Below are 72,089 nucleotides of genomic sequence, written 5' to 3' on the forward strand. Positions count from 1 at the left end.
GAGAGGACTGAAATCTACAACACAAAGTACTAGAAAAAGTCTAAAAATACTATATAAGAGTACTTTTGAGTCTAGCTGGATACCAAGCAGCACAGATGAAAACCAAAACTGCATAAGTACTGACAAAGGATTCCTGCCAGGGATGTGGGTTAATTTACAGAGCTCATACCACGTTCAGGTACGTTTAAGTTCTTATTATCCAAAGCAGAAAAACCTTATTGAACACCCTGGGAATGCATTAGAGATTTAATAATCATTATGCCTTAGTAATTAAATCTACAGTAGATCCAGTATAACAAATTTAAACACAGGTCTTTAAGACAGAGGTGATACACAAATGATTGTTGGCCAAGACCAACTTCATCATCATTAAATGGAGAATAAAAGAATCCTGAATATTTAACATCATAAAATTCAAAATGCCCAGCATCCAATAAAAAGTTATGAGAGATCTGAAGAAGCAGGAAAATACGCCATCATTAGCAGAAAAATCAGTCAATAATAGCAGATCCAGAATTACAGAGATACATTTTTGGAACAGGCTTCAAAACAGCTATTATAAATATTTTTAAGTATTTGAATATAAAATTAACAATAGTATAATAAGGAAGGAAATGCAAATTATAAAAATGGAACTTATGTAGCTGAAATGAATATTTTACTGCACAAGTTTAACAGGAGACTAGCTATTGGAGAAGAAAAGATTAATGAACTTGAAGACATAGTAATTGAAGCTGTCTAACCTGAGAAAGAGACAGAAAAGAGGCTGAAAAAATGGTCCTTAGTGACCAGTGGAACAGTGTTAAGGAGCCAAACATACTGTAACTGGAATATCTGAAGACAGGAGAAAGAGAAACAAAAAAAGAGACAACTAGTGCCTAAAAGTTTTCAACTTCTGTAAAAACTAAAGCCCACAAGACCAGGAAGCTCAACAAATTTCAAGTAGAAAAAACACCATTTCTATCTTAACCAAAGTTTTAAAAATAGTTATAAAAGCATTTGAAAAGTGGTCACAGGAGAAGAAAGACATATTAGAACATAGAAAACTAGCACTGATTTCTCAACAGAAATAATGGAGTTCAGAAGACAAAAGTGTAACATCCTTTAAAGTCCTAAAGAAAAGAAAAATCATCCTAGAATTCTTTCTGGTGAAAATATCCTCCACCTGAAAGATGGGGAAAAAGACACTTTTTTCACGCTATATATTTGAAAATTGTTCACAAAATATTTTGTGTTCTCACCGTTAAACAAAAAGTATGTGAGATAATACACATGTTAAATTGCTTGATTTAGCCATTTCATAATACAAACAAAATTTTTTTTTCAGAAAATCAAAACTTGAATATATTTGTTGTTAGCAGACCTGCACTAGAGAAAATGTTGAAGACAGGTCTTTATGCTAATGGAAAAGGATTCCAGACCTGCACAAAGGAGTGAAGAGAGCTAGAAAAGGGAAACACATGGGTAGATACACACACACACACACACACACACATATAAAACTTTAACATTAAACGCATACATGTTTAAATAATAACTGACCATGCCCAAAAGAATGATGTTTACTCACATACTTATTTTTTTATGATGAGAATACAAAATATATTATTTTATAAGCAATTTTCAAATATATAACATAATATATATATATATATATATATAATTTTTTTTTTTTTTTTTTTTTTTTTTTTTTTTGAGGCAGAGTCTTACTCTGTCGCCCAGGCTGGAGTGTAGTGGCATGATTTAGGCTCACTGCAAACTCCAACTCCCAAATTCAAGTAATTCTCTGCCTCAGCCACCCAAGTAGCTGGGGTTACAGGTGCCTGCCACCATACCTAGACAATTTTTGTATTTTTAGTAGAAATGGGGTTTCACCATCTTGGCCAGGCTGTTCTTGAACTTCTGATCTCGTGATCCACACGCCTCAGCCTCCCAAAGTGCTGGGGTTACAGGCATGCGCCACTGCGCCTGGCAACTTGTGCTCGTATTTTCACAATTTCTTTCTCCACAGTTCTATCAGCATTGTGTATAGCACATTTCACTCACAAATTTAACTTTTTTTTTTTTTTTTTTTTTTTGAGGTGGAGTCTCACTTCGTCACCCAGACTGGAGTGCAGGGGCATGATCTCGGCTCACTGCAAGCTCTGCCTCCTGGGTTCACGCCATTCTCCTGCCTATTCTCCTGCCTATTCTCCTGCCTCAGCCTCCCTAGTAGCTGGGACTACAGGCGTCCGCCACCACTCCCGGCTAATTTATTTGTGTTTTTTTTTTTTTTTTTACTAGGGACGGGGTTTCACCGTATTAGCCAGGATGGTCTCAATCTCCTGACCTCGTGATCCACCCGCCTCAGCCTCTCACAGTGCTGGGATTACAGGCGTGAGTCACTGTGCCTGGCCAAATTTAGTATATCTTATGAAAAATAAATATATGAATTTTACATCTTTAACTTCTCTGAGTTAACAGTTAAGTTATAGTCCTAGTGACCGGCTGATGTCCATGCTCCTATGATTTTCTGTTGGTCTCATTCACCTTCACAGGATTAAACTGATACAAACATTGTGGATACTAACCATTACTAGGGCACAGCAGGGTGGAAGCATAATCTGCATTATCAGCATCCAGTTCCAGCATAAGCTCAATGCAAAATGCCATCATACATAATATTTTTCAATTATCAGCCAAGTTGAGAGATTTAAAATATGCTCGAAGTACAAGTCATGGAATCAGGGGGTATACGTATAAATACATACTAGATATTCTTTAAATTCATATAAATAAATGTTTTGAGCTTTTAGCAGGTATCCCTGATAAATTGTCTTGGTAAAGCAATACTTCAAAAAGACTGAAAATAAAATTTTCTTTTAGGTTTGTATAACTTAGCTTTCAATATATACCATTTTAGATGAAAGCATTCACTACTGGAGATTAAAGGTTCTTGGAAGGACTAAAGAACATAGTAGGTGATCAAAGGCTCTGATAACTCCAGATTTTCCACTGCACTGTCTGTGAAACTTTGTAAGATTAAATTACCTAATACCTGTGAACTTTGGTTTATTTTTCAATAAAATTTGAATTATGGACTAGAACTGCATTTGTAAGACTTTTGGATTCCATTAAACAGTGAAAGAAGTGGAGGCTAAACCAATTTGAAGTTGTCGACTTTTTTTAAATAAAGACATTAGAAAACATAAAAACTACCATGTCTACTTAATCCATGTCATTATAAAGAACATTTTTACATTATAAGGAACATTTTAACAACAAAAGAGTCAGGAGAGCAAATTTAAAATAGCAAAGTCCTTTATATCAAAGGAATTAAAATAAAGCTTTAAGAAAAAAAACTTTTCATATTATTTTTCTCCATTTCATCACAGACTGATAAAAATTTCAAAAATGTCTAAAATCATTCTATAGATCTGTGCTTAAAACTTTATTTATTTGAGATAGAGTCTTGCTCTGTTGCCCAGGCTGGAGTGAAGTAGCCGGCATGATCTCAGCTCACTGCAACCTCTGCCTCCCAGGTTCAAGGGATTCTCGTGGTTCTGCCTCCTGAGTAGCTGGAACTGTAGTTGCGCACCACCATGCCTGGGTAATTTTTTGTATTTTTTAGTAGAGACGGGGGGTCTCACCATGTTGCCCAGGCTGGTCTTGAACTCCTGAGCTCAGGCAGTCTGCTCACCTTTGCCTCCTAAAGTGCTAGGATTACAGGCATGAGTTACTGTGCCTGGCCCAACACTATTAAATTAAATGCTTTCTACAATCTTTTTTAACCATAAAATTCTGATCTATTGTCTTATTTTGTTACAATATTTTAAGCCAATGTGATTAACATTACATAATCTTATGTCAGTTAAATGTGATTTACTTAACTCATGTAACAACAGTAAGAAAAATACTTTTTTAAGAACTGGGGAAAATATCTCCTAGTGTTTGATATAATACTTTGTCATAACACATTTTAACACACAGTCCACACACTTAAAAACTTTTTGAAAAGTTCCTGTAGGAAATGACAGTGTTTTTGAGTCTATTAAAGAACCATTCTAGTTGTGCAAACTTGAACGAGAAGTTGCACTGTGGTAATACTAGTCTTTATCTTGGAGACCAAGAGTCATTTTGCAAATTTGTGGTATCATTTCCCTAAACAACTTAGGACCAAACTGTACTTCATTTCCTCAGTTCTGCATTTCTGCAGAGGCAGAAAGAAACACAGCTCTTGTAAGAGTTGTGATAACTTTTTATTATACTATGTATATGTATGGAATAGCATTAACAAATGAACTAGAGAAGGATGTAATAAATTAGACATCTCTTCATTTTAGAGGGAAGATGGAAACAACATTGTTTTTCTTTTCTCAAATAAATATGTGTGAATCGAAAGAAAAAACTTTTTTCAAGTTAATACATGGTTCAGGAAAAGAAGAAACAAGCAAAGAAGCCAAAATCAGGTAAAATTATACAATTTTAAGTCAGCCTTATACTTTTAAAAGTATAATTGAGGTTGAAGATTCATTACCACTTGTTTTTGAACTATTGGGTGGAAAATATATTGATTGCATTGTTATAATTCGGGAAAAAACACCTTTTTATTTCTTAAGTGTAAACAACTAACTGTGAAATCTAGTGTTCTCATTAAAAAAAAAAAAAAAAAAAAAAAAAAAAGTGTAACAATTTTAGCCACACAGAGGAACTAGTACAATCTTTATTGAAATATAATCTCAAATACTTGATTGTCGGTGAACAAAAGGAGAAACATTTCCATATGTTAGCCTAATTCCTACACAAATACAATATTTAAGTGTGTAGGAGTGGGTTTGGGTAGGCGTGGGTATTTACCAATTACAAAATTTTCTGGTAGTCAGCAGGAGAGATTTTAACTGTCATCTACATTGTCCTGACACGAAGGCCTTTTTATTACAGAGCTAAGGAAAAAAGAAATAGACTAAGTCTTCTTGTGCAGAAACCTGAGTTTCATGAAGACACCTGCTCCAGTAGATCTGGGCACTTGGCCAAAGAAACAAGGTGAATAAATTTTCAGTATTTTGAGGAAGATTTTGCTGATTCTATCATTAAAGATTTAAGAAAAATGCAGTTAGGGATTTCTGTTTTATTCAAAATTACACAGTAGTTTAAGGAAAGTTAGAAATTTCATTTGAAGAGACTAGAAATATGTCATAAAATTAAACCACTTGAATTAAATCGCTTGCATTGAATAATCACATGAACACTTAAAGCTGCTCTTTTAAAATTATATACCTGTCAGTTTTAAATGATATATTTTACTCCTTATAACCTGATAAAATGCTCGTTAATTTAAGAGTTTTCACAATGCAATATTGTCATAGTAGGGAGCTATTCATTCCTTTTTCAGTAGTTTGAAAAAACTCTCATTATAGCAAGTAAAGCACAAATAATGTCTTTTAATACTTAACATTTATTTAATTCAAAAGGAAAATGCAAAAAATGTATAAACTAGTTTCATACAAATTCTTCCAAATTTGAGTATAATAAAAAAATCCAAGAAAATATATTCAATTTTCCACATTATCAGCATCTCTAGAATATTTCTTGTAGTAAAATATCTTATATTTCTTATCCCGTTGAAACTTTATTAGTCAAACTTCCTGTATCCGTTTAAAAAAAAAATTGCAGCCTAATGTGGTTACAACTTCAAGGAAATTGCAGTATAATCTTTTTTTTAACTGAAAGATACTGTCACTTTAGTTTTTTCTACTTGCTGAATTTAAACAGATAGTTGACCTGATTTCTTTATATTTGTTCTCTGTGCCTTTTAACCTAACAAAGGATTAATTTTTAATTAAAAAATAAAACAACCCACATATCCATGAGAAAAAAATTAATGTTATTTTAACACATTATTCAACAGACAAATTCTAAAACAAAATTGAACAATGTTTTAAAAGTTTCTAATGTAAATACAATTTTCATTATATTATCATAAGAGGAGAAACTGTGAAATAAAATTGAAAAGAGCAGTACAATAGCATATGTTAGAACAGATTCATAAACAGACTTTCTGCACACTCCATTATAAAACATTTTGTTTCTTGTACAGAGTCTCCCCTGAAGAGGCAGTGAAATGGGGTGAATCATTTGACAAACTGCTTTCCCATAGAGGTTAGTGGTACTTTCACCAAATGCTTTATTGCTTAATGGAAAATGACACAAACTGTGCATGTAATTATATGAAACAATAAGTCACAAAATTTTTGTCTGATTGTTAATTTTCAGTAATTCAATTTTCTGATCAACAGAAGTAACTAAATAACAGAAAATTCAAATGATGAAAAATTTTAAGGTTCTCTTTTTGTTTAGAATTATCTACTGTGGATGAAATATTAGTTATTTATACTGTAGCTAGTTTCAATTTTTAAATGTTTCTGATTTTTGAATGAAACCCTCGGTTTCATTAAATTCATGATTAACAAACTATTCATGTTAGTTTCATTGTTCAGGGATTAAAAATATAAAGTAATTCTTTGATGCACATTCAGGAAACCCACAAAAACATAGTTTTAAAAAATTTTATAAATTCTTCATTCTGTACTTCACATCAATTGTCTACTTTTAAAGCAAAATTTTGTAGAAATGTTGAGAATCGAGTGTGTATTTAAGGTGGAGCTTTGTCTATGAGATGGAGGGTGAGGACAAGCATCAAGTCCTCATTTGACTCTGGAACACTATGATAATATAGCCTGGCTTAGGAGGCAGGCCCCCTGGACTGTCACTCTTTAGGATCAATTTACATAAGGTAGCAAGTGAGTGAACTTTGTTATCTTTGTTCATTCTATGCTTTCTTTCAGATAAAAAGACTGAACTGAGCAGGTGATGTGGCTAGGCAATCACAGATTTATTATTCTCCACCCTGAACTTGTCAGAGTCTGCTAAAAAAAAAAGCAATGTTTTATCATTAACAAACATCCACCTCAAGCCCACAGCTTTTTTTTTTTTTTTTGCACCTTCAATTTGTCCAGTTTCTTACCTTAGTCTTTGTCTAAAATACAATCATTTCCCAGCTCTTCCAAGACCCTTCCAAGATGAGGTTAGCCAGACTACTTTAACTACTCCTTGTAGCATTGCCCGTGCATTTCACAATTTTAAGGGGTCTGCTGAAAAAAAGGATTCCTGTTGCCAGATCAGTTGGGAGTGGAATATTTGTAATTCAGCCTCAAATACTGTGCTCCATTTAATGTAACAACAACTTTTCTTTTCTGACATACTTTTTTTTGTTTTGTTTTGTTCGCTTCCTTAATTGTTCAACTCTTTATAAGGTCTTGGTGACCTTTTCATGTTCTCCTGAATTTAGTGATATAAAAATTCTTTATCAGTAGATGATACCCGAAAACTTTCCCTCTGCCAGTGAAAGCAGATATCTGCCTCTAACTTGTAATATTTATAAGTAGAGAAATCAAGGCTTAAACTTAGGTAAGGATGTAATCAATGAGAATGGAGAGTAGTGATAAGAAATTTTGAGCTGACAAAGTTTAACATTTATTCCTTGTATTTCACTCTAATGCTAGCTACTATCACTTCCTATTTTTGGGAAAAGTAACTTAAACAGCCTTCCTCAACTTCTGTATTCACTTGTCTTCATTTCCAGTATACAATTCCTTTGTTGGTGTTTTTTGTTTGTTTTGTTTTCTTTTTTGTTTTGTTGGTGTTTGTTTTGTTCTGTTTTTGTTTTTTGAGACAAGCGTCTTGCTCTGTAGCCTAGGCTGGAGTGCACTGGCATGATCTCGGCTCATTGCAACCTCCACCTCTTGGGTTCAAGGGATTCTCGTGCCTCAGCCTCTGCAGTACCTGGGATTACAGGCATGCGCCACCACACCTGGCTAACTTTTGTATTTTTAGCATGCTGGTCTCGAATACCTGACCTCAAGTGATCCACCCATCTAGGCCTCCTAAAGTGCTGGGATTATAGGTGTGAGCCATTGTGCCCAGCCCCCGTATACAATAATTTCTAAACTGTTGTTAAAATTCTTGCCAAATCCGTGTCAAACTTCCCCCGTACTCACTTTCTTGCTCCCACTGTCTTGGTTCAGTTTCAGATATGTTCTTTATAGATTAATTACAATAACTGGTGTAAAACTTGCTTCCATAATTCATGTTCCCAAAATGTGTTTATTTTAAAATCTCTTATATTCAACATTTTGGTACCACACTGCCCTTTAGACTCTTCATCAGTCAGAGATGGAGAAAACAAAACAAAACAACAAAAACAAATAGGACTGGGATTAATTCCTTTATAATGTAAGTATTTATTAGAAGGAAACATACGTCTTTTCATCTGTGGATACCTAAACTTAGCACATCCCCTGAAAAATAATATAACTGAATTTGTTTCTAGAAGTTAGTCCAGAATTCCAGTGAAATTTAAGTTTTAGGTTTCTCCTAAAACATAAATGGTTGTATAATCTTAGTTAAGCTTCTTAATCACTCTGACTTTTAGCTTCCTCGACTGCAAATGAAGATAACGTTTTTAGCTCCAACAGAAATAGATTCCTGTCAGGATTAAATGAGATGATGAATAAGAAGCCAATAAATTTTGGACACTACACAAATGCCAATGATAACTGCTATTATAAAAAATAATAATTACTAACCAGCTTAATAATCTTTTTTTCTGTTTCCAGTCTACTTACAATTGGATGACGATCAATTAGAGGGTTAAAATTTCAATTGACAATAACATATAGACAGGATTGTTTTCACTTAATAAATTGGTATATAATAATTTCATCATAGTTTCATTACTCATTCAAAGCATAGAAAGATTTAGCAGGGTAATTAGTCCTACAGAAAATCCTCATCTAGCATTCTGTAATCTTTCTTCTTTAAAAGTGGTAAAAAGCAAAAGGACAAAATCGAATCTGCTACTCTCTCTTTTCTCTACTGGTAATATTAAAGAGTGGCAAACTATCTGTAATTTAAATCAAGAAGAGATACATTTAAAGAAATCAACACTAACCCACTGGATATCACCACCTGTCATGATTACAACGCTAAATATAATCTATTGAATTCACAAAATTTATACTACTAGTATTATTTTACTCAATCTTTCCTAATCCAATTATTTTTTATTACAATGCTTATAATAATATTAAATTATAAAGCTTAAAATAATCACCTAAAACAAGTCTTTTGTTTGCAATTGTTAAATTCAGTTTTTTTCTATTTACTTGAGTCTAGGAGTGTGTGTGTGTGTGGTGTGTGTGTGTGTGTGTGTATTTAAAGAGAAAGATCCTATACACACAGACACTTCAAGAAAGACCTTGCTCTATCAAATTTTACAAAATTTCCTTTTATAAAATTTTATTTTATAAAATGCATACTTTTCTCAAATTCTGTATATCTATTAAAAGGAAACAAAATTTATTCAGTTTAGTCAAATGGGAAATGAAGTGATAAATCAAACCAAATACAATGGAAATTTGGGTGTTCAATTTGACAAAAACAGTTAATACTAGAACCATCATAAACTGATTATTAGCAGTTTTAGGAATGAAACCACAGGATAGATGATTTTTACATTAGATTTTAGAGGATTAATCAAAATTCACTAGCTGAACAAGGAGAGAAGGAGACCATCCACGCAGAGAATCAGTATAGAAATGGGGCGTAAAACAATGTAATTTAGTTAGGGAATTAAAACCAAAATAACTCTCTACTGAAAAATACAATTTGAAAAGGGATGGTGGCTTAGGGAGACAGACAGTATATCCATGAGACCAAAACAGAAAGGTCACTGATTTTTGCTCTATTCCACAAAAATCAAATGATTCAGGGAGGTGTTCTGATAATTCTATTTTATTCAAATTTTAGTCACATAGTTTAACTCTTTTAAAATTAAAAAAAAATGAATAAAGTAAAAACTTCAGTTAAAAAATATGCATCAGTGTTGGTTCATTGATTGCAACAAATGTCCCATACCAGTGTAAGATGTTAATAACAGGGGGAAATCGAATGGGGGGCGTATTACCTTCTTCTAAATCTGTACTACGTTCTGTACTACCTTCTGCAAAATATGTCTGTAAATCCAAATCTATTGTAGAATAAAATACTTTAGAAAATGATCTCAAGAATGTTATTTAGTAAATTTTAACACAATGAAGTCCATCAATAATTTAAATTCTGTTTCTTATTTGGTTTGATGGAGCTGTAAGTCTATATATATATATTTTTTTTGCTATTTATATTTATTGTCAAATTTGTCTGAAGTTTCAAAATGAATAATAAAAATTTGTAGTTTAATACTATATATATATATAAACCAGTAATTTCTAAGGGCTATTTAAATGTAAAAAGTAGTAATAAATCAAAAATGAAATATCAAACTGTATCTGTCATTCATAATCATAAATTTTTAATTTAGTTTTATCAGTCTTCTCACTGATTGGCTTTATAAAAGTTAATTTTATCAATTTGAACTTATGAAATCAATTGATGCCAGTAAAATATAGAGGTATACGATACACACATATGTGTTTTTATTTGTTTACATATATGTATATGGCTCTGTGTAAGGCACCCTTGAAAGTAAAATGACACTGCTGTATAATATATAACTTCTAAAATAACTCGCTAAATAGTTTTTAAAATATTATATAGAACTTGCAGTATATCATGTAGGCTTTAGAAGATCACTAAAAGTGATCAAATAGATGTATGCAATAATTCAGTTGTCAAAAGAAAAGGTAATTCCTGAGATAAAGGCAAGGAAACGCTTAGAGTACTAAGAGATTTTGACATGATCTGGAAAAGCAGTAAGTTTACTTTGAGGCAAAGAGTAATAAACACATTATATAATTAAGTTGGGAACAAACTTTGGAAGCCTTTGTTTGTTAAAAAGATAACTCTGATGGTTAGAAAGGTAAAATTCCATGCATGTAATATGGACTATCTACAAAGTTGTTATATAAAAGCTAAACTCAAAGTAAGGACCCTCTTAGGAAAAAAAAAACAAAATGAATAAACTTATTGACTTAATCAATGTGTATGTATGTTATAGAGTGACAAGATGAAGGAATAGGAAACAAAAAAGGATGAGCCAAAGATTTCTAGATTTCATTTTTATTGTAATAGGAAGATAATGATGCCTGTAATACATGCAAAACAGAGCAAAACAGAGGAGGATGAACGAGACTTGTAAAGAGAATAGAGTAGAGTTTGAACTTTTTTTTTTTTTTGAGAGAGAGTCTTGCTCTGTCGCCTAGGCTGGAGGGCGGTGGCACGATCTCGGCTCACTGCAAGCTCTGCCTCCCGAGTTCAGGCCATTCTCCTGCCTCAGCCTCCCGAGTAGCTGGGACTACAGGTGCCCACCACCACGCCACGCTAATTTTTTGTATTTTTATTAGAGATGGGGTTTCACCATGTTAGCCAGGATGGTCTCGATCTCCTGACCTCATGATCCGCCTGCCTCGGCCTCCCAAAGTGCTGGGATTACAGGCATGAGCCACCGCGCCTAGCCATTTTTTGTCAGCCATAAACCTTATCAAAAGTTTCGCAGGCTTTTGTAAGTGCACACCTAGAATATAGAAGGCTAACTTATGGAAAGATGTTCTAACCAGCTCACATTGTTGATAAGTGCTTATCTGAATGAAAATGTTATATCTCATGAGGGGAATTTCTATCAATTAGAAAATCTTTCCACTACCACATAACTGTTCCTCTTCCATGTGTACCCTTTAATCCAGTCATTGCTAAAAACTACAATAGTTTTAACCTTTTTTTTTTTTTTTTTGAGACAGAGTCTCGCTCTGTCGCCCAGGCTGGAGTGCGGTGGCGGTGGCGCGATCTCCACTCACTGCAAGCTCCGCCTCCCGGGTTCACGCCATTCTCCTGTCTCAGCCTCCCGTGTAGCTGGGACTACAGGCACCCGCCACCGCGCCCAGCTAATTTTTGTATTTTTAGTAGAGACAGGGTTTCACCGTGTTAGTCGGGATGGTCTCGATCTCCTGACCTCATGATCCGCCCGTCTCGGCCTCCCAAAGTGCTGGGATTACAGGCGTGAGCCACCCCGCCCGGCCAACCTTTTTATTAATAACTATTTATTTGAAATTTTTACACTCTGAATTGTGGTTCTAAGTAATTTCTGAAAATAATTTGTAACATGTAGGATGGAAGTAGAATATGTAAGTCATTGCACATCCTGGATTTAAAAATACAAACTGACTATACTTTGGAAAATACTTATTGCTAAGTTTGAGTAAAGACTGCAAGGAAATGTGTACTTCACTTTTGGAAAAGGAAATGAGTACTTTTTCTTATACTTTTTACCTTGTGGCTTTTCAAGTTACAGTTCCTAATTTTTGGTTACCAATTTTCTGCAAGATAAAGAATTCCACTGCTCTAAAAATTTAAATTTCTGACTCAAGCTAAACCATAACCAGCACTCAATTTTTTTTTTTTTTCCTTTGAGATTGAATCTCACCCTGTCACCCCAGGCTGAAGCACAATGATGCAATCTCAGGTTACGGCAACCTCTGCCTCCCGGGTTCAAGCTATTCTCCTGCCTCAACCTCCCGAATAGCTGGAATTACAGGCGCCCACCACCACACCCGGCTAATTTTTTGTATCTTTAGTAGAGTCGGAGTTTCACCATGTTGTCCAGGCTGGTCTCGAACTCCTGACCTCATGATCCGCCTGCCTTGACCTCCCAAAGTGCTGCAATTACAGGCGTGAGCCACCATGCCTGGCCAACAAGCACTCAACTTCTTATCTAAAGATTAAAAATAAATAAAATCCAGTCCAAATTATAACGGATCACATAAACCATTCATTATGGCAAAAGAAACCACATTCTATGGCAAATCAGACCTACAAAGCCTAATGTTACAGAAGAAACAATGCAACTTAGTACTTCGGATATTATACGGTACTTGGGTTTCCAACTTCAGATTTTCTTGACTTTTTGTTTCATTTGGTTTCTTGGCATCAGAAAAATACTCCAACAGATGCCAGAGTTTCAATTTAGAAACATGCAATTACAAGCATTTCATATTTGTATGACACATTGAGCCAGCTTCTTCCAGTGTGAATTCTAATCCCAGGTTCTATCAAGCACTTTTGGCAGCTGCATTCACCACTGCCGCCTTCTAAAGGACTGTTTAGTAAGTTACTGCCTCTGTATGAGAAATGGTTCCATTGTGAACTGACTTAATGCAGCTGCCCAAAGTAAGAGAAACAGGAAGTAACTAATGTGCTGGGATAATCTTGCACAGCATTGCACATTACTTTTTAAAATGTTATTTACCTAAAATGTTAATTAATAAACTTCTTTCTCATCCATCCTTTATTCATTTCTTGAATTCGTATTTTTCCTTTACTATTATATTCATATTATGCCAACAAAATCCATTTACTTTAGTTAATGCATCGTGAGCACTCAGAACATACATAGCGCTTTTCTTGGTACTAGTACGCTGACTTCACTTTGAATATCTGTATCAAGCACAAGACTAACCATGGTAACAAAGGGCTTTTGCATAATATCTCAGAGCACAGCAGATGGCACAGAGTCGACACTCATGCTTGTGAATTAGTGAAGGACCCTATTTGAAATAATGTTTATGTTATTTTCTGGAAGACTTCTATTTGAATTTTATGCAAGCTGATTTTCCTCTGCTACTTTGGACAGAATAAGTCACTCTTTTAATTGTCCTTCCTCAGTCCTTGGTTCATACATGCCTGTCTTGACCATTATCTCCATGTTCCTCAACAGTAGGGACTTTTTCTTAATGGCAGTTTACTTGTAAAGGTCCTGTAATTTTAAATAAGATGAACCTGGGTTCAAGAACTTGCACTATCTTTTACCATCTGTAAGATTTAATGCAAGTTAACTCTCTGAACGTCAACTTCTTCATCTATAAACATGAGTACAAGACTTACTCCATAGGGCTGATGTGAAAATTAAATGGAATTGTGCCAATAAAAAGCCTATAGCATGTGCTAAGACCTTAACGGACACTCAAAACTCCTAGCTTGTGTAAATACTGTTTAAATATATAACACAGTTCTCAGGTTCAGACTAAGTTTTTTTGTTTTGTTTTGTTTTGTTTTGTTTTGTTTTTAAATCAGTAATTAAAGGGTACGTTAAAAAGTTATTTTAATAAATAACAATTTCAGCTATCTGGCTTCTTGGCATTTTCTTTTAGCTGACAGTACAAAAAATTTATTATAATTCTGATTTGTTAATTATAGAAGTAATGTTCATATTCTTCTGAAATCATGAAGATTATTTAATAACTCACCTTAGGAATAATTTGATATTTAAAAACTGATCAATCCATATTTATGCTTAACATATGGCTAGAGTGCGATAGATTAAAATTGAAAACGTTTATGCCTTCACTGGGTCAGTGCAACTTTATAAGCCAAATAAAACATACTTTCTTTCCTCTTTGGAAATATGGCCTTGAAACAGGTTGTTCTTTCCTTGTAATGTAACTGGCATTTTATTGTGCAAACTTTGCTTTAATTTCCATTTGAATAGTGACTGAGGAACAAGGAAGGACAAGATAAAATGCCTCTTATTGTGAAATGGGGAAAGGCAGGACTCTATCATAAACAAACAGATCAATAACACCCAATGGTATGCTTTTTTAATATCAGCAGAGGGCACATTTCCATATGACTACTTTTTACTTTCTTTTTAATTAGGATTACCTGAAAATCTTCTTACAATTATTTTGCTATCCTGCTTCCAGTTATTTCTTAATATCCAGTCAAGAAATTCTCTTCAGAAATCTACTTTATAGCAACCCTCAAGCAAAGCATACTAAGATACTGACCCTGCAATAAGAAATAAGACATTTTAGAATTATATTTAGAAACTTAGAAAGAATCTGTTGGCTCTGAAGATAGTTATCAGATAAATTAAGAGAATGTTGTTTAGAATTAAGTCTAGTAAAAAATGGGTATTAACTTAGAAAAAGGACAAATACTTTAGCAACTTGAAAGATTAAGTAAGTATAGGTGGTAAATAGTTGGTTCCATTATCTTAAATATTTTTCAAGGGGAAAGTTCTCAAGAAGAATTTAAGTAGTTCTGGGAAGAGGCTAAGGCTAACTGCCTAAAGTTTAGTTCAGGCCAGTTAGTGCATAGATTATTGTTTTTTGTTGTGGCTTTCTTTTACATACTTAAACATTGCCCCATGTTTCAAATTATACTTCAATTACAATTTAGGGTTTGAAAGGCATGTGATATGGTTTGGTTGTGTGTCCTATCCAGATGTCATGCTGAAATGTGACCTCTGAAGCTGAAGGTGAGCCCAGTGGGAGGCATTTGGGTCACAGAGCAAATCCCTCATGAATGGCTTGTACTGTCTTTGCAGTAATAAGCAAGTTCTCATTCTTTCAATTAACATGTGAGCTGGTTGTTTACAAAAGCCTGCGACCTGCCTTTTTTCTCACTGCCTCATATATTGTGATACACTGGCTTCCCCTTTGCCTTCCTCCATGAGTAAAAGCTTCCTGAGGCCTCATCAGAAGCTGAGCTGATGCTGGTGCCATGTGTGTACAGCCTGCAGAACTATGAGCTAAATAAATCTATGTTCTTTATAAATTACTCAGCCGCAGGTATTCCTTTATAGCAATGCAAAATGAACTAACACAGCATGTCCGCATGTTTTGTCTTTGTCTCCTTATTTTATGCCAAGATCATTATAGAAGATGGGGGGGGGGGTGCGGAAATTAGGAAAAAAAAAAAAAAAGACAAGTAAAACCATAGACTAAGTAGTAAAACCATCCCTCCAGTTACATAATGGAAAAGAAATAAATTCTCAAGCTGCTGTCAATCAGCAGCCAAACAATACTTATTCAGCTTATTTCCTAAAGTCATCAGTCTAAGGCTCCAGGTTTACTTGAAGTCTTGAGAAGATATTGCAATTTCGTTTTCAAAAATTAAGGGAATATAGTCTTGGACAATTCATGGCACAAACTGTTTTTATACAAGTCCAAGTTCTCAAATGCAGATGGTGAAAGGAATTATGGGAAGGAAAATCAAATAGGAACGTTCTAAGGAACAATAATCCCTATGGGTGCTTATGTGCTTATTAATAAGCCACAGTACAACCAGCAAATCTGACATCCTGTTGTTCACTTTGGCAATTATTTTGTAGCTAGACCATTAACTTTACTCTGAAAACCTATATATTTCTAGGTATTCAAAGGAAATGTACAATGTATCAGAATGCCTCAAAAAACCATTGTTCCTTTATATTTCCCTTTTACAGTCTGAGAAAAGCATATCACTCAGGGTGAGAAATCCATCTTGAAAAGAATACACTAACTGAGCTAGAGAAAGAAGAGCAACTTGATCACTCTTGCTTCTCAGTGGTCAGAGTTTGCTGACTCATTCAGGAATCACTTAGCAGTAAGACCTTCATCGGAGAGTTGTGTTTCACTAGAAATTATCTTACTAGCATCTCACGAATGCAGACAAGTTCTGTAAGTTGCTTGTCAGTTTTACAATGCTTTGTCAAATTCTTTTTGAGCCCAACCTTCCCTTGTCTCTCTAGTTTCTTAAATAACATGTAACTACTAACATCTGTTGCTCATGGTCAATTTACTGAGGAAAAGAAATGGATCTCCCTTTGTCCAGTTGAAAACATCCCAATGAAGAAACCATGGTGCAGAAGAGACCTATGTCATCCTTTTCTCGTGGTAGTGGCTGGAATCATTCCACACTATAAAGCTTAGGGATTTCTATAGGTTGTCATGTCTTTGTCTAACTACTGATTTCCTAAACAGTAAGTTCCTGGAACTCTCATACATGAAAAAGATTGCTTACAACATTAAAAAATGATGCTTCATGACAAAGAAGACAAAGTCTATATAAAGGAGGAATAAATGGTGATGCAAAAAGAATAATGTGAGGATTGTAGTGGTTTCCTGTTGCTGCTGTATCAACTTACCACAACTACAGTGATTAAAACAACACAATTTTATTATCTTATAGTTGTGTAAGAAGTCCAGTATGGATTTGATCAAAATAAATCAAGATGTCAGCAGGCTGTTCTTTTTTTAAAGGGTTTAAGGAAGAATCCCGTTTCTGCTCATTTGGATTGTTGGCAGAATTAAGCTGTTTGCAGTTATAGACCAGCTACTTCCTTCCCTTGCTGGCTGCAGACAGAGGATCATTCCCACTGCTTTGGATCCTTTGTTTGTCCCCTGACCCCAAATCTCAGGTTGAAATTTGATCTTCAGTGTGGTGATGTTGGAAGGGGGCACCTAGGGGACTTGTCTCTATCATGAGAGAAGTTCCCCCAGGACTGGCTTGGTGCAGTTTCAGCAATAGTGAGTTTTCACTCTTGAAAGATTGGATTAGTTCTCAGGGAAATGGATTCATTCCCTCAAGAGTAGGTTGTTATGAAGCCAGGATGCCCCTTGGGTTTGATCCCTGTCTGCACATGCCCACTTCTTCTTTGGTCTTCACCATGTTTTGACTCAAAATCCTCTCCAGAAGCCAAGAATATGCCTGCAGGCTTCTTATACCACCTGCAGAACTATGAGTAAAATAAACCTTTGCTCTATATAAACTACCCGGCCTCAGGTATTCCTTTATAGCAACACAAAACAGACTGAGACCCACCTTCTAGAACATATTACATTTCCTGGGTCATGACTATCTTCTTCATACTCAAAGCCAGCAGCAGAGTCAGGTCCTTCTTAGGTCACATCTCTCTGATCTACTCTTTTGCCTCTTCTACTTTTAAGGACTCATGTGATTAGATTGGATCTACACTGATAATCTCCCCCATCTCAAGGTCCTGCATTATATTCAGTTCCTTTTTTTCACACAGGTCCTGGAGATTAGGGCATGAACAACTTTGGAGGGTTATTTCTCAGCCTACCAAAGGAGACAATGCTGTCCTGAGAAAAATATGCACACACACACACGTATGAAATCTGGGGCAACTGAACTTATCTGAATCTCAGTTTTCTCATCTAAGAAAATGAAAATAAGACATATTCCATGTATCTGTTATAAAAATTAAATGAGGTAATATATATAAATAACAACCTTCAAAACCTCTAAACATGTTATAAATGTAAAACCTCTTAGTTATTACCATAATTCTACCAATAGAAATGTATTCTTCTTGTTTCATTTTATATGGAACTTTTTATATTAGTAATAGTCATTGACCACAAGGAATAGTTCTAGAGAGCTGTAAACATTAAAAAAAAAAAATGTGGCAATCTAAGTTAAAATAAGTTGAACAGACAAAGCTACATTTATTTCAACTTTTTTCAGCCATAATGCCAGAATATTTGCACCTTCTTTATAAATAGCTGGATTTTTAAAAAATATACTTGGTATAGAATCTTTGCAGCTATAGTCATCAGAGATGCTGTGTAACTTTCTTCTTTTCTTAGTTTTTACTTATTTTTTTATGGGGGAGAGTGTCAAGTTTTGGTATTAGAGTTATCCTCATCTCATAAAATGGAAAGTGTTCATCCCCTCTCAATTTTCTTGAAGCAAGTGTGTAAGATTAAAATACATTTTTTTTTTCTTAAATGTTTGATGGAATTTACTAAATTTGGTCCCAGGTATTTTGTGGGGGGGGAGAGAAATGTTTTATCACAAAATCTATTAATTGAATTAGGGCTACCAGATCTTCCACTTCTTCAAGTATCAGTTTGGGTATAGCTTTATTGTTTTTTTAAACAATTTCCTTATGTCATATAAATTATATTTACTGGCATTAAGTCTCATAATATTCATTTATTTGTTATATATGTAAGATCTATACTAATATTTAAGGTTTGCTTCCTAATGTGAAAGACTCTTCCTGGGGATTCTATTTTATTAATGTTTTTCAGAACCAACTTTGGCTTTGTTAATCTCCTCTATAGTTTTCCTATTACATATATTTTTCCTCTTGTTTTCATTTTTACTTTTTTCTTCTATTGACTGTGTATTTAATTTGCTCTTCTTTTCAAGTTTCTTAAGGTGGAAACTAGATCTTAATTTGTATACCCTTCTTGTTTTTTTTTCTTTTCTTTTTTTTTTTAACTAGACCACCATTTTGTGTAATAAAATTCTCTCTGACCACTGTTTAAGCTGCATCTCACAAATTTTTGATCTGCTGTACTTTCACTATAATTCAAGTATAAATATTTTCCTAATTTTCCTTGTGATTTCTTTAAGATGTAGGTTATTGTGTTTATTACATATGTATCACAAACACACTGGTTATTGTGTGCTTATTTTCAAATGTTTATTTTTGTTTTGTTTTTATCTATGTTATTAGTGTCAGTTATTAATTCAAACCCCTTGTGGGCAAAGGACATATCTATAAGGTGTCAAGTTTTCTGAAATTTATTTAGGCTCATATTATGAGTCTAACACAGAGTCTATCTGGGATAATATTCCTTGTGCATTTGAAAAGATGTGTTTGGTAGATCATTTTGTAATTTTCAATTCAGTCGAATTAATGATGTTTAAGTTGTATATATTGTCACTGATATTCTCTCTCCTTTTTTCTATGAATTAATGAGTAAGCAGAATTAAAATCTATATCTAAATTGTGAATTTTTCTACTTCTCTTAGTTCTATTAGCTTGCTTCATGTATTTTGAAGCGCTAAATTAAGTTCATATATGTTCAGGATTGTTATGTACTAGTAATAATTGGTCACTTTAAAATTACAAAATAGAAATACTCTTTATTTTGAAGTTACTTTTTCAAGCCATATGAAGATTTTTTATTCAGATTTATTATGCTTAACCTCTGCACTGCGTAACATTTTTATCCATTTTCTTCATCTTCCTGATATTTTTCATTTAATATGTCTCTTATTGCCAACATGTAGTCTGTTTTTACTTTTTAACCCAGTCAGATAATCTCTAACTTTTAATTGGAATGTTTAGCTCATTTAAATGTTATCTCATCATTGATATATATGGGATTGGATTTAATATCTTACATTTATTTTCTATTTGTTTCTTCATTTTGTTATTGTTCTTTTTCTTTTCCTCCTTTCCTACCTTATTTAGATTAAGTAAATCTATCTTCTATCCAACTGCCTGCTAGCATACTCATCCCTTCTGCAGTCTTTAATCTGTTGCCATGACCATCCAATATTTTTTTATTTTAAATACTTTACATTTTATTTCCTGAATTTCAACTTGATTATTTTTTATAGTTTAAATTTTGTCTTAGGTCTTTTTTAACCTTTGTGTTTTTCAAAACATTTATATGAGCTTTCTTAAAGTTTTTGTCTGCTATTTCCAACATTTTAGATACCTCATGATCAGTTTTTATTGATATTTTATCAACAAACAAAATATTGATAATGAGTCGTGAAAATCTTACATGACTAATTTTTTTTTTTTTTTTTTTGCATGTGAGCATAGAGGAAGACATAGTAGTCTAAATTATGTGGTCTTCCCTTAAAGAGTATTGAATCATTTTTCTGGAAGTGAATTAAATCACTGTTGTATCCTCTTGATTTTTTTCTGATTAAGGCTGGTGTCTCTCAGAATTGTCTTAGCATGAGGACAAGACCTTTCTTAGTAGTAGGACAAGACATAGTATTTATACCAGAAACATGACCTTTCTTTGGTATCTCTTCTATGGCTGAGCCAGAAATCCAAAGTCATCCAGACCTATCAAAACTCTCCTATCTGCATTTGCCTCAGTCCCATAGCATCTATCCTCTTCTAGACTTCACAAAATTTGCCCTACTCATGTGCAGCTTAACCCTCAGTCAAGACTCTGCAGGAAAACTGCATGCAGGCTTCTGAGTCCCTTTATAAAGCAGATTCACTGTGCACTGGTTACCAATTAAGCCCCCTATATCTTGGGCTACAATTTTTGATTACTTGCACAAATCCACTATGATAGAATACTGATACAACTAGTTGGGCAAAGCAACTTTAGTACTTGCAAATAGGCAGCAAGGGATAATAGAAGCCTAGTATTCATAATGAGCTGCTCCCTCAACACTCAGAAAAGCTGTTAAGAGTGAATTAAATCTTGTCTATGATGTTCCAATTGCACTGCAGCTGAGGGATCCCAGAAAGCAGCCTGTCCTGGTTTTTATGTCTGAGGGAATACAGGTATCCCAGGACTAAAGTGTTAAAGAAGATCCTATTTTGGGGTAGCAAAGGAACAGAGCAGGGTTATTCTGGTCAGTTTCTTCTTATCTCAGGATGTTGCATTGTCAGCGCATTGTACATTTATTTTTGAGAACTACAAGTGACAAAAAAGAGAGAACAAGTTGGTACAAGGTCACTTAAACTGTCAAACTGTCCCACACCCTTCTGCATGTCTCCTTTTTTCAGTAGCCTGACCCACAAATTCCAAACACATCATAATGCCCAAACTTGTATCTCTGCCTCCTCAATTCAGCAAGATTTCGTAGTTTGTTTAGCCTCCGTCTTCATGCATTCCAGTCTTAAAAATGCCCCCAGGTAGAAAGCCAGAACAAACCTAGCACTCACTTTATGTGTTTTTCTTCTCACCTGTTGCCAGTTGTATTCTGCTTGAAAACTACTGCCTCAATATTTTTTCTAGTTTTATAGTTATTTGTGGTAGGAGGACAAGCCTGGTTCCCATTACTTTGTAATGACTCTCCTCTTCTTAATAGTGTAATACTAATATGTTTTTCTATTTAAGGTAGGGCTCTATAGATTAAATATCAAATCAAGGGCTTTGTCCACTTCTGGTACCTAGACCAGTGTCTGGAACATAGCATGTGATCAATATTGTTTCGATTAACTAATGAGTTATTCAGTGGGGAGTTCAAGATCCAAACAAACAAATTTAATAAAGTAGTTGAACAAAATAAGGAATACATTATAAGATATGTTTGAATAACTCATAGTGATATCCAACAGAGAGCAGTGTACCTCCAGAAATGTTTGTCAGCTTGTCCAAAGTCATATAGACTGGCATTTACCACAAACTCCGGCTTCACAAGTTCTCAAAATTGATGCCGTCACCTTGTTGGCATGCCAGGAAGGACCCAACTCTCAGTGGAAGGCTCACATTGGCAAAACTCATAAGGTTGAATTCCAAACTAATAATATAGATTCAGAAATAAAACTGTCACTGATAGCCATTTCTCTACCTTTTCATATGACCAAAGAAGCAGCCAAAGTGTATTAAAAATTTTGCTTGCCAAGCATGAAACTAGAATATTAATTGTTTAATATCATCAAGCTAAGAATTAACATTTTTAACAAACTGGTATATTTTTAATTACATATTTTTGTCCATATTAACAATAGGACAAAATTTTGTGGATTTTTGTTTTATTTTTTGCTTTATGTTACTAGCTCTGATTGTCCATATCTCTTGTAAATATGATAGGTCTGATATTTCATTTAGTACACAAAATATTTCCTAGAACTGTTACATATTTTTAAATATAATTCTGCATTTTTATCATTAATTCAATTATTTGTTGATAATTTATTTTAGTATTATTAAATAATTATTGAGTTATTTCTCATGTTGGGTACTGGAAATCTGGTGACAAGGGTCACCAAATTAGGCAAGGGTCTTCATCTTATGTATGTTACAGTGTAGCCTGGAAAACAAACATTAACAGGCAACTGCAGTACAATATTTTAAGTTTACTCAGCACAGTAAAAGGCCATATATGAAGGACTCCCAACTCATTCTTTAGAGATTGGTAAAGTCTTTCCGGACAAGATGAAATGTAATTTCAACCTCAATGAATATAAGCTGTATGGATTAGATTTATAAAATTGCTTTATGGATTTAGAATAGGAAGGGAAAAGTATTCTCAACAGGAGCTAAAACTAAGAGATTCAGGAACACGGCACATGAATGGAACTATACATGTTTCTCTGTGAGTGGAGCTTAAATCAGTGTAAAAACATGGTAGGAAGAGATGAACGCTATTGCGACAGTTTAAACGGTGAAGAATCATAATAAAATTTGTACTGCAGAAAGATATTGCTGACTAGAATGTGGATAATACACTTGGAGGTTGGAGGAAGAGACAAGGAAAACCTAAATTCAGGGTCACCAGTTAGGAGGTTTTTATAATAATTTGTGTGAGAGACAGTTCCCGTCTAAATAAAAGTAATTACAGATCGCACAAAAATAAAAAGACAGACATAGGATATATGAAAGGGGAAATTTTACAAGATTTGATTATCAGCTATGTGTGAGATAAGAGGAAAATTAAATATCCTTGAGAATAAATGCCAGGGTTCCTGTTTATATCCCTGAGTGGATAGAGTCATTAAATGGGAAATGTATGCAGGGAAGGTTTGGGGTAAAGATGATAAATGCACCATTCATATGACTAATTCAATGGTCAGTTCAATGATGTTTCTCACATGTTGGTTGATATAAACTTGGAGCTCAGGAAAAAGAGGCTTGAGATAAGTTCTAAGAATCATCTGCATATTGATTGTATTTGGGTATTGAAGTAATTTTTCAGGAAATGAGTTTAAGAGAGAGCTGAAGGATAAACTGAGAAGGATTTGGGGATGCAATAGTCAGAGGTGTAATAGGAAACTCTGGAGTTTAGCTGCCATTGAAGAGAATTACAGGCAATTCTCTACCGTGCCTGCTGTTGTGGAGAGATGAAATAACATATGGACTGGAAACAAAATGTTCACTAACTATAACATTAAGTCAATTTGGCAAAAATAATTTGAGTAAAGTGTTGAATAGAAACCACATTTTTGTGTGTTGGAAAGTAAATGAGATAGAGGGGATTAAGGGACGAAGTGTAGAAAACTTAATCAAAGATTTTATATTTGTAAGGAGAAAAGATATGTTAGTAGCTAGAGGAATATTTGAAGTTAAGATTTTTTTTAAAAATTTCCTGTAAGAAGATTAAAATATTTTAATGATATCAACATGTAAAAGAAAAACTTTATTGTTTTTCAGAATTGTTCTAATACCTCATTTTGTCTGTAGGTGTTAACAATATGCACAAAGTACAGTCGGATGTCAGAAAACAGGAGTTCAGGAAAATGTCAAGAGAGAAGATTGGCAAATAGGGAAGATAAAGGAAAGAAGAAGGAAAAGGAGAATGTAAAGGACAGAATTTTAGCAAACAGCACATTTAATGGGGAACAGAGGGAGTTAAACCTAAACAGACAACACATAAAGAAACGATCACACAGTATGAACTAGGAGATATGGCATCCTACAAACCTATGTGGAAGAGTATTTGAAAAAGGAGGGGGTCAGTACTATCAGATGCTACCAAGTGGGAAGTCCAGATGGGACTCATGATATTTCCTTATGCAATAACTTACATAAGCAGAGCAGAAAGAGAAATGGGCTATAACTAGAGAGTGAGAGTGAATCTAAAGAAAGATTGCTAAAACTCATTTAAATCCAACTCAAATGTGATTTATTCTGAGAAAGTTTATCTGAAAAATCCATTAGGAACATATTTCCCTTCCCTCAACATTTCTATGGTGCAGCTACCATACACCCAAGCAATTTCACTCCTTGGAATTTATTCCAGATAAATAAAGACTTGTGTACATTTTTAAAAACTATACATAAATGTTTATAGCAGATTTATTTGTAATAACTAAAAAAAAAAAAAATAACCCATGTTTCCTTCAATGGCAGAATGGTTAAACATATGATAGTATATTCACATCATGGAATATAATACAGCAACAAAGAGAAACAGGCCGTTGATACATCCATCAACCTGAATAAATCTCCAGAGAATCATGCTGTGTGGAAAATATAAACATCTAAAACAACATATACTATATGATTTAATTTATATAACATCCTTGAGTTGACAAAATTATAGCAATGGAGACCAGATTCGTGGTTCCCTGGGGTTAAAAAGAATTATATGTGGGGAGATGTAAGGGTGGCTGTAAAAGGGCAACATGAGTTATACTTGTAACTTTCTGTATCTTGATTATATTAATTAATGTCACTATCCTAGCTGTGATATTTCACTGTAGTTTTCCAAGTTGTTACATTGGTGAAAACTGGATAAAGAATACATGGGGTCTCTCTCATTACTTCCTACGAATCCATGTAAATCTACAATTTTCTCAAAATAAAAACGTTTAACTTTTAAAAGGCTTAAAAGTAAGTAGAGTGTTAAAAAGGATAGTTGAAAGAGCCCTAGTTTTGAAGTCACATTGTCTTAGGGTTGAATCCAAAGTCTGCCACTTTTTTAGTTATGTAAATGTCATATTCGTGAGCCTTAAATAAAAATTATCAAGATCACCATCATCATCACAGCCACCATTAGAGCCCTTATGGAGTTCTTAATATGTCCCACTTACTGTTTCAAACACCTCGTGTGTTTTAACACATTTAATTTTCTCAACAGCCCTATCAGGTGGGGATCATTATTATCTTAATGTTAAATATTGAAAAACTAAGACACAGAAAGAAAACGTAATACGCTAAAGGCCACAGAGTAACTAAATGAACACTAATTTGAGCTCAGACTGTCTTCCACAAGACTTGATACCTGCCCCTAACACTTATGGGGCAAGATAAAATGTGAAAAAGAGGTCCCATGCTATATGTCTAAATGTTTATGAGCTATGGAAACTAATAACTTTAAAATAAATATATATGTTATCCTTCTGCTTTAACAAATATACTTTGTAAGCCACTTGGAAGATTATATTTGAATTTAAAATTTTCAGACACTTAACAATTCCACTCTATAAACATGACCTAGCACCTTTTTCTTTTCCTCCATGGTTTGGTTTCACACTGTGAGCAGCCCTTTGCACATTTGAGTACACACTCCAGCCTGCAAATTGAAGCCTTGTTCATAGTCAGGTCTAAGGGTATACCTACCAGTGAGTCAGCGTGTTTTTGGTAGATGGACTTGGAGAAAAGACTGTGTAAATGCTGGAAGCATAGAGCTTTTAGTCAGGGAGTCTCAAGATCCTGAAATTCAAAGGCATGGTGTAGCAGTAGGTAGGATCCGTTCCAACTGTAATGGCTTCTTGACTCTGTGCAATCACCCCTCACACTCTGGGAGGGGAATGGATAAAAGAGACACAAAGTGAGGTCCACTGTAGTGGGTCCCTCTTAATCTTAGTCCTAAAGTCAAACTTAAGCCTGAGTGAGATACTGGCCTTATTTCAGTGGGAATAATACTTTCCTTTTATGGTTGTGAAAACTACATGAGGTCTCTCATGTATATTGTGCAAGATGTGTGCTGCGGTGCTGCATTAGAGGGAGGATGTAGCTTTTCTGTTAATATTTGCAATTATGTTTCATTTATTATCAATCAGTAAATGTTCCAACTTTAATAATATTTGTAGTTATATTATTTATTTTCTTGATAGATGGACTAGAGACTTTTACCAGATTTCTTAAAACTGAATTCAGTGAGGAAAATATTGAATTTTGGATAGCCTGTGAAGATTTCAAGAAAAGCAAAGGACCTCAACAAATTCACCTTAAAGCAAAAGCAATATATGAGAAATTTATAAAGACTGATGCTCCAAAAGAGGTACAGTAAAGATAACTGTAAAAATGTATAACTGCTTTCAAAATTTTTGATAATTTTATTTTAAAATTGTGAATTATATTTTTCCCAACTTATTTTTATTTATACTTGACATGTAATAATTATACATGTTAATGGAATACAGTGTCATGTTTTAATATATATATATGCATTGTATAATGATAAAATCAGAGTTAGCATGTTCATCAAATTAAACACTTATCATTTCTTTGTGGTGATAATATTGAATATGTTCTTTTCTAGCTCTCTTGAAATATACCATGTATTGGCCGGGCGCGGTGGCTCACGCCTGTAATCCTAGCACTTTGGGAGGCCGAGGCGGGTGGATCATGAGGTCAGGAGATCGAGACCATCCTGGAGAACACGGTGAAACCCCGTCTCTACTGAAAATACAAAAAAAAATTAGCCGGGCGTGGTGGCAGGCGCCTGTAGTCCCAGCTTCTAGGGAGGCTGAGGCAGGAGAATGGCGTGAACCCGGGAGGCGGTGGAGCTTGCAGTGAGCGGAGATCGCACCACTGCACTCCAGCTTGGGCGACAGAGCGAGACTCCGTCTCAAAAAAAAAAAAAAAAAAAAAAAAAAAAAGAAAGAAAGAAATATACCATGTATTATTACTCACTATAATCACCTATTAGGTAATATAACACCAGAACTTATTCTTCCTATCTATCGCTGTACCTGTTGATTCATCCTTTCTCCATCCTCCCATCATTCCTACCTTACCTAGCCCTTGGTAACCACTATTCTGCTCTCTACTTCTATGTGAGAAACTTTATTAGATTCCACATACAGGTCAGATCATGTAGTACTTATTTTTGTGTGCCTGGCTTATTTCATTTAACATAATGTCCTCCAGGTTCACTCGTGTTGCCACAGATGACTGAGTTTCTTTGTTTTTTTTTATACCTCAATAGTGTCCCCTATGTACCACATTTTCTTTATACATTCATCCTTTGATGGACATTTAGGTTGATTCCATCTCTTGTATACTGTGAATAGTGCTGCAATAAACATGGGAGTGTAGATATCTTTTTAACATGCTGATTTCAATTCCTTTAGATAGATACCTAGAAGTAGAATGGCTGGATCATATGATAGTTTTATTTTTAATTTTTGAGGAATACTTATACTATTTTCTATAATGGCTGAACTACCTTACATGCCCACCACCAGTGCACCAATGCATGAGCTTCTCTTTCTCTACATCCTCACCAACATTTGTTATTTTTTGTCTTTTTCATTAATAGTTGTTCTAACTGAAGTGAGTTGATATCTCATTATGGTTTCCACTTGCATATCCCTGATGGGTAAATGATGTTGAACATTTTGTCCAAAATGGCACTTTATGTCTTTTTTGAGAAATGTCTATTCAGAGCTAAATTTTTTAGGTAATCTGCCTTTATCAAATTTGTACCCTCATACATTCTACCAGAATGTTCATAATGTTGCTGGAGTGAAGATATTTATACAGATTTATCCATACAAATGGAAGACATTGTAAGATACTATCATAGAAGAAAAAGTACAATTAAAGTCACTTCTCAGAGTTATTTTCTTTCTAGACTAAGAGTGAATATGATCAATTGAAACATTTAGATTCATTCACTTAATCATATTAATCACTTTAGCACAAGCAACCTCTCATAGAAACTAAAGATTTCTGTAAGTGAGGAAGTCAAGAGACATCAAGAAGTTTGCATCATGTACCATTTTAATTTTGGCTCATCTATTTATACACAGTTTTGTTTGCTTTAGAGCTACTTTAAAGACAGGTTAAAAGAAAAATTTTACAATAGAGAGATGAGGTAAACCTAACTAGGCAAGTTTTCAAGTGGAAAACAATTGAGATTTTCTTTTACTCCAAACTCAATGTGAAGTAACTGTGTGAAACAATTGCTAAAATGGTTATAAGACTAGCAAATATGACTTGACTGCGCTCAAATATTAATTAAATAGAGTTTCAAAGTTTCTAACATGTGTTTTATAAATAGTGATTATCCCAAAACCAACGTTTTACATCTTTTTGTTGTTGTTGTTTTGTCTTGTTTTGTTTTGTTTTTTTGAAAAAAGGCAGCTAGTTGTATTGTGTTATGGACAAGGGGAAAGAAAGTCTCTACCTGAAAACCTACCACCATCAGAACCAGATATATATGCAGTGCTATGATACAAGGCATTAAAGAATTTTATATCTTTAAAAGACATTCATACTACAGCATATGTTCGCTTGGAGGAAAGCATCATAACATAATGAAATAAGCACTGGAATAAGTAGAAGTCCCATATTAAAATCTCGAATGTGCTCCAGCTCATTTTTTTCCCATGACTCAAATAATTTAACCTCTGTGAGGTTTAGTTACCTATTTTGAAAATGAGTTATGCTTTAACTATTTACATGATCTTTAGCAGTTCAATATGCCATTATTCTAAATTCGTAGGCAGTAGGAAGGACCAGGAATTCCAGGAGAGAAGAACCAGATGAAATGCTGGTCAAGAATAGAGGAAAACACCCAAGCATCTATATTAGGGCCATTCTTGCACTGTAATCAACACCAGTGTTCACAACAGCATTGTTCACAATAACCAAAATGTGGAAACAACCCAATTGTTTACCAACAAATGAATGGATAAACGAAACGTGGTATACCCATAGAATGGAATATTCAGTCACAGAAAGAATACAGTTTTTGGTATATGCTAAAAAAAAAAAATAGAAATACCTGAGACTAGGTAATTTATAAGAAAATAACTTGAACTGATTCATGGTTCTGCAGGCTATATAGGAAGCCTAACAGCATCTGCTTCTGAGAAGATCTCAGGAAGCTTCCAATCATGGCAAAAGGCAGAGGGGGGACAGTTATCTCACATTTCAGGAGCAGGAGCAAAAGACAGAGTGAGGTGCCACACACTTTTAAACAGCCAGATCTTGCAAGAAACCACTCACTATCACAAGGACAGCACTAAGGGGATGGTTTTGAACCATTCATGAGAAATCCGCTCCCATGATCCAATAACTGCCCACCAGGCTCCACCTCCAATGCTGGGGATTACAATTAAACATGCGGTTTGGGCAGGCTACACACATCCAAACTATATCAGCTTCTAAGCCCACTATGCCCACTCCAACATTGCATCAGTCCTGTACTGTTTCTCAAAGTTGTTTATATAAGCATATTAACTATAATCTCATTTTTTTTTTCTGTTTATCCAGGTTAACCTTGATTTTCACACCAAAGAAGTCATTACAAAGAGCATCACTCAACCTACCCTCCACAGTTTTGATGCTGCACAAAGCAGAGTATATCAGCTCATGGAACAAGACAGTTATGCACGTTTTCTGAAATCTGACATCTATTTAGACTTGATTGAAGGAAGACCTCAGAGACCAACAAATCTTAGGAGACGATCACGCTCATTTACCTGCAATGAATTCCAAGATGTACAATCAGATGTTGCCATTTGGTTATAAAGAAAATTTATTTTGCTCATTTTTATGACAAACTTATACATCTGCTTCTAACATATCGCATGTTTATGTTAAGATCTGGTCCCATCCTTTAAACTGAAATATGTCACGTGAAATGATTTTAAAAATGTAAAAACAAAACTTTTTGTTAACAAAATACATACAGTATCTGTCAGTATATTCTGTAAAACCTTCTATTTGATGTCATTCCATTCATAATCAGAAAAAAACTTATTTCTTAATTAAAAGGCAGTAGAAAAAAGTAATAATGTTTTATAAGATTGTAGAGTTAAGTAAAAGTTAAGCTTTTGCAAAGTTGTCAACAGTTCAAACAAAAATCTAGTTGGGATTTTTAACAAAAGCGGCATAATATGTGTTATATAAATATAATAATACTCAGATATCCAAATGTTCAGATAGCATCTTCCATAATGAATGTTCTCTTTTTTCGGTAATAGTGCAGAAGTGATCTGGTTCTTACAATGGGAGAGGAAGAACATTTATTATTGGGTTACTACTAACCCTGTCCCAAGAATAGTAACATCACTTCTAGTTATAAACCAGCAACAGGAACTTTTGTGAAGACACATTCGTCTCTACAGAACTTCAGATTAAATATAATCTAGATTAATGACTGAGAATAAGATCCACATCTGAACTCATTCCTAAGTGAGCATTGACATACCCAGTTATACAAAGCACTTCTGTTGGTCACAGAAACATGACCAGATTTTGCATATCTCCAGGTAGGGAACCGAGTAGACTACCTTCTCACCTGCTAAGGAAACTTGCTACTAAACTATTAGGCCATCAATGGCTTGAATAAAAACCAGAGAAGGTTTTGCCCAGGAGGTCTCATGTTTGGTCCTTTGAAATTGTGGGTAGAAATCAGAAACGAGATGAGGGGAAGAAGCAAAGAGCCTAAGGCTCTCGCGATTTGGTCATCTGCCGCATTGGTTCATATTCAGAAAGTGTTATCTCATTGATTATATTCTTGTTAAACAAATCTGCTTAAGTAATTATTATTCAAATAAGATTATACTAATACATTTTTATGTCACTGTTTTAAAAAGATATTTAATTTTAAATGTGTTACATGGTCTGTAAATATTTGTATTTAAAAATGCCGTGCCTTAGGCTTTGGAAACATAACGTTAGTGGAAATGTAAAATGTAAAAACTTTAGATCATTTATAGTGATAAATATTTTTAACTTCATTCATACAGTTAAGTTTATCTGACAATAAAAGCTTTCACTGAATGTTGATTATCCTTCCTGTTATGTATAAGGAATAAACATATTTTCTTCTTTTAGAGTAATATTGGGAGAGAAAGTATTAATTGAGTTATTGTATCATTGATCTTAATGCTATATCAGTTGTTTAAACTGTTGTGAATATAAAAACAAAGTATCTTGCATTTCAGAAATCAACTAAAAAGGTGATTTTTATGGTTTCCTTGGTTAATTCCTGTTTTCTTTTTATGTATAGAATTTAATTGTTTCATATACAGGATTAAGACTTGATACAAACTTTGTGATCTCATCAGAAACATCATGGGCTGATTTTAATAGCGTTGTTCTGGTACCACAAATATGTGTCATGTAGCTTTTCCATATATAATGCTATTCAAAATCATCTGATCTCTTTGTTAAATTACGAAATATTCAATGAGATGCTTCAAAAACATACCAGGACTTCTTCATAAAATTAATCACTGACTTCAAAAACTTTGCACTCTCTAGAGAAGAAAACATGGACAAATACAGAAACAAAATAAATAATTGGACAACTGAAAGCAGCCAAGTACAGATGCACAGAAAGCACTGAGTGTTGGCTGAATGATGGCAGAATGCACCAATTGAAACTAGACTTGAAAGCCTCAGATATGCAAGTTCCCCTAACTGGATGTGGGATCCTCAGAAGTTTGTATAACTTCTAAGGACTCTTTCCATCCACATTCGTTTTAAGATAAAGACTCAGGATTTCTACTTTCTAGTGTTCTTTATGGTCCCCACATAAAGAACACTAATTAATTCTAATTTGTTCACTTGATATTCTCCAAAGCAACTCTTGATGTGTATCCAAGGAAAAGAGACAAATAAGTATAATTAATAAAGGAAAACTTAAGACTAAAAGTTAACATGGGATGTTTGTCTAAGAATAGGGCACAAGATTAAAGAAAACCCAGAAACATATGAAGGAAAGAAGCCACAGGAAATAGAGTCTGAATTTTTTTTTGACCAGTCCAGTGTATGATAACAATGTCTTTAAAGTATTAGATGATAAATAAAGTTGGGTTGAATTAGATAATTTGGGGCATTTTTTGAAGTCCATAAGCAATAGTAAATACCTAGGCTGTCAAGTTATGAACATAATAAAAGATCAATAAGTGATTGCAAAGTCAGGTGAAATCAAAAGGAAGCATTATAAAGAAGTTAGAGTCGTATTTCAGCAAAGAGTAAAGTCTTTAATTTGTGGTGCATTTTTATTTGAACTGTATCTCTACTATCTACCAAGTGTACTATGTTGAGAAAACTACCTAAATTCTTATTTTCAATTTTTTATTTGTAATATTGGAATAAAATCTTCACAATGTTTTTGTGGTGATTAAATTGTTAGTATTTGCAAAGTGCTTGACTTCAAGCGTGTGGATGGATTTTAGAAATTATTCCCTGTGTTTAAGTGTCACATTTTAATTTTAACATAAATTTTTATAATAATGTCTTGGTTACAAATCAGAAAATATCTTTGAGAATAATGAGATTTTTCTTGACTAAAGTATGGGGATAACTATTGCTCTCCTCAAAATTTTACAATTTTTACTTCATAAAAAATGCTTTTTCAGCTAAATTAAAATATGGGAACATTTTAAGCATAAGCATTTTTCTAAAGAAAAAGCTTTTATAAAAAAAACAACCCTTAACTTTTTAGTTATGTGCAGTGCAGATCTTCGTTAAGAGGAAAAAAAAAAATGCATGGTGAAGATGTATACCCTCCCCGACCCACCTCATCAGATGCTAAGTCTTAGCTATGGCATTAACTAAATTTAAAAAGATTAATTTGTTTTCATTGTGCCACATTGACTGTTCTTATATTTAATTTCCTGGCTCTTTATCATCTGCCTAAAAAGGAAAAAAATTACCAACACAAATTTAACCACGTTTGTTTAGCTATGTCATCTGAAGCCTTTTCAGCAATGAAAATAAAAGTTGGTACAACTTATCAAAACTCATATTCTATAACTTGAATAAATGAACAAGTATTTATTGAACACTTGTGTTTGATTGCTACTGCTAGCTTCTGGGCATCCAAAAGTGAATTTAACAGTGGGAGTGACAGGGAAAGAGAGAGAAAGAAAAACTCTCTTCATGGTATATTCTCTGATAAAGTTTGCATTCTGCAATACGCAGCTGAGAGCCATGTTTTAAACTTTTCTTCATATGTATCCCAAATAGCAAATCCTTCTACGACCAATTGTGCAGATTATCACTTACCTTTTGAAGCTAGGAGTTAAGTAGCTAATTTCCTCATTTAAGGACAATACAAAAGATTCACTAACTTGCATATCTTTGTGCATCTTTTATAAAACAAAAGCAGAACAGAAAGTATATGTACATATAAATACATTCTGTTAAGGGTTTGAAGATTTTGGTCATTTCATTTTATTGGTTTTACCCTATAAATCAACCAGTTACAGAGGGGTCCTTTGAAGATGAAAAAACAAAAAGTTTAAGAAACATTTAAAAAATTAAATCACTTGGGAAACAATACAAATTTAGCAGCACAGGTAGTAAAATGTTACATTTGGAAAACTAAAAAAATGAGATTGAGCTGTGTTTTGAAAGACATAATTATTTAACAGTAAATATATACATTTACCTGGAATCTTATCTACTAATTAAATTTTATAGAGTAGAAATGAAACTTTTAGAAGTAATAAGCAAAGCAACTATTTTAAATGTCAGACATTTGCTAAAATAACAATATTAAATTTTAGATATTTTGTCTACAATCTTATTATTTCTGATTTTGTTATCTATCTGTAACAAACAGATAACAATTGTGAGAAAAATGAAGACTGAATCATTGTTAAATTTTGATACACTAAAAAATGTCAAAATTCTTTTTGTTAGATGCTATTTACTAGAGCAAGAAAGTGAATAAAAAACATATGGAAAGATTGACATCAACATGTAAAACCCAGCAATCATTTTTTTCAATGTGGAATTGTTGTTACATGTAAAGAAACTGAAATATTGAAACATGAATCCAAGTGAGATCAAATCAGTATCAATGACAGCAGGAATAAATGTATTTAACAACCCATAGTTTGGAATATCTTATACTTCATTTATTGTTATTTAATCATAGAGTCCTGTAGTTTAACAAATGTTTGCCATGCTTCACCTCTGTCCCAGTCACTATATGGAACAGTAGCGATACAAAGACAAACAAAATAATGTAAAGGCTATCAATGTAGTATTACAATGAATGGTGTTGCTATGTAGGCAAACACAAAAATCAGTTGTTTCACTATGACACGTGAAACATTCACATATATGCATCTTGACTCCTTATGTCTAAAAAATGGTAAGACAATTTCATGCAATGTAGCTAAACAGCAGAGTCATGTCCCTGTGCCTTCACCATATGTCTGAGTATATTTTATAGTATGGGATTTGGTATTAAATTGCTATATTCATACTGAAATCTGCTTTAAAACCTCAATTTCTAGAAACCTGAACTGATCTCATAAATGGGCATCACTCACATTAGAATGTAAGCTCCCAAAAATGTATTCAAGTTATATTAATGGAAAATTATTTAACACAGAGGCTTTGGAAGTAAATTTTTTGATGGAATTGTGAAAGAATGTTAAGAGATACTGATAAATGAGTATCAACCAAAAGATCATACATGTATGATAACTGAGACAATAAATAAGTTCACTGGAAAATCATGATTCAACCCATGAAATTCTATTTATTTGTATTATTCTTAAACACTTCTATTGAAAAATGTAATGAACACATTATCTAAAAAGTTCACATGATCATGAAGAGAACACTAATCTTGCAGTTTGGTCCCATTACATAATTTTTTCTTTGGTAATCGCCTCACCATATATTTTATTCTGTTGTTTTTTGTCTGTTTTATCCTTTCTCCAGGCAGCTACTTTGACAAAAATTGTTAATAAAAGAAGTTTTCAGTGTGTTACACATGTAGTAACATGTGTACGCATGCACACACACACACACTTTGATTTTTAAAAGGAAATGTGTAATTATTATAATCATTTTTCAGCCAATTGGGTAGAGTGTATTTTCTCTGCTGTAGAATAACAGTATTTCCTCCTCATTGAAGAACGTCTTTAGGGAAGTGTTTGGAGTGATGTAATAAGACAACACTTATATCATTCAGAAGACTTTTATGAGAAAACTGGGATTATAATTAACTGATAATAGTAATTGGAGAAATCAATAAAATAGTAGTTGTAGTGATTTTAAAATCACATAAAAATAAGCATTATTTTGATCACTGAATATTGCAGATTATTGATGGAGTTCACTCTAGCAACTGGCATTATCTTTCTGAGGAAAAAAAGAGAGTATTTCACATTCATTTTTCTCATTTTTCATACAGAATCTCTGAGGCCTTTAGAAACTTAAGAGTATTGGCCGGGCGCGGTGGCTCAAGCCTGGAATCCCAGCACTTTGGGAGGCCGAGACGGGCGGATCACGAGGTCAGGAGGTCGAGACCATCCTAGCTAACACGGTGAAACCCCGTCTCTACTAAAAAAATACAAAAAAATTAGCCGGGCGAGATGGCGGGCGCCTGTAGTCCCACCTACTCGGGGGGCTGAGGCGAGAGAATGGCGTAAACCCGGGAGGCGGAGCTTGCAGTGAGCTGAGATCCGGCCACTGCACTCCAGCCTGGGCGACAGAGCGAGACTCCGTCTAAAAAAAAAAAAAAAAAAAAAAATTAAGAGTATTTTAGATAGAAAGTCCTATTTTCTTGAATGGCTGAGTCAACAAACATATCTGTAGAGATAGAGTTCAGTAATTATTATAGCATATTATAATATTTCAAAGCTAATTTTTCTACAAATGATTGACACATGTCTAAATTATCTTTAACATAACAAAAAAGGTTACATGGGGGAAATCCTTTCATTTCAAGGACATATATATTGGCAATAAAAACAATGTATATATTCTGGAAAAATGATTACAGAAAAGTGAAAATTATAATATTCTGAACCACCATCTCTACTTTAAAATCATACCATGGTTTTTATAAAGGGTTATACAGTGTACGTATTGAAGAGTTAACATGATTAATTTTACATATTACTTAAAGACAAATTAAAACAATATGTGAGGAGCATAAGTTGAATAAAAAATAAGTCTAATTTTTCATTCCAAAAATAAACATCGTAACATTTATATTCTTCTAATATTTCAAAAATCTACAAATTTTTGTCATTGAAATAATGGATTATTAATATGAATATCAATTTTTATAGAATTATATTAATTACAAAAATCAAGTTTTTAAGCTAATATTAATGTGTGAAAAAATACTTAATGTTTTAAATGTATTGTATGGTATCAATATGAACTAGAACTAGATTAAAGTTAAGAATAAAATATATTCAAATCTCAAAATGGAGAAGCGATTATATATTTGAGGTAAATCCTAGACAGAGTATATTAAAAACTTGGATTATAAAAGATATGAAGATAAAGAATGAGAAAATATAGAGTCCAAAAACAGACAGACAATATTGATACAGTAATGATTCTAAAATGCAGTGTTTCGTTACAAATAATGCACATTGTGATATATTTTGAATAATAAAACATTTGCAATATTTGAATTGTCTATTAAAAGCATGAGAATTTTCTAATAAGGAAATCTACTTCATTACTGGGAGCCTGAATAAGACACTCTGCAGGTTTTAAAAATTTCATTTGATCTTTAAACACTGGTGCTGGAAAGAAATTAGAGTTCATGTCCCAACAAACTTTCACATTTTGTAGAGCAGAATAAGGAAGTCATTTATAGACTAATTTAAAACATTAATAAAGAAGGAATTTTAGTAAAAATGTCACTCAGATATGAACCAATATCATTTATGTATTCCTCTCATCAACCATTAATTTATTAGTAACTACAAAGTGTCAAGATTCTCTTCTAATAAAGCAAAATGTTAGATATGTTCATTATCCTGCCACAAGAGTTATCTCATTTACTTTCATGGGAATTAAACATTAATCAAAACTCAACATAAAATTATGTTTTTTCCTTGAAATTTACTTTTGCTAATGTTATGCTTATATGTGTTCATAAACATGCACATACATAATGGTTGAAAGAAATGCAAGCTATATTAAAATCGATTTTCTTCAACTTTATGTATAGAACACTAAGGACACTACACTACCATTTAACCGAATGCTAATCATTAGGAGAGTGAACATTTAGAGGATTTTATTTCATGAAAGAAGTATATTAATTATATTTATTAGCATAAATTTGAATGTAAGACATAATGCATGACAAGTATCCACATTAAAATGTTAGTCATATATGTACACATATGTCCTGTGTATATAATTTCAGACTTTCAGAATTTTATAAGAACTTAGATACTTAATAATATGTTTTATGTTAAAATTGCATATTTAATTGAATAAATACTCAATTATTAAGCACCAAGTTATTTCTGTCTTAGGCTTTAAAAGCCAAAGATATGTATTCCTATGTCTATTATGTTCATTTATAACTATAAGCTACCTTCATTTTTAGATATTAGGTTAAATACTTTTATAAGAACGGGCACCGCTAATCTATTTTTTTGTTTTATAAAATGCCTCATTGTTTCTCTTTAATGTTTTATATATGCTACATATACTGAAATATTGAAAAATACCTAGTATTTTGCTTGTTTCCAAGATTCTAATTCATCTATAAAATAAATACTAGAATTACTAATACTGATTAAAATTGATAGTATAAAAGGTGAACATTTAAATTATATTAGTAAGTTTGAGCACAGAGGTTAATTTTTCCCTTCCACATTATATGGCTGACTCTTTGGCAAAGATACAAAATGGTTTGTTTGATCAAGTTCCTTCAAAAGGTAAGCAATGATTTAGACCAGACTTGACATCAACAACAACAAAAAAGGTTGATATCAAATTTAAAATTATGATGACACGTTTACAAGTTTTTATAAACATTCTTTTTTAAAATTTAAATTGTGCTACATAAAATAAAGAATTATAAAAATATAGCAAAACAATGAATTATAGAGAAGAAAATTTAAGCTTTGACAGAAATACTACAGTGGGGGTGGGGTAGGGATGGAAGGTTTTGGGAGAACCAGAGAGTTGGCATAGTATTTGAATGTAAGTCATAATCCCTATGAAAATGTGTTCAAATAAGAAAGAATTTTGTACGTGTCTTAATACATTTTATGTAATTGACATCCTAGACTTTATTAAACCATTATTAGATATGTTTATATTTTGTATTTGACAGCTCCTCAAGTTAACAAGCTTAATAGTTTTACTACCTCAGACATTATTATTCTTTCTTTTACTTCTTTTAAAACTGAAATTTCTTAAAGAACTAATTAGGTCTTTGTTTTAGTTTGGATTCAGTGAACAAGTCTGTGTTCATACTCGTGATTTTATGGATTTGGTTATTTTATCTCTCAGGCTTCATCTTCCTAAACTAATTGTTTATTGAGATTATTCTGAAATCCATAGACTCTCTCTTTATAAATACATTCTCTTTAAATTAGTCTTATAAACAAAACTATTCTTTGGTGTAAGAATAAACACCAAAGTTCTATTTTTGATTCCATGCATAATGTTACATTGAAAAACACTTTAATATGAAAATTGAATCATAATGTTTAGATAAAGGAGGTAATGTCCATGTAATATGATTTTAGAGTTTTGAAAATAAAATGCAATGTGAATTTAAAATAAATGATGCATGGGAAGCTCAAAGTTTTTTCCCTTCTTCTGTATACAAGACATCAGTGTCACCAGCCATTGTAAGGTTACATTTGTGAATTTTTGGAGGTAGTTGAGATATTATGAACAGAAAGTACACAATCCTCAGTCTGTTTTCTGTCTGAGATCATCAAAGATGTAAAAAATTCTTCAAAGCCATCCTCAGATAAAACAAAAAACAGCTTATTGTGTGTAACTACATGTAAAAAATGCATCTGCTTTGTTTCTAGGTGTTTAAGGTATATTTTAATGTCTTCATGGTAAATATATTATTGGACGTACAAATTAAAGATTTTTAGATATTTAAGGAATGTCTATGTATTAATGTGTATTTTATCAATTTCAAACAGTCTGGAAAAACATCAAATAAGCCACTATATGATGTGAAAATTACCCTCACATCCTACAAATATTAGGAGGTAATTGTAACAGCTACATTTCATTTCTGCTGTATTCCAACATTTTAAACATTAGCATTTTATTTTAAACTTTAAAAAAATAATTTTATTAAATATCTAAATTGTTATTTCATTATATTATATAATAAGATCGATAACCTAGAATGCTAAAGGCTTCTCTTAAACCTCAACAAAATAGAAGAAGGGATATTTCCTGAAAAAGATTTTTCCAAGAAGATTCATTTTACAATTTAATTTCCTTCAATGAAGTAAAGGTCAGTATGAAGCTATAAGAAAATTAATTTGCATGAGCTATGCACATGGAATATGAAAATAACATAATATGAAATATTCATAATTCAAGCTTTTAAAGCCAACCTCAGGACTTCAAAAGCAATTATTATAAGGAATGACTCAACGATTACAATAAACTTTTTCTTTGATGATGTCAACTAATATGTTCTCATTCTGAGAGACATGAAGAGACAGTTCTGCAGAATAATAACAAACTCTAAGAATTAGCAATCCTTTGTATTACCTCATTAATATGTTCATTGTCTTCAGAAAATGTATCAATGCAAGTTTTCAACTTCAAACACAGTTCCAATAGTTCTACTAATCCAGTAATTCCAAGTCAACTTTATAATTATGCTATCTCTTTGCATCTCATCAATTGTATAAGTAATATTTTTTAACTCTGGCAACCAACACATATTTCTCTATTGACTATGTCCCATGCTTACCTATTTGAACAAGATTAAAATTTCATTGTTATTCACAATAGTGTGGCAGACATCTGCTGAATCATTGCTTATCTTAAAATAAAATTATTTTAGTAAAATTGTCATAGAATTACAGTCTCAACTGATACCTGGCCTACTCTCTTGAAATCAAAATAAACAGTAATTCTCTACATTTCCTGACAAAGAAAGTCAGATTTTCTGAAACCATATTGAGCATGTAAAAGAGTGTCTTAAAATTTTATGATGAGTCCTACAAAATAATAATTCATGGACATGAGCATGTTTCTCTGCTGATCTGAATTGCTGCAATGTATGAAAAACCACATTGCAAGTAACATTCTGCTCTCAGGTTTCTTCCTGTAGCATTGGGTCTCGGCATTAAATTTCTTACACCTCTGTCTGCTGCAGCTTCTTTTCTCCTTCCACAGCCACCTTCACCCGCTAGAGCAACTCTGATTCAGATTGCAAATCCTAGCTGTTTGCTGGACTTTGTTACCTCTGCTTAGATGAACATAATATGTTGATACAATCAGTATTTGAGGGCAGAGGACAGCGGGGTAGAAGTCAAAGAAAAGAAACAGTACTGTGGCTATTGATTTTGGAAAAGCCAAAGTCAAGCTTTGAGAGAAACAACACATCTCACATTATTTTTGTTAGCTTTCTTCCATGAGGTCAAAGTCAGGTTATGCCACTGAATCAAACCTGGGCTGAATGCTCTTTCTTCAATATAATGAAGATTCTACCCGGTAGTGGTTGGCCATTCTGTTTTAAATTTTATGATCATTGTAAGATTTTGTCTTTTTTTTTCCTGCATTTCCTTGGTCAATAGACTGAGAAGGTGGGCAGTGCTGGAAATTCTAAACAGAAGTCATGGGCACTGCTAAACAGAAGTGATTTTGAATTAGAAGTTCTTTCAAATTTGATTTTGTACTTCTCTGGGATGAGGATGGCTACAATCCTCTACTAGTTCTAATATGAAAGACCAACAGTGCTAGTTAGCAAAATGTCTGTGTGCTTTAGGTTATTCTATACTATTTCCTTTTCTAATGATCCTAAATAATAGTCAATCAAATTAATAACTATATTTATTGAGCATATAACAAATATTTGGCATATTGTCCTATCATTGCCACTCACCAGCGTTCTGAACCTGATAAACAACTTAATCTTTGTGTGCCTCACATCTTTCAACTATGAAAAAGGTTACAATAATGTTACCTTTTCTACACAGTTTTTGTAGGATTAAATGAGCTAATGTAGCTAAAATTTAAGAGTGTCTGGCACATAATCCACGTTAGCTGTTATTTCATCAAACACGTCAGTTTTCAGATAGCTGAACTACAACTAGCAGAGAATGTTTAATCCTCTCCCTTATCTCTATTCCTAATAGGAGATAACAGTGAAGAAACAACAAAAACAAAAAAATTCAAATGAAGTTTTCCCTTGATGCTGCCTTCGTGTGTGTGTGTGTGCCCTTCTTACGGTAGGCCGAATTCCAAGATGGCCTCCAAGTTTCCCAGTATGCTCACTCCCTGGTTTATAGGACTTACAACCATGTATCTTTGAGTGTAGGCTTAACATGTTCATATTTCGGTGGTCATACGCTTGCTTACTTAGGTCATATTACATAGCAAACTGTGATGGGATATTAACCCCCATAGTTACACAACCCTGGCCAGTAACTTGATTTCAGCCTGATGAGACCCTGAGCAGAGAACCAAATTGAGCCCTCTCCAGAATTCTAGCCCACCTCTAAGTTTGTATTAATTTGTTACACACAATAAAAAGAAAACTAATACATTTTAAACCTCAAAACCTCTGCATCTTTTACTGCATGTATATAGTCAACATCTGATTTTAATTCAGGTATTAAACAACTCTTATATATCATGTGCATATAAGCAGTACTGAGAATACGCAAACTGATAAATTAAACACAATCGACAACTCCTTTTCAAAATATTACACCCTAAATTGATCAAATATATCAAATGATTTCAGACTAATGCAAAGTTCAATGGGACCATTGATCTGACTACATACTTTGAGACAGATAAAGGTAGCAATAGATTTTTGTGGTTATTTATTCAATGTTAGGTCATTTATTCCCAAAGAGAAAATTCTTTATGCAATGACATTTTTAGAGAGGAGATTTGTTACATTTTTTACAGTTACTGTGAAGCAGTACCAAGATATTAAAAAAGCACTCTAAGCCTCTCGAAGGAAGCATACTTTGCAAATGCAAAAGAGGATTGCTATTAACAAAGCCACTTTAATGATCATACTTACAAAATCACTCCTCTCCAAATACACTGCCATGGTGTCCTATTTATTTAAAAACTGACAACTTTTAGTTACTTTACCAGATCAAATAGCTTCCCCCATCTTTTGAAACATGCTAGGCAACGAGTTGTGCTTAAAAATGGATAATAACGACATTTTATAAGCATTGTTTTAACCTCAATTTCAACAGGTGTCACACTTATAGTTAATTATAGTTTTATAATTTCAAGTAGCACGTATAGTACATTAAAATACAAACTTTAATAATCAAATTTAGAATTCCCCTGACAGGTGACAGACTGGAGTATTGTTTAACCTAATCATTATTATTGCTTTACCACTAACTCCAATAGGCCTCCAAAAGAGATAATATTTATATTGAAATTCTTATTTCCAATTGCTTTCTGCCATACTTCAAGACTGAAAGCAGCAAAACTCTTGAGTTATAGGGCAATTCAGAATGGAAAACATGAAAACAAGAAGTCACATACCTTTTCAAAAAGTTTAGTGAAACCTTACTATGACTTGATTTTAAAAAGAATATTGCTTTTCATATCACACATATAAAGAGCCATCTGTCTTTAGCTTGAAGCAGAATAGTAAAATGTCAACGAGGAGCTACTATTGGTGTTCTGGAGTGATTTTAAACCAGAAAGTATTTGACATTTCCAGAAACATTTACTGCCACTGTGATTTGCAGATTGATGCAGAGTAAAAACTGTTTTATAAGCAGTTTATGTGACACTAAATACTTAAACTTCTTAACAACTCTTTAATACACATTAAAATTTTAAATAATTTTATGACCTCTGAGAACAAATATAAACAAACATTAATTTAGAAAGAAAATATATTTCATGTAATGGCCAATGTTTTCTCTAGTTTTTCTTTTTAACATTTTCCTGCTTCCTGAGAAACATTTCCTCCCACATTCTAGGAGACACGTTCTAGGAGGATGAGTGCAGAGAGATCAAAAGGTGGCAGAAGGGCAAATTAATTCTGCCAAGGTTAGCTCTCCAAAATCCAGGACACTGTCAAGAATTACATGATATAAAGTGTTAATGAAGCTATACTTATTATTGTAGTGATATCCAAGCTACTATTACTTTAGCTGTTTATTGATCTTTCCATGAAATCCATGTGTTCCTTAAGGATATGAACCCAGACAGTTTTGGCAAAATAGGAAAAAAATGCTGGCTTTGTAGTCACTAACACTCATGTTTTATCCTAGCCCTTAACTTCCTGTCTGTGTGGTAATTTTATTAACCAAAAAATTAACAGTGACTTTAAAAATTTACATCACTTTTCTCACATAATAAGCAGGCCAGGGTTGCTCTGTTAGCATCATATGACATCAGTGATCTGGATGCCTTTAATGTTTTTGCTTTATTTTTCTTCCTGTGTGCCTTTTGTTCTCATGATTGAAATGGGTTGCATCAACTATAGGCATGATGTCTGCTTTCCCAACAGACAGGAGAGTTGATTAAAAAGTGGAAAAGATAGCTTTCTATTGAAGCACTGCCCTCTTTTCTGAACAGACTCCTCCCAAAGGACTTCTGCCTGACCACATTGGCCAAAACTGTGTTATATGGTCACAGGTTGCTTCAGAGGATACCGAGATTTCAAATGTATAATTTTAAAATGGATGACAATTAAATGATATAATATATATAAAAAGTTTACCATAGTGCCTAAAACTCATACTGACAAAAAATAAATAACAGTCACCTGAGTACACAGAATGTATTTATATACAAATAAAAGCATTTGCTGAAATACTGTTGTTGTTGTCGTTGTTGCTGTTGTTGTTGTTGTTTTATTGGTGTGGGGGATCAGAATCAGGTATGTGGTTTGAATTTTAGCAGCTCATTTGTGCTCGATGTTTAGAACTAAGAAGATTTTCCCAATCATATATTTCACTGAGTAGCCTATTTAAAACAAAATATGCATGCTTCTATTTAACATTAATATAATTGAATAATATCAAGAGAATTATGAACATGTCGTATTGAGCTATTGCAAACTGAGTTAAAATGACCCACATTCAGATGGGGCAGGGGGTGGCTTGAGATGTATATATTGAGATTTTATACATATGTTTATGAATAATATCTCATTTGCACAATAATTATATATGGTATATACATACATTTTTATGTGTATTTAACTGTTTAAATAGACTATCTAGTTTTTTATTCAAAACATGGCTTCTGTTTAGCTCAGTTTACCTTTTTGTTGTGTTCTGAAAGTCATGAGTCAGGATGAAATAATAGGTTTATACCTAGATGAGGTGGATTCTCACAGACCAGTTAAGAGTAGATTGAACAAACCAAGTAAGAAGAATCCACTAGGGAATAATGACTCAAGCTTTTATTTCTATGTAAATTAACACATTTAATAAACATAGTGTGAAATTTTTTTGTAACAATGGTGGCTGTTACAATTGCCTATCTAGTTTATTGTTCCGACCCCAGAGTTTAGCTATGACTAATAGGTGGAATGGCAACCTCAGATCAGTGAATTATCAACTCTGCAGCAAGCCACTCTTGTGGTAGATCTGACATTGAATTTGGAACATCACTTCCCTCAAATCGTTTCTCCGCTTGGACTCTAGTTATTTAATGACAAGTACATCTTAGAGCCTATGAGTGTCTGTATTTGAATTCCCTTCCTGCAACACACAGGATGGTATGTTGGTTATAAGCATAAAAACTGGAGTCTAATGAGATGACTTTAAATCTGAGTTTTAAAACTTAACAGCTATTTTATATTTAGGATGCGCTCAAGTTGCTAACTGTTTTTCACTCATCAGTTTTCCATATAAAATAAAAATAATTATTTCTACCACACGTAATTGGTTGGGTAATTAAATAAGAACATATTTCTCCAATTAATATATATTTGATATCTGCCCTGTTGAAGAGTCAAAGTACTCTTAGTAAAAGGAAGCTTTTTAATTTTATCATAATCATTTTTAATTGTCTTGATTGTCTCTCATCTCTTGATTTTTGTCTTTGCCATGTACTGCTGGAACTCCCCTATTTTCCTAGCCTTTATATCAGTCCTATTGTATTAATCCATTCTCATGCTACTATGAAGAAATATCCAAGACTGGAAAATTTATAAATGAAAAAGGTTTAATTGACTAACAGTTTCACATGACTGGGAGACCTCAGGAAACTTCCAATCGTGGCAGAAGGGGAAGTGAACATAAACTTCTTCACAAGGTAGGAGGAGAAAGAAGTGCTGAACAACGGGGGAAAAGCCTTTTATACAGCCATCAGATCTCATGAGAACTTGCTCACTATCACTAGAACTGCAAGGGGATAACCATCTTCATGATTCAATTCCCTCTCAATGGGTCCCTCACATGACATGTATGGATTATGGGAACATCATTCCAGATGAGATTTGGGTGGGGACACAGCCAAACCATATCATTCTGCCCCTGGCCCCTCCCAAATCTCATGTCTTCACATTTCAAAACACAATCATGACTTTCCAACAGTCCCCCAAAGTCTTAGCTCATTCCAGCATTAACCCAGAAATCTAAGTCCAAAGTCATACCTGAGACAAGGCAAGTCCCTTCCACCTCTGAGCCTGTAAAATCAAAAGCAAGTTAGTTACTTCCTAGATACAATGGGGGTACAGGCACTGGGTAAATATGTCTGTTCCAAATTGGAGAAATTGGCCAAAAGAAAGGGGCAGTCCCATGCAAGTCCGCAATCCAACAGAATAGTCAGTAAAACTTAAAGTTCCAAAGTGATCTCCTTTGACTACATGTCTCACACCCAGGTCACACTGATGCAAGAGGTGGGCTCCCACAGACTTGGGCAGCTCTGCCCCTGTGGTTTTGCAGGGTATAGTCCCCCTCCTGGTTGTTTTCAAATTCTGGCATTGAATGCCTGTGGCACTTCCAGACACACGGTGCAAGCTGTTGTTGGATCTACCATTCTGTGGTCTGAAGGATGGTGACTTTCTTCTCACAGCTCCTCTAGGCAGTGGTCCAGTGGGGACTCTGTGTGGGGGCTCTGCTAGGGCACTTCCTTTCTACACTGCCTTAGCAGAGTTTCTCCATGTCGGCTCTGCCCACGCAGCAAAATTATGTCTAGATATCCAGGTGTTTCCACACATCTTCAGAAATCCAGACAGAGGTTTCCAAATGTCAATTGTCAACTCCTGTGAACTCGCAGCCTCGACACTATGTCCAAGCCACCAAGGCTTGGGGCTTGCATCCTCTGAAGCAACGGACTGAGCTGTACGTTGGTGCCTTTTAGCTACAGCTGGAGCTGAAGCAGCTGGTAGGCAGGGTACCATGTCCCAAGGCTGCATAGAAGAGGGGGGCCCTGGGCCCAGTCCAGGAAACCATTTTTTCCTCCTAGGCCTCTGGGCCTGTGATGGGAGGTGCTCCCATGATGGTCTCTGACATGCCCTGGATATATTTTCTTGGATCCTCATTATTTATGCAAATTTCTGCAGCTGGCTTGAATTTCTCCCCAGAAAATGGGGTTTTGCTTTTTAGCACATCCATCAGGCTACAAATTTTCCAAACTTTTATCCTCTGCTTCCTCTTGAATGCTTTGCTGCTTAGACATTTCTTCCACCAGGTATCTTAAATCATCTCTCTCAAGTTCAAAGTTCCACAGATCTCTAGGGTGGGGCAAAATGCCACCAATCTCTTTGCATAGCAAATGTCACCTTTACTTCAGTTCCCAACAAGTTCCTCATCTCCATCTGAGACCACCTCAGCCTGAACTTCATTGTCCATATCACTATCAGCATTTTGGTCAAAGCCACCCAATAAGTCTCTAGGATGTTTCAAACTTACCCACATGTTCTGGCCTTCTGATGCCCCAAGTCTGTAGATTATTCCAAACATTCCCACATTTTCCTGTCTTCTGCTGAGCCCTCCAAACTAGTCCAGCCTCTGCTTGTTACCCAGTTCCAAAGTCACTTCCACATTTTCAGGTATCTTTACAGTAGTGTCCCACTCTGCCATACCTGTTTACTGTGTTAGTGCATTCTCATGCAGCTATGAAGAAATACATGAGACTGGGTAATTTATAAAGGAAAGAGGTTTAATGGACACACAGTTTCACATGGCTGGGATGGTCTCAGGAAACTTACAATCAGGGCAGGAGAAGCAAACACATCCTTCTTCCCAAGGCAGCAGGAGAGAAAAGTGCTGATCAAAGGGGAAAAGCCCCTTATAAAACCATCAGATCTTGGTCAGGCGCGGTGGCTCATGCCTGTAATCCCAGCACTTTGGGAGGCCGAGGTGGGTGGATTACTTGAGGTCAGGGGTTCAGGATCAGCCTGGCCAACATGGTGAAACACCATCTCTAGTAAAATACAAAAATTACCTGGGCATGGTGGCAGGCACCTGTAGTCCCAGCTACTTGGAAGTCTGAGGCAGGTGAATTGTTTGAACCTGGGGGTGGAGGTTTCAGTGAGCAGAGATTTTGTCACTGCATTCCAGCTTGAGTGACTGAGTGAGTGAGACTCTATCTCAAAAAAACAAACAAACAAAAACAAACAAAAAAACAACCATCGTATCTTGTGAGAGCTCACTCACTATCCTGAGAACAGCATGGGAGGTAACTGCTCCGGTGGTTCAATTACCTCCCACCGGGTCCCTCCCATGATACGTAGGGATTATGGGAACTATAGTTCAAGTTGAGATTTGGGTGGGGCACAGCCAAAGCATATCAACCGCCCTTTGTTAAATAATCCCTGTTGCTGAGTTAAGCATCTTTTAGTGCTCTGCACATACTCAATACTTTCCGCAGTCCAAATGTTTGCTCAAACCATTCTTTGAAGATTCCCAAATCTTCTTTTGTAGAAATATTAGCCAATCCTCAAAATACAGTACAGATATGTTCCCAGTTCCACACTTCAACTACAGGCAGTTAGAAATGCTCCAAATTCTAAAACATACTGACCACATTATGATGCAATCATCCTCTACACATATTTACAATTATTTACATTACATACTGTGTTAGTTTGTTCTCAAATTGCTACACAGAACTACCTGAGACTTGGTAATTTTCTTTTTTTTTTTTTTTTAAAGAGGTTTAATTGGCTCATGGTTCCATAGGCTCTATAGGAAGCATGACTCAGGGAGGCCTCAAGGGAAGTACAATCATGGCAGAAGGCAAAGGGGAAGTGATCATGTCTTTACATGTGGGGGACATGCTACACATTTTAAAACAACCAGATCTCATGAGAACTCACTCATTATCATGAGTAGAGCAAAGGGGAAATCTGCTCCCCATGATCCAATCATCTCCCACCAGTTTCCTCCCCGAACTTGGAAATTACAATTTGAAATAAGATTTGGGTGGGGACACAGAGTGAAACATATCACATAGTATCACTCTCCAAGGATGGAAGGCTCATCGAAAATGTTAACATGATATATAAATCATATGTATGACCATATGTTAGATACAAGGGGTCTCATTTATATTCAGAAATTGGAAAAAAATCAATGAATGAATAAATGTCAGCTGAAAAGAAGAAACTGATTTTAAGACTTTATACTAAAAACAGTTTTAAGTATTCACCTCTGTTAACTCCCTTAAAATGGTACTAATTGAAATGAGATCAGAAGTCAGATCCAAATGTTAAATTCAGGTGTTCTAATTACAATGTTTTCTGCTTATTTTCTTACAAAAACAAGAAACAAGATGCACAAAATTTGAAATAGTTAAAATTACAATTATATTATTGGTGAAAAATCATATAGGGTTTGCAATTCAAATGGTTAATTTTATTTAAACCATTTTATTTTTATATTAAATTAAAACTAAAGAAAAAATAACCAGAACTTAAAAAAGAAAGGAAAAAAGCAAATATAATTTTACATGCATTGTCACATATCAGACCCAACATATTTTGTTTCTGAAACTTTTATAATGTGGAGGTGTCTCATATTCTCATTTGTATTCTGCCCAAACAGCTGTCATTCACCACCTGCTATGCAAAGCCCACTCATACTTTTAAAAGCCTCTAGAATTATATTAAAAAAGATTCTTCCAAATCAGTTAACTGTACTTTAAATGTCACCCACACCTCTGCATGGCAGTCAAAAAAAAAGTATCAAAGTGAGAAGGTAAATAACACTAAGCTTTATATTTACTCCCATCCAAATCCATAAAATCTCTCATAAGCTAGCATAATATACTTTGAATTATGCTGAAGGGTTAGAGAGTGAAATAAGCACAGGAGGAAAATGTGTGTTTGAAGACACCTATATTTTTAAAGCCATGTCTACCTAGAAGCCAAGTTGTTAATCCACAGACGACACTAGGAAGACCAAAATGTTAAGACTGACGACACATCTTAGGAAGACACCCTGCTAACATCAGTTTTTCAATGCTTGTACTCCTGAAGCTAAGTTTATGCTTAAAATCCTAGAAGCAACTGGACACCTCTGCAATATCAGCTACTGAGGAAAAATCCAGACATCTTCCACCAACATCTCACAGTTGCGGTAGGCATTGGTTGCGCAGGACCTGGGTTCAGTTTCACTATTCCACCCCAAGGAATAGTACACATTTTTATGAATGTAAAGGGACTTCGTTCTCTTGCATAATTGTGAAAATGGTTCATTTTAAAAGGATTTCATATGTTTAGCAGAAAAAGAAGAGCAAAACATGGTCAGGTCAAGAAGGCTAGTGTGGAAGACACAGAGTCAGTTTGTTTTAACAAGTGAAAAAAAAAAAAAAAGCCTACACTAATTTGAAATCTTAATAAGAATCAACTTTATACCCCAATTCTCTAGGAAAACAATTGGCAGCAGTGGAAGAGCAAAGGGGCTCGGCACACAATAGTTGCCCTGACTTGGCTTTATTCCAGACAGAATCAATAATATTCTGTCAATGTCCCTGTATGGATGGCATCTCACTCTCCGTTTAGAGAGCTAATAAAAATCTACATCCTTTCACACCACAGGAGAACTGCAGCACCCTATAAATAATGAGGATAATTTAAGATGAGGATTTTTCCTAGAATTTCAATTTCCAGAAATTCATATATAACCGTCCCTCAGTTTCTAAAGTTTTACTTGTACAAACATTGAATCATTCTGCCATAGAATTTGTATATGTTTTATATGGAAGCCCATTAAAAGAGTTCAGTTCTGCTGAAGGGAAAAATAATAACCATGAACAAAGTTAATTTGTAAGAGTAATTTCTTATTTCTTAGTAAATAATCTACCTTTTACAATATCAGAGGAAACAACACATAATTCTCCTTCATTTCAAATATGCTAATAGGCACAAAGTGCTGAAAAAAATAAAGATTGAATACTCTTTCAATCAAAGGAGAAAGATTTAATCTAAGAGCAAGTTATTTTAGCCATAAAAATATAAGAATGAATTAACCAATAAGAAATAAAATATACGCACTCTGCACTTATGACGTTTGTTGCCATTACTAAAGTTCACTAAGCATTCTCAATGTACTGGGGTGCATATATAACAAAGGATGGAGCAATATCTACCTTCAGAATTTAGGAAGTAGATTTAGGAGGCAGATGTTTTGTTTCCAACTTCTTTTACCAATGGCTATTTTGTATCATTCTCTGTTCTTTCTGCTTATGAGGGGCATTCAAAAGCAATTCTGTTTCTGCCATAAAAGTTTCAATATTCCAAACCCAAAGTGAAAATGGAAAACCCCTGTAAATTAAACTTACCAAGAGAATAACAAGGATGAAGAACTGCAGAATAGAGGATTACTAACAGAACTTGATGAAAACAGGTTAAATTTCTTTTTTTTTTTTTTTTTTTTTTTGAGACGAGTCCTGCTCTGTCCCCCAGGCTGAAGTGCAGTGGCACGATCTCCGCTCACTGCAAGCTCCGCCTCCCGAGTTCATGTCATTCTCCTGCCTCAACCTCCCAAGTAGCTGGGACTGCAGGCGCCCACTACCACGCTTGGCTAATTTGTTTTTGTATTTTTAGCGGAGACGGGGTTTCACCGTGTTAGCCAGGATGGTTTCCATCCCCTGACCTCATGATCAGCCCGCCTCAGCCTCCCAAAGCGGGGTTACTACTTTCAGGTTTTAGATAGTCGTTACGGAGATAAGGCTTGGAAACAACAATAGAAAAGTAAAGACACAAGTTATTATTGGACAGATGTAGATCATTGTCAACTGTCTTTTTTATTCTAGATTCACAATATTTGCTTTTTGAATCTCTCTTTATGATGGTAGATAAAACTACTCCCTTGAAAGACAAACATAGAAATTTTCTGTAAGATTCTCGTAAAATATTTAAACATTTGTTTTGAACAGCTCCTGGATATTATAATGCAGACATCAATATATTCATTGGTTGAATACTAGAGGTATATAAAACTTTTTCAAGACTTTTTGTAGGCAGCTGCTCTCTTGTAATATTTTATACGGTCAAGAGAGCAAGCTCAAGTCTCCTTCCCTTCTCATAAGGATACTTATTCCATCCTGGGGGCTGTACTCTCATGATCTCATCTAAACTTAATTACATCTCAAAGGTCCCACCTCCTAATACTGTCCCATTAGAAGGTAGGGTTTCACCATATGAATTTTAGAGAAACACAAACATGGAGTTCATAACAATTATGTGTCGTAATCCCCTGAAATCCATGAAATGTTAAGTGGCCAGGTAACGTCTCTAGATTCTGATCTCCTCTAGTTGGGATATTCACAAATATTTTTTGTTTTATTCATTTATTTGAGATGGAGTCTCGCTCTGTTGCCCAGGCTGGAGTGCACTGGCGCAATCTCTGCTCACTGCAAGCTCTGCCTCCCAGGCTCATGCCATTCTCCTGCCCCAGCCCCCCTAGTAGCTGGAACTACAGGCGCCCGCCACCAAGCCAGGCTAATTGTTTATATTTTCAGTAGAGATGGGTTTTTGCCATGTTAGCCAGGATGGTCTTGATCTCCTGACCTCGTGATCCACCCTTCTCGGCCTCCCAAAGTGCTGGGATTACAGGTGTGAGCCACTGCACCCACTGCACCACTGCACAAATACGTTTAAAAGTGTACGTACTATTTTTTCCCAATTGTTGAGAAACTGCTTACATCTTCTTAAAAGTTCTGACCTCATCATAAGAGCTATGCACACTAATCACTCTATTATGTCAGTTTAATTATTACTTATATTTCATACTCAATTATTTCTTTTTAGCTGGAGGAATTTATAGTTAGAAGTTTACAACAGCATATGCTCCTTTTCACATGTTAAAATAATTATTCTTTTGAGAACATTTTGTTAACTTCATTTATAGAGATCTAAATTCCATCCAAGTAAAAATGTGATAAATGAAAACTCAAATAAAAAAATAAGTAATTAGATGTTTTTACATTGTAGAAATAGACTTTAAAATAAAATTGCAATTACATAACATTATTGGTCTTACCATTTGGTAGGATATATGTGACAAAAACTTAGTTATCACAAAGAGGTGAATAGACTGTGATCTATAGAAATACTGGAGTATGTGCCTGGTCCTCAAGGAAGCAAAGCAAAAGGAAGAAAAATGTTCACAGTGTCAAATGCTGCAAATACAATGAGCAGGACTTAACACATAAGAATAAAGTCCGGGTGTGTTTTGAAAATGTGAACAGCAGTGTTATAGCATAAAACACTTGTTATGAAAAAGGCTTAACCGCTTATAGGATCTTAACAATTGGTACACAAAATTCCCCAAATAACCTGGGCTAAATAAATTTATTTTCTCTGATTTAGACATTTTAATACATTTCTTTTTATTATGGAATATTTGTATCTAATTTAATTTGTGGTTATATAAATTATCACTTGCAGTGTAATTTTTTTCAGAAGAAAAAAGTCTTAAATATAGCTATCAGCGTCTCCCTAGTGGAAGGTTATATGTCAGTTCTCTGTCTGATTTTACTCTCCACTTTCAATTTAAAAAGAAGCAGTGATCATATACATAGATGCAAAGGGAAATTTATTTGTCATTCTTGAATATAATGTAGGAGAGAGGAATACTACAGCCAAGGAGGATATTATTTAATTCCAATTGTTTTGACATTTTATATAGCAACAAGAAAACGGAAAATGAAAACTTACACTTTTTTTTCTTATGTTCAAGAAAAAAATACATTTATCTTGTACATGTTGTTATTGTAGAAGAAAATGTCAAAAATATTAAAAATACACAATAAACTGTAAGGTTATTATGTGATTACATAAAGCATATGACATTATGATATTAAAAGTGTGAACTGTCTTTATTCAATGCACTGGATAATATCCATGGTTCTATTCTGATAAATAACGTTTAAACAAAGTTCTTGAAGTGTGATCTCTAACTTTTGGGATATATTTGGCAAATTGGATAAAGATTTTAGATATCATATTATAAGCTTACCATCCTGAATATAGAATTTGACAATTGAAGAACAATGAAAAGGTCAACTTAAAAATACTTTACCTATTTTTCTTCCCTCTCTTTTAGTTCTCAGCACTTCTTTCTCCATATATCATTTATCATTTCATTCTTGGTCACTCTTGACTTATAGCAGAGGAATGAGAAAACAATGAATATCCAGTAACTTGTCTAAAATGTATAAATCTTATTTCTGGTTTCTTGGCAGATATATAGAGATCTTGGAAATCATCACTTCCATACTCACAAGAAAAATCTAAATGAGCTGAAGATCAACAACCCTTCTTTAATCCTTCAGAAAATTGATGTTCAGCAAATAGAAACAATTTGACCTCCTTATTTCCAATTTGGATGCCCTTTATTTTTTTCTCTTGTCTGATTGCTCTGACTAGGATTTCCAGTACTATGTTGAATAGAATTGAAATAGGTAAGTATCCTTGTCTTGTTCCAGTTTTGGGGGGAAGGCTTTCAACTTTTCCCTATTCAGTATTATGTTGACTGGGGGTTTGTCATGCATGGCTTTTATTACTTTGAGGTAAGTCCCTTCTACACCTATTGTGTTGAAAGGTTTTATCATGAAGGATGCTGGATTTTATCAAATGATTTTTCTGCATCAATTGATATTATCCTGTAATTTTTATTTTTAATTATTTTTATGTTATGTATCACATTTATTAACTTGCATATGCTAAACCATCCCTTCATCTCTCGGGTGAGACCCACTTGATCATGATGAATTATCTTTTTGATGTGCTGTTGGATTCAGTTAGCTAGGATTTTGCTGAGGATTTTTTGCATCTCTGCTCATCAGGGATATTGGTATGCAGGGGTTTTTTGGTTTGTTTTTTGTTGTTGCTTGTTTGTTTGTTTGTTTTGAGACGGAGTTTCACTCTTGTTGCCCAGGCTGGAGTTCTATGGCGTGATCTCAGCTCACTAAAACCTCCGCTTCCCGGATTCAAGTGATTCTCCTGCCTCAGCCTCCCGTGTAGCTGGGATTATAGGCATGCACCACCATGTCCATCTACTTTTGTATTTTTAGTAGAGATGGAATTTCTCCATGTTGATCAGGCTGGTCTCAAACTCTCGACCTCATGTGATCAGCCTGCCTCGGCCTCCCAAAGGGCTAGGATTACAGGTTAGTTTTCTTTTCTTTTAATTTCGTTTTCTTTTTCTTTTTCTTGGTTGTTATTTTTTTTTCCTGATTTTGGTATTAGGTTGATACTGGCTTCACAGAATAATTTACATGGGATTCCTTCTTTCTCTATGTTTTAGAATAGTTTCAGCAGTATTAGAAGCAAGTCTTCTTTGAAAGCTTGGTAGAATTCTGCTGACTGTATACCTAGAAAACTAAAGAATCATCCAAAAAACTCCTAGATCCGATAAACAAGTTCAGTAAAGTCATAGGATATGAAACCAATATACACAAATCAGTAGTTCTGCTCCACATCAACAATGACTAAGCTGAGAATCAAATGAAGAACTCAATCCCTTTTACACCAGCTGCAAAAAAATAAAATTAAATACTTAGAAATATACTTATCCAAGGAGGTGAAAGACCTCTCCAAGGAAAACTACAAAACACTGCTGAAAGAATCATAAATGACACAAATAAATGGAAACATATTCCATAACTCATGGATGGGAAGAATCAATATTTTGAAAATGACCACACTGCCAAAAGCAATCTACAGACTCAATACAATTCCTAACAAAAAACCATCATCATTCTTCACAGAACTAGAGAAAACAATCCCAAAATTCATATGGAACCAAAAAAAGAGCCTGAATAGCCAAAGCAAGACTAAACAAAAAGAACAAAGCTGAAGGTATCGCATAACCCAACTTCAAATTGTACCGAAAGGCTATAGTTACCAACACAGCATGGTACTGGTAAAAAAATAAGCATGTGGACCAGTGGAACAGAATAGAGAACCCATAATTAAAGTCGAATACTTAACAGACAGTTGAACTTCATCAAAGCATTCCAAAACATAAATTGGTGAAAGAACACCATATTCAATAAATGGTGCTGGAAAAACTGGCAAGCCACATGTAGAAAAATGAAACCGGATTCATATTTCTCAACTTATACAAAAAGCACACACAAGGTAGATCAAAGACTTAAATCTAAGACCTGAAGTCATACATTTATAGAAGACAGCATTGAAAAAATTCTTCTGGACATTTACTTAGGCAAAAATTTCATGACTGAGACCCACAGAGCAAATATGACAAAAACAAAAATAAATAAATATGACTTAATTAAACTAAAAAGCTTCTGCACAGCAAAAGAAGTAATCAGCAGAGTAAACAGACAACATACAGTGTGGGAGAAAATATTTGCAAGCTATGCAACCAACAAAGGACTAGTATCCAGAATCTACACGGAACTCAAATAAATCAGCAAGAAAGAAACAATGCCATCAAAAAGTGAGCAAAGAACATGAATAGACATTTCTCAAAAGATGTACACACATGAAAAAATTATCAACATTACTAATCATCAGGGAAATTCAAATTAAAACCACAATGAGATACTACTTTATTCCTGCAAGAATGGTTATTATAAAAAGTCAAAAAACAATAGATGTTGGTGTGGAGGTGGTGAAAAGGGAACACTTTTACACTGCTGGTGGAAATGTAAGTTACATGTAAATTACAATCTCGAATCCTTAAAGAACTAAAGGTAGAACTATCATTTGACCCACAATCCCACTGCTGGACATGTATCCGAAGGAAAATATGTCATTACATGAAAGAGGTACATGCACATGCATGTTTATAGCAGCACAATTCACAATTGCAAAGATATGGAAGCAACCAACCTAAGTGCCCACCAACCAATGAATGGATAAAGAAAATGTGGTATACATATACCATAGAATACTACACAGGCATAAAAAAGGAATACAATGATATCTTTTGGATGCAACTTGGATGGAGCTGGAGGCCATTATTCTAAGTGAAGTAACTCAAGAATAAAAAATCAAATATATGCTCTCACTTATAAGTAGGAGCTAAGCTATGAGGATGCAAAGGTCTAAGAATGATATAAGAGATTGGGGACTCTAGGTGGAAGCCTGGGATGGAAGTGAGGGACAAAAGATTACATATTGGGTACAGTGTGCACTGCTTGAGTGATAAGTATACTAAAATCTCAGAAATTGCCACTAAAGAACTTATCTGTATAATAAAAAACCACCTGTACCCCAATAACTATTGAAAGAAAATAATTGATGTTTACAGGTAAGTCACTACTCTGAAAATTAGAGAGAAAGACAGATAGACACAGAGAATTACAGCTAGCCAGGAGTAGAATCTCACACTTAGAGCTAATATTAGTAGGAACGTAACAAGCAACAAACAACCCCATTAAAATGTAGGCAAAGAACATGAACAGACACTTCCCAAAAGAAGACATACATGAGGCCAACAAGCATATGAAAAAATGTTAACATCACTGATCATTAGTTAAATGCAAATCAAAACCACAATGAGATACAATCTTACACAGGTCAGAATGCTGGTGAGGTTGCAGAGCAAAGAGTACGTATACATTGCTGATGGGAATATAAATTAGTTCAGCCATTGTGGAAAGCTGATTAGCAATTTCTCAAATAACCTAGCACAGAACTACTATTTGATCTAGCAATCCCATTTTTGGTTATATACACAAAGGAATATAAATCATCCTGCCATAAAGACAAATGCACACATATATTCCTTGCACCACTAAAATAAAAAATAGTAAAATCAATTAAAAAATGAAAATTAAAAAAATACAATCGGCTAATTGCTGGAAGCAATCTAACAAGGCTAACAAAGGGTGTATGGAGAGAAAATTCAAATTACTAACAGCAGAAATTAAATAGGAGATTACTATATATCCCTAGGATGTTAAAACAGCAATAAAATAATATTATGAACTATTTTATGCCCCAAAATATGATAACCTACTGAAAGGGACCAATGCCTGAAAAGATACAATGTACCCAGATTCACACAAGGATAAATATGTAATACAAACAGGCAAATATCTATTTATGCAATTCAATCAACAATTAATAACTTTTCAAAATACAAAGAATCAGGCCTAGATATTTTCACTAGTGAATTTTTGAACATTTTATGAACAAATGACACAAATCCTCTACAATGTGTTCCAGAAAATAGAAGCAGAAGGAACACTTCCTAACTTGTTCTATGAGGTCTCATTACCCAAATGCCAAAACTGACAAAGACACTACAAGAAAGAAAACTACAGACCAACATCTTTCATAAATACAGGTACAAAAATTCACAACAAAATATTAGCCAATTGAATCCAGTATTGCATGTAGTTATACAGCATGACCAAATGGGACTTTTCCCTGGTATACAAGGTGGACTCAACATTATAAAAGCATATATAAGCAGTTTCTCAACAATTGGGAAAAAATAGTACGTACAATTTTAAACATATTTGTGCAGTGGTGCAGTGGGTGCAGTGGCTCACACCTGTAATCCCAGCACTTTGGGAGGCCGAGATGGGTGGATCACGAGGTCAGGAGATCAAGACCATCCTGGCTAACATGGCAAAACCCCGTCTCTACTGAAAATATAAACAATTAGCCTGGCTTGGTGGCGGGCGCCTGTAGTTCCAGCTACTAGGGGGGCTGGGGCAGGAGAATGGCATGAACCTGGGAGGCAGAGCTTGCAGTGAGCAGAGATTGCGCCAGTGCACTCCAGCCTGGGCAACAGAGCGAGACTCCATCTCAAATAAATGAATAAAACAAAAAATATTTGTGAATATCCCAACTAGAGGAGATCAGAATCTAGAGACGTTACCTGGCCACTTAACATTTCATGGATTTCAGGGGATTACGACACATAATTGTTATGAACTCCATGTTTGTGTTTCTCTAAAATTCATATGGTGAAACCCTACCTTCTAATGGGACAGTATTAGGAGGTGGGACCTTTGAGATGTAATTAAGTTTAGATGAGATCATGAGAGTACAGCCCCCAGGATGGAATAAGTATCCTTATGAGAAGGGAAGGAGACTTGAGCTTGCTCTCTTGACCGTATAAAATATTACAAGAGAGCAGCTGCCTACAAAAAGTCTTGAAAAAGTTTTATATACCTCTAGTATTCAACCAATGAATATATTGATGTCTGCATTATAATATCCAGGAGCTGTTCAAAACAAATGTTTAAATATTTTACGAGAATCTTACAGAAAATTTCTATGTTTGTCTTTCAAGGGAGTAGTTTTATCTACCATCATAAAGAGAGATGCAAAAAGCAAATATTGTGAATCTAGAATAAAAAAGACAGTTGACAATGATCTACATCTGTCCAATAATAACTTGTGTCTTTACTTTTCTATTGTTGTTTCCAAGCCTTATCTCCGTAACGACTATCTAAAACCTGAAAGTAGTAACCCCGCTTTGGGAGGCTGAGGCGGGCTGATCATGAGGTCAGGGGATGGAAACCATCCTGGCTAACACGGTGAAAACCCGTCTCCGCTAAAAATACAAAAACAAATTAGCCGAGCATGGTAGTGGGTGCCTGCAGTCCCAGATACTTGGGAGGTTGAGATCACTTGGATACAGGAAGGGGATCATCACACACCAGGTCCTATTTCTGGGGCGGGGGGGTGTTGAGAGACAGCATTAGGAGATATATCTAATGTAAATGATGAGTTAATGGGTGCAGCACACCAACATGGCACACGTATACATATGCAACAAACCTGCACGTTGTGCACATGTACCCTAGAACTTAAAGTATAATAATAATAAAATAAAATAAATCAGTACATCAAAATAAATAAATAAAAATAAATATACTGGGAAAAATTTTGGAGATTTGAAATAGTTTGTTAAAAGTCAGGAATAATTTTTGCTTAATTTAACTTAGGTGTGTCATGAATATATTGAATATATGTAAACCTCAGCACTAGTTTATTTTATCATTTACTGTAACAAAATATACACAACCTTTTATTAAAAGTTAAAATTGGCCAGGCAAGGTGGCTCAGGCCTGTAATCTCATCACTTTGGGAAGCTGAAGCAAGCAAATCACCTGAGGTCAGGGTTCAATACTAGCTTGGCCAACATGATGAAACCCTGTCTCTACTAAAATTACAAAAATACAAAAATTAGACAGGCTTGGTGGTGGGCACCTGTAATCTCAGCTACTCAGGAGGCTGAGGCAGGAGAATCACTTGAACCCTGGAGATGGAGGTTGCAGCGAGTCAAGACTGTGCCATTGTACTTCTAGCCTGGGTAACAAGAGAAAACTCCTTCTTAAAAAAAAAAAAAGTTAAAAATTTATCAAAACTTACACAAACACAGACTATACATGGCATCATTCACAGTGAAATGTAAAAAGAAAGATGCAGTTTAAACCATAACTTCACAAAATTAACTTTAGTACACACTGTACTACTGTAACAATTTTGTAGTTACTTCCTGTTGCTCTTGAAGTGATCTCAAGTGTTCCAAGTATCCACTTAAAATGCCGTGTGATACTAATTACCTCTGCATGAACAGCTTGTCTCTCCAGTAAATTGCATATAACAGTAAAAGGTAATCTCTCGTGATTCTCACATAGTTTTCATCACGTTTATTGCTATGCCATCAACCTTGAATAACACCATGGGACCCATATGCAGTCTCACTAGTGATGTTGGACATGCTCCCAAGAAGCAGAAAAAAGTCATGACATTACAAGAAAAAAATTGAATTGCTTGACATGTGCCATAGATTGAGGTCTGTAACTGCAGTTGCCTGCCATTTCAAGATAAAAGCATCCGGCCTAAGACGATTGTAATAAAAGAAAAGAAAATGTTTGAAGCTGTCACTACAGCTATGCCGCTTGGGTGTTAACCTTGCACTTTTTATAAAATATCTTTTTATCTTGTATTAAAAAAGCAGCTTTTATGTGGGTGCAGAATTGCTATAAAACAGGCATACCCATACCTATAGACTATAATATGATTCAAAATAAAGCAAAGTTATTATACAAAAACCAAAGAGAAGGTGAAGAATCTAAATCTGGAGAATTTAATGCCAGCAAGGGATGGTTTGATAATGTTAGAAAGAGATTTGGCTTTAAAAATGTCAAGATGACAGAAGAAGCTTCTGCTAACCAAGACGCAGCAGATGAATTCTCAGGAATCATTAAAAAAAAAAAAAAAATTAAGAAGAAATGATATCTGCCTAAATAGATTTATAATGCAGACAAATGTGCCCTATTTTGGGGGGAAAATGCCACAAAGACATTCATTGGTAAGAAAGAGAAGTTAGCACAAAGATTTCAGTCAGGAAGGGATAGAGGCTAACTCTACTGTTCTGTGAAAAGGCAATCAGATTTATGATCAGAACGGCCCTTGCCTATAAAGCTGCTAACCCCCAATCCTTGAAGGGAAAAGATAAATATCAACTGCTAATATTTGGTTTTACCACAAGATAGCATGGACAATGAGAGCTCTTTTTCTAGATTGGTTCTACTGATGCTTTATCCTGAAGTCAGGAAGTACTTTGACAATAAAGGACTGACTTTTAAATTTATTTTGATATCAAAAAATGCCCATGGTCTCCGAAAACCCAATGAGTTCTATATGAAAGCTATCACAGTGATCTACCTGCCCAAAATACAATGTCATTAATTCAGCCTCTAAATGACTGGGTCACTGGAACCTTCAAACCTAATTATATGTGGTAGTCTATGGAAATAATTGTCAATGCTATAGAAGAGAACCTCGATAAAGAGAATATAATGAAAGTGTGGAAAGATCATAGCATTGAAGATGCCATCACTTTTATAAAAGCAGTTGTGAAGGCCATCAAGACTAAAAGAAATAATTATTGCTGGAGAAAACCTGTGTTCAAATGTTCCACTTGACTTCACAGGATTCACAACTGAGCCAGTCAAGGCATCCATGAAAGAGATTGTGCATATGGCAAAAAGGGTGAGAGCTGAAGGGTTTCAAGTTATGGATCTCAGAGAAATCCAAGAGCTAATAGGCACCACAATGGAGGAATTAATAGAAGATGACTTGATGAAGATGAATGCTCAGAAAACAAATTGGCATTCAAATATCTGGCAGACGGACTCTAAGTATTCAAGACTGCTTTTGACTTCTTTTATGACATGGACTCATCTATGATAAAGTTACTGAAACTAAAGCAAATGGTGGGAGAAGAATTGATATTGTTTAGAAACATTTTTAGAGAAATGAAAAAGCAAAACAGTCAGACCAAGATTACTATGTATTTTCATAAAGTTACAACAAATGTACCTGCCTCTCCTACCTCACCTTTGACCTTTTCCACCTCTTTAAACTCTGCCACTCTTGAGATGGAAAGACCAAGCCCTCTTCTTCACCTTCCTCCTTAGCCTACTTAAGGTGAAGATGATGGAGATAAAGACCTTTATGATGATTCACTTTCACTTAATAAATAGTAAAATCATTTTCTCTACGTTGTGATTTTCTTAATAACATTTTCTTTTCTCTAGATTACTTTATTATAAGAGTACAGTATATAAATAAAGGTTAATTGACTGCTTACATTACTGGTAAGGCTTCTGGTCAAAAGATGCTTTTAATAGTAAAGTTTTGGGGAAGTCAAAAGTTATACATGGATAGCTGATTGAGCAGGAGATAGATAGATATAAACATAGACACACATATTCCCATATATATAGTGTGTGTATATACACACATATATACACCATTCATATATATACATCCTGCATATATATACCCCTGAATATATATATGTTTTTATATATACTTGTGTGTGTGTATATACACACACATCCACCTGCTCAGTCGGATATCCATGTTTGTGTGTGTATACACACACACACACACACACACACACACACATCTATATACACATATAGATGTGGGGTGTTTATAAAATATATGCATTTCTCATCTCATAGCAATGCCTTTGATTGTTCTCAGATTTTAACTATCTTGAATGAGAAACTGCAAATAATGATTGACTATCAAAGTCATAACATATTTGACATATGAAATATGAAATAGGTAATAAGGTGTTACATGATCCAGTTCCCAAAAAAAAAGCAAGTGCATCAGGAGAACAGAGACTTGAAATGTAGTATATGTTTGTGGTCTCATAACATAGGATAAATGATTCTTCTGGAAAATGCAAAGAATTTAGTTAAGAGTTGGTCAGAAATGTGGATATTCAAGAAAGAAGATTTGTATGTTTAATTTATCAACCAATAAGTATATATTGCATTTCCATTGTGTGCAAGGTTCTCATAAAATTGCAGGGAATCATAAAAATATACTAGATACAAGCCCATTCTTTTAGTGACTTAAAATCTATTGGGATAAAATGGTACCTATTATACAAAAAGAGCACACTATAATTAGATTCAGAATTTTGGGAATTACGTATATTCTGTAACATTTAATCAGTTGTGTGACATTGGGAAATTAATTTAATCTATGAGCAAATGTTTATTCCCTTATAATAATGATAAGAATAATTACGCATATCTCATGGTGATTTTTTGACGATTAAATAAAGGTATATATGAAATTACTAGCTCACATTAAGGTTTTTCTGCTTGCTTGTTGCATTGTTTGACTGAGGTATGAAGACTTAAATAATTCAAGAGTTGAAGAACAACTCAAGGCAGTCACCTAGTTGATTCAGAGGGAGCATTTTCAAAGCAAAGGTTTCCAAAAAAAAAAAAAAAAAAGTACTTTATTTGGATTTTAGAGAATATGTGAGATTTAGAAAAACAAAACATAAAGAAATATCCCCAGTGGGGGAAATATTTGTCTGAGTAAGAGCTATGACAAAAATTTAGAAAGACCAATTTAATTAGAATGGAGATAACCTTGTGAACCCATATAAGAGATAACATTCATCACTTTATGGAAATCTAAGGCAGAGAGCATGAATTTTAAATTTACAAGTATATATAGTGAATATATCCCAACCTTGGCTATCTACCAGAGTAACAGAACAAGGCAAAAAGAGAACTACATAGTATTTTGAGAGGTATTGGACAGAAACTCTTAGCGAAGTCAACATCAGCATAGTTCTTCCATTAGGGAGGCCACTGAGAAATAAAGTGCTGGCTCCTGCCCACTGGGTGGGGATTCATTCATATGAGTCTGTGGACCCATGCTGTGTTTGCTTCCCTGTACTCAGAGCACACAATTAAGATGGATATACTTACCAGCTAGCAAAACCGCTCCGGCTAGAGGGGAAGAGTCAAGTCAGAGTTCCTAAGCTCCAACCACTAGTAAATCAGAGACAATAATGCATCATCAGTGGAATTAAAAATGTTAGTTCAACCCTCAAAGTCTTAAAAGTGGTAGGAGTAATGAGTGATTCCCACAATAACCCCGTTCATCGTATCAATATGGTTCCTGAAAAAGATGAATCATGGGGTCATAATACATTATTATTAACTTAAATGAAGAGTAGAAAAGTTGCAGCTGATGTGCTATAAATGATGGTGCAGATCCACACTGCTCTGGCACTTGTCATGCAGCCCTAGATCAAGAGCTGCAATCAACAATCTTTTTCTGAAAAGGGCCATTTAGTAAATATTTTAGGCTTTGCAAGCCATATGGTCTGTGTCAACTCTGTCATTGTAGCACAAAATTAGCCATATGCAATATGTAAATGAATGCATGTGGCTGTACACCAGTAAACCTTTATTTGAAAAAATAGATGATGAGTCAGGTTTGGCCTATTGGCTGTAGTTTGATAAACCCTGATCTAGAAAATACAGCTTTTCAATTTCTATTAGTAAAGGTGTTCATATTTCCCTAAAAGATGAAGCAAATCATTATCTTTCTCAGGGCTATTTTCCCTTTCCTGTTCTCTATAAAAAATATTAACCATTTTTACTTTTTGTATACTATCTCACTGAAACTAGAGATTTACATGGTAGATAGGAATGTTATATGGTGTTTCTAATACGTCTCAATAGAGGTTGGAGTGCAAACCTCAAGGAGAAAACTACTTATCATATGAAAAGGAGATCCTGGTGTGCTCCTTGTGCCTAGTAGAGACTGAGTGCCTCACTACAGACATCAAGCTGCACTAAAACTAGAACTGTCAATATAAGCTAGATATTATCACTACCACCACAATGTAAGATAGGATATGCATATGATGAAAATGGTGTATGTGGGATCAAACCAAAGGAGATCAAGAAGTCACTAATAAGTTACTTGTTACTTGAAGAGGTAGCTTACATGGACAAATTATCTGTCTCTATTACACAGTTGTCCCTCCCTCAGAACATACCAATGGTCTTGTTGATGTTCCCTATTCAACTGAAAATAAAGGAAAAAAAAAAATCCTGAGCCTAGTTTACAGATGAATTATTTGAATGGAAGTTAGAAGTGAATATTTTTTCACACAGCTCCATAAGGGGTGGTCCTAAAGACAGAGCAAAGAGAAATCTTCTCAGTAGTAAGAATTTTAAGCAATATGCTTAGTCATTTCCTTTTACAGAGGAAAAAGTAGTTAAGATGAATATATAGACTGTTGGGCAATGGTGAATGACCTAGTTTTAACAGCCGGGAAGGGACAAGATTGAAAGGTATAGTAAAGGAGTTATGATGGAGAATAATGTAAATGGGACCTGAGTGTGAGTGAACCTGAAGTATGAAGTATTTTGTATATCACATCAATGCCTACAAGAAAACATTAACTGCAGAGAAGATACCGAACAACTAGATAGATAAAAATGACTTGTCCAGTAGACGTCATCCAGCCTCTGTCTTTGGCCATTCTATTGCTGGCTCAATTAACTAAAAAGTGGAGTATCATGATGGCAGGGGCAAAAGTTATATGGGCACCAAAGGTATAGACTCCCTTTTACGAAGGCTTTTATTGTCACAAACATAACTGAATGTCTGAACTTTTCAGCAGCAGAGAACCTCTTGGTGCTATGTTGTATACATCAAATCTCTTCTATCATGAACAGATCAGTGATTCATCATTAGTGCAACAGTTTTTCACTCTGAAATAATGGTTTTCTTCCTTGCCTCAGCACTAGTATCTAATTTCTGACAGATTTACTAATGTTCTATACTAAATGATACTGCCCTTAACTAATGATGTAATTATATAGCAAAGGAGCAATAAACATGCACTCATGGGATTCACAAACTCTGTCATATAGTATATTGCCCAAAAATTAACACCCTGAATTTTGGAATAAATAGTCAAAGGTTCATTCACATAAGATGAAAACTTGGAAGAGATATCTTGCCAGGTTGGAAAAATCTCCTTCAGGATAAAGTATTAACATTGAGTCAATAACAATTAGATACTGTTTTGCATCCAGTAGCTAAAACATGTGAAACCAAGAACCATGGGATAGAAAGAGAAATGGCTGCTATCTTTACTCTCAGTGATCTACTTAGAGAACTTTTATTTATCCTCCATGCAACATTAGGCTCTAAAGGTAAGTGACACATTGGGCTGTAAAAGTAGCATCATACAATGGAGAATCAGGGGCTGCATCTACCAAAAGACACAGCAAGAGTTCCATTAAACCTAATGATATAACTGATACCAAATCATTTTGGGCACCTCATGTCAGTAGGCCATCAGATAAAGTAATGAACTACTGCCATAATAATTCGGGTTGATGCTTTATAACAAGAGCAAAGAGAGATACGTCTTGGAACTTGAGGGATATACTGGAGCATTGCCCCATAACAATAGTTAAAATTCAATTATAGCCACCATAGCCAGATAAAAGCAAGGTGACTGAGATTCATAGCCCTGAGGGATAAAGGTTTGAGTCACTCCACAAGGCAAGCAATCTAGGCCAGAAAACATGCTCCCGCAGATGAGGGTAATCTAGAATAGGTGATAAAGACTATGAAGAATACCAATTATATATTTTAGATTAGTGGCAGCAACATGATTAGCTGGCTCTACCAGCCTTATAGTTTAAGATTTTTCAAAAATATAGATTGTAGCTAGCCATTTGCATGGAGTACCAGCAACAAGTATGTTCATTGTGAGGAATGAGCAAATTTAAGAGATACAAGTGTTAGAGAGCAGCAGTTCTTTCGATGCCTCATATCATCTTCCCTTGATATACCTGAGTTTACCTGAAGTTGTAGTTTCTGACACAGAAACACTCATTCTCGGACTGACAAGAGCTTGTTTCACAGTAATGTGATACAGCCTAGAGTGGCAGGGATGGAGAAGATGTGCCCAGAACAATCTTCTACCAAGGATGGAAGTCTGTGCATGTCCTAAGCTCCCATTACCTGGTAAAGTAATTCAGAGGTGTGTTTCACAGTTTCTCAGAAATTCCCCCAAAGAGATTGAGCTACAGTTGGTAACAGTAATACATCATTAATTAATGCACATTTTATTGGCTTTTCTCTCCTGCTCCTCTCTCCATTTTCCCTCTTTTTTGTAGGGAGATACTTTTTTTTTTTTTTTTTTTTTGAGATGGAGTCTCGCTCTGTCCCCAAGGCTGGAGTGCAGTGGCGCGATATCCGCTCACTGCAAGCTCTGCCTCCTGGGTTCACGCGATTCTCCTGCCTCAGCCTCCTGAGTAGCTGGGACTACACGCCCCTGCCACCGTGCCAGACTAATTTTTTTTTTCTTGTATTTTTAGTAGAGACGGGGTTTCACCGTGTTAGCCAGGATGGTCTCGTTCTCCTGACGTTGTGATCCGCCTGCCTTGCAAAGTGCTGGAATTATAGGCGTGAGCCACCACGCCTGGCCCCGGGGAGATGCTTCTGAAGAGTAGTTTCTAAATGAATTACCTGCGTTAAAACCTGTGTTTCAAGATTTGCTTTTGACAAAACCCTATATAAGTCAGAGAGTATCTCAAAATATATAAAGTACAAGTTAAATGCATGTAGTAATATGAATGTATACATACATCTAACAAAGCCAGTTACATCACTTTATATGGATACTGAGTATATGGCCTCTTCTCAAAGTGAGGTCTTGCCCAGAAGTGATTTGTATTAAAGGAATATGTGAATCTTCCTCTGATCCTCACAATAGGAAACACACTAAAACCCTTCCAATCCATAATGAATACAGACATGATATAATTAGATCAGCAAATCAAGCAGAGAATTTAAGTTGTAAATAGAAGACAATTAAAATGGCTCACATTATTCATGCTGAGAAAATGATCGGAGACAGCACTTGGCATTGCTAGGATTGTTATGAGATAAAAGGGCAAACAGCCTGCAGTCTGACCAATATCACATTCACCAACATGTTCTTGGAAGAGCTTTTAAGAGAGGAAAATTGAACCTACAAAATTAAACAGTGAAAAACTGGCTCCTTCTGTTTAAGCAACAAAGAATTTGTTTATAAATTTTAAAAGCTCTGAAATTTTAACTTATATGTGCATGGTTTACTATGCACCAGGAATAAGTTAAATGCTTGTACATGTGCACATGAACTGAAATAATGTGTGAAAAACTAAGTCTTTCTACATTTTGTGGAAACACAAGACCCCATAAATTTCTATTTTCTACCTATATACATGGCAAGGGTCAGTATAAAAGCCTAAAACTTCTCCAGTTGTCAAGCTTTTGACATTTGAAAATTAATTTCAAAGTAATTCACAATAAAACAAATGTCAAAAATGAACTATTAATTAAAATAGAGATGAAATAAATAATGATAGAAATGAAGAGCTTAGAAAAGTCAAGAAAAATAATTTAAATATGTGATATTTTCAAGTTGTTTGGTCCAATTTTATTTGGAATTTACTTAACTATTTTATTTGTCTTTTTCTTTGCACAGATTCTCATTCTTGTAATTCCCTTTTCTACAATCATGATGTTAAAAAAAATCTACTACATTTTTAAGTTAATTGGTTTCTTTTAAAATTATTGTTGTTTAGCTCTAAGTACTTTCATTTGACGGCAGATATTGGTTGGCTGGAGGTGGGTGTTGAATAGCTTTATTAGGATGCAAATGCTATTGTAATAAGGCAAAGAGAAGAAAATGAAAGAAATATTGAAAACTGTACCTTTCTTTGTATCTAGTCTTTGATTTAATTTATATTTTATAACAATTTAGGGAATCAGATTAAATTACTTGTAGTAAAAACATAACAGAATCATTATACTTGTGGTCTCCCAATCATTTAAAGTGCTATTATATTTTTATTAAAACCCAACAGTTTCACCAAGTAAGCAAACTTTATAGAAAGAAAGTTATCTTTTATGTTACTTGCAGAATAAGGAATTATAAAAAAAAAAAAAAGTTATCTGGACTTTGTTTTAAGCTACTGTCCAGAGTTAATGTTTTGGCTAATAATATATCTCCATAAATGTATCAAGTTATTCGTATCACTTTATGTTTCATATTGGAGAGGGATTAGGCAACCTCAGAAGAGAATTATAGAATTATTGCTGAATATTAAATTTTATAAAGAAGCAAACATGTTCACTACTAATAAAAAACAATATGTCAACAAATGACACAATTCTTACAAGAATTATGTCTTAAATGAAGTGCCCTAGAGATACTCTGTCCCACCTCCTTGTTTTGCAAAGGATGAAAACTGCCTTTGGAGGCATTTAATGAAAATTCTTAACTAAGTGGTAGAAAAGTGAATACTAGACAAGACGTTTCCCAAGTCCTTCCAACCTTACTGCCTTAAATGTAAAAAACAATCATGGTTTGCATATCAGACAGTAATAGTTTCTGATTCCAAATAGGCAGGGAGTAACATTAATTGAATAAGAAGGTATCATTTTTAATGTGTAGGACATACTGTTTATTTATTTATTTTTTTAGTTAGAGGTGCTTCAAAGTTCCAGAACCATCCACATTTGACAATCAACTATAAAGTATTATTTTGCTTCCTGAGCATGATTTTTAAGCAATCCTAAGAGTAATCTGTGAAAAAAAAAATTAAAGATGATTAAAATGTTCATGAAAATCTAAAGTAATGTCATATGCCCTTGCTCCTTAATAGTGTGGGAGTCTAAAAGTATGACAATAGATTGTGAAAGAAAAAGACACTACCCATGAGAATTATTAATCTCCCATATTGATATCATTCTTTTTGGCTTCAAACTTTCAACTACTTCATCTTAACTTGTTTCATTATTTGCTTCTCAGAAAAGATGATGTTTAATTGAGATACAACTTGCTTCTACAGTAATATGACCTAGAAAAATTAGGGCAAATAACATCATTGGTGACACAAAACATGCTATTATCTGCAAAACCTAAATTTCTCAAAGGAATAAAAGCAGTTTTCCTTAAGGGTCTCATTCTAGATCTAAACTTAGGTAATTTTTACAGAAACAAATTGTTTTACCAAACTCCCATCTGTCTTTTCTTTTGGTTCCAGTAAAGATTGTTTCCAAGTTAGGATTATGTAAACAGCCTCTTTTCTAGGATACTTGGGACCTTCTCTGCTTTATTCTCCAGCCCTTTCTTCAAGCCCATCAAATGCTGTTTTCTTCAAGCTGTCTCTATTGCAGTTGATAAAGGAGATAACACCTACAATTTTCTTATAATTCAGATATCTCCTTAATTAGAAATAGTAGGTAAGCAAAAACTGAAAAGAACCTTTAATTGCCACTTGGCAAAGGGAAGAAAGGCAGTTTATTTATTTTTTAATCACAACCAAAAACAAATTAGAAAAAGTCATTATTTTTATTTCCTTTTTTATATCCTCAGGAAAAAGGACATAGCAGATGCCAGAGCAGAACTAAACAATGACTGAATTATAAGTAGCAGTGAATCAAAAAAAAAAAAAAAGAATGCTTACGTGTGTGCATGCGTGTATATATGTATGTATTAAATATTAAATTGGGAGGAAACTTTAGTAAAAAAGATATAATATTTTCTCTATTTCATCATTGTGGCTAAAGCCATCTCACATTGGATTTAATTAAATTATGTCTATATTTATAAATAGAGATAAACATATAATATGAATACCAAAACTTTCAAGTTGTTCTGAGGCACACACTGAAGCTCATGAAGGCTGCTTCAATTATGTAGGTGTACTCATTTTCTTTCTTTCTTTTTTTTTTTTTTTTTTTTTGCGACAGAGTCTCACTCTGTCGCCAGGCTGAAGTGCAGTGGCGCGATCTTGGCTCACTGCAACCTCCACTTGCTGGGTTCAAGCGATTCCCCTGCCTCAGCCTCCCAAGTAGCTGGGACTACACATGCACACCACCATGCCCAGCTCATGTTTGTATTTTTAGTAGAGATGGAGTTTCACCATGTTTGCCAGGATCATCTTGTTCTCTTGACCTCATGATCCACCTGCCTCGGCCTCCCAAAGTGCTGGGATTATAGACATAAGCCACCACACCCAGCCTGTTATTTTATATGTTAATGTCTAATTAAATTTGAGACTGCTAAACTACAGCAAACTACAGCATTTGTCTTAAATGTTGCAGGGAAGGGTAAATTATAAAGTAGATACACAAAACATTGCAAACTAAGATATAAAGTGATTTTTTTTGTTTGTTTTTTAATAGAGTCCCATTTTATCACCCCAGCTGGAGTGTAGTGGTGCAGTCTTGACTCACTGCAGCTCAAACTCCTGAACTCAGGTGATCCTTCTGCCTCAGTTTCCCAAGTAGCTGGGGCTATAGCCTGAGGCATGTGCCACCGCACCAGCTATTTTTTTGAAAATGTTTTGAAAAGACAGGGTTTCGCCATGTTGCCCAGGCTGGTATCAAACTCCTGGGCTCAGCTGATTTGCCTGCCTCAGAGTCCCACTGTAGAGATTACAGGTGCAAGCCATCGTGCCTGGCCAAAAGGATAAGGGATCTTTCTTGAAGGTTTATGAAACTTGTTACAGCCCATTTAAGAACAAAGTTACTAATAATATAATAAATTGGTTTCTTTTGATTTTTAGAAATTTGTGTCATTACCTATGAATCTCTCTCAGAACTGATAATACATAGCTCATAAAATCATCATAGTGAAATAACTTGGTGATATAAGGTATTTGATAAGTAATTAGAAGATTAAGAATATTCATGACTTAAATATATGAGAGATATATTGAGCTCAGAATAAAAATAATTAGCTTTATAATGTTAGCAATTTTACATATTTTTATTCATATTTACAAATTTTAGCATGATTATATGACCTACACATGCACATGAAAACATCATTGGACTTAAACATCTCTGCTTGTACAAAGATTGAGTGTAGCATTTGATCTAACATGAAAGCATTTTTTATAAAGCCACATATGTATGCTACTTTAGAAATGTTTTAAAAGTTTGAATCTCATTAC

The 72,089-nt window shown here is 34.4% G+C and overlaps 1 protein-coding gene across 2 annotated transcripts; it reads left to right on the forward strand.

Annotated features, from left to right (window-relative positions):
* The first annotated feature begins 4,132 nt into the window (after nt 1-4,132).
* RGS18 (regulator of G protein signaling 18) lies at nt 4,133-32,930 on the forward strand. 2 transcript variants are annotated; one of them, XM_033200625.1, is made up of 5 exons: nt 4,133-4,448; nt 4,921-5,022; nt 6,077-6,138; nt 26,288-26,478; nt 29,703-32,930. In XM_033200625.1, the coding sequence occupies exons 1-5, from the start codon at nt 4,330-4,332 to the stop codon at nt 29,958-29,960; spliced, it is 732 nt and encodes a 243-aa protein (XP_033056516.1). In that variant the 5' UTR covers nt 4,133-4,329; the 3' UTR covers nt 29,961-32,930. The 2 variants fall into 2 exon arrangements, with proteins under 2 accessions (XP_033056516.1, XP_033056517.1); XM_033200626.1 differs by having other exon boundaries at nt 4,140-4,448; nt 26,312-26,478.
* The last annotated feature ends 39,159 nt before the right edge of the window (nt 32,931-72,089 follow it).

Source organism: Trachypithecus francoisi, unplaced genomic scaffold (genome assembly GCF_009764315.1).
Source record: "Trachypithecus francoisi isolate TF-2019V2 unplaced genomic scaffold, Tfra_2.0 Lachesis_group5, whole genome shotgun sequence".
NCBI classification, from domain to species: domain Eukaryota; kingdom Metazoa; phylum Chordata; class Mammalia; order Primates; family Cercopithecidae; genus Trachypithecus; species Trachypithecus francoisi.

Coding starts and splice junctions, on each gene's coding strand:
- RGS18 (XM_033200625.1), top strand. CDS start 4,330: ATGGAAACAACATTGTTTTTCTTTTCTCAAATAAATATGTGTGAATCG. Junction 6,139..26,287: donor CAAACTGCTTTCCCATAGAG/GTTAGTGGTACT, acceptor TAATATTTGTAG/TTATATTATTTATTTTCTTG. Junction 26,479..29,702: donor AGACTGATGCTCCAAAAGAG/GTACAGTAAAGA, acceptor CTGTTTATCCAG/GTTAACCTTGATTTTCACAC.